Source organism: Amblyomma americanum, chromosome 1 (genome assembly GCF_052857255.1).
Source record: "Amblyomma americanum isolate KBUSLIRL-KWMA chromosome 1, ASM5285725v1, whole genome shotgun sequence".
Classification (NCBI taxonomy): Eukaryota; Metazoa; Arthropoda; class Arachnida; order Ixodida; family Ixodidae; genus Amblyomma; species Amblyomma americanum.
Window position 1 is genome coordinate 433,249,067 of NC_135497.1, and position 66,068 is coordinate 433,315,134.

Here is a 66,068-nt window from a genome sequence, read left to right on the forward strand (position 1 = left end):
TGCGAAATGCTCATAATTTTGCTGGTGGATGTCATTTGTTTAGATGCATCTCTTACTGAGGTTATTTTGTTTGCATGCGACTATTGAGCTACCCTAGTGATTCACCTGTGAGGGCACTGTACGAGTGATCTCCTGAATAACTTTTCCTGAAAAGGATCAGCGGCCTCAGAAACGTACTTTATTCACAAAAATTTACCCACAATTAAAAACATTTTCACCCCAATTTTAGGCAAGGCTTGCATTGTAAGTGCAAATACTTGCAAAATAAAAGTTATAGCAAATCTTGGCTTCCTGGCAGGCACATTCTTCGAGCAACCAGGCGAAATTTTGTGGAATGGAATTTCACCCTAACAGGTCCTTTCGAGGTCTAAGCGCACCGACCAATTTTCTGGTACTCGGAATCTTTTTTTTAATAAAATGTAGCGCAAAAGAGACGAGCACGAGAGGGAGACAGGACAAAGACGAACGCTACTAATAATTAGCTTTTTTTTCGTAACAGATATCAATGTACAGGTGTACACATCGCATACGCACACGACACTAGGCCGTCTCTGGGCTTCTTGACAGAAAAAAAAAGAGAAATCTGATTATATATCTACAATGGCATAAATAACGGGTATCAAATGTATCATCAGCGAAGAGGGGGGGGGGGGGGGGGCAAACAGTCATTGAAGATGAACCTAGAGAAAAACCTAAAGAAAAAACAGGCACACACGAAAGAAACGTTGTGATTCTTACAGAAAACTTTCCAGGAAAGCACGCTCGGAGGAGAACAAACCAACTAGCCCAGCAACAAATTTTATTGAATCAGAATCATTTACTTCCGTTTGTTCAAAAATGGCAGGCGGTTTTGTTGTGCAAAAAGTAATGATAGCTAGGCACTACAGCAGTGAGCTCGGCTGCCAAATTTTCACAGTGGCCAGAGAGCCAGATCTCTGATTTTGCCTTAAACACATGTACAATATCAAAAGTACTGTCTGCATGTACCTTTATAGGAGGCTAAAGCATGTCATGTAAGTATTTTCCAGGTCAGCTACAATTTGTAGAGGGGACCCTGCAGAGGGACGACGGTAACCCTAGTCGTTCATGCGAGTGAACTCGGCCGGCTTCAGTTGGCTGCCGCTTCTGTGGTCATTAGAAGCAAATTCAGACAGCCTTCACAGCCTACCTTCAAGACGCCATTTTTTTTACCTACATAGTCGTGCAGCTAACAATACGAAACAGCGCTAAGAATACGAGCGCACATGGACGAGACGTCCACATGAGCGCTACTATCGATCGCGATGGAAAGAAACGCGAACCCGGTGCCTACGCGCTCCGCTTTTGGAATTTCTTTTGACCGCGCTTTTCCTCGCTGGTAAGAAAAATACGTTAGAGTCATCCTAGAAAGCATTACGGACGACTCTGGCTTCCTTTAGCTACCACCGAGGTAAAAGCGCGATGAAAAGAAATGCGAACAGCGGAGGCTCCGCTCTGTTCGCGTTTCTTTCGATCGCCCCTAACCTATTGTCGCTGCGCCCTCGAATTGTCAGCGCTGTGTTTTAAGAATGATCCACCACCAACACGCCCAAGCTTCTCCGTTAGAATATTAGCCGCCGGTCACTTGATGCTGCAGTGCAAGTGGAATGGTACGGCGGTATTTTCAGAATTAATTAAGCGCTGCGCCTGCTGCGCTGCTGCATCTGCGTGTTACCTGCATCTAGAATTTATCATCAAGCTCCTGCGTGCCACTGGAACAGCTTTGCTGGCTAGCATCTGCGTACAAAATGGCAATGAGGATGCCAGGCTCGAGGTTTCCCGGAGAAATTGAGTGGGAAAGGTTGTTAAAGGTAAGGCAGATTACAGTATAACTAGGAACGTCTGCTCAAGCGCTGGGTATGGGTATTGCAGCCAGAAATAAGACCGGCGCGCAATTCTGATAAGATGCCTAGCCGGATCCTGGCTCACTGTACTTGTCATCAGGTAACTGAAACCTGCAAGTTCTATTAGGTACTTCAACAGTGACAACACGCTAAACAGTGTCACACGCAGTCCTGTAGCTGCCGGCTTGCTTATGAAAGCCTTGAATTCCATTATTTTGGTTTCCCCATGCACTCAGGTGTGACATAAATAAATGAAGCTTGTCAACAGATGCAGAATTGGGACCTAAAACACCAGCAGTGAGGCGCGAAAAAGCAAGTGTTGAGCCGTTCCTACTGCCCGGTCAGCACGGCGGCAGAGGCGCGCAGCTAGTAGACAGTTTTAGCTGTGCGTACGCAAGTGCTTGCGTACGCAAAGAGCTACGGCGCTGCGTGCGTTACGCTGTCCGCTCCGAAGTATAGTTTTAGCTGACCGTGCCGTAGCGTCCCTCAGGCGCACGTGGCGCCATCTAGTGACAAGAAGTCAAACCACATCAACGCTCGGTTGAAGAAAATTTCATCCGTGATTACTGATAACTACTGTGAGTGCATTGGGAGCCTTTTTTGTTCCAAGAAGAAAAACTATGCAAACCGAAGAAAATGCAAGATCTGGCTAAAAGTTAGAAAACTGCTTCGCCAGGTGTCGTTGCTACGAGGAACACACACTGCATATTGTTAGGCCTAGGAGCTTGAAAATCGCCAAATTATCTGAAAAACAGGGGCTAGTTATCGCTTATACCGCTACGTGTGGGCAAGATTAGGCGAAATAAAAGCGAACCGCTACCAGTTTAGCGAGCTATTGCGTCGAAGAATCCAGCGGCGACGTGTATTTATTCCGAAGCGGGCGAGCAGGGCGCCGCCATCTTGTCAAAGTTAGCGTACGCAAGCCACGCAAGCGCCGCAACGCAAACTCCGCTGGCTAGCGTACGCAAGGCTACCGTACGCAAGACGCAAGGCTTGCGCTTGCGTTCTGCGCATGCGCACTACCGTCCCCGCAAACTCCTCGCGTACGCTAACTCTTTGCGTACGCACAGCTAAAACTGTCTAGTAACGCCCCTTGCGGCGAGGAGAGGCGTTTTGCTTCAGCCGTTCCGCTGCCGCGCGCCTCCGTTCGCGCCACTAGACCAGTATTATAGCTCACTATAAACAAAAGTAAAACGCATACAAAAATCTGTCAATGTTGCCAACTATTGTGCTACCTAGTGACTGCTTTTATCCAAGTGAGCTTTAGTTTTAGTTTTTGATTGAACCTTTGCATTCTTCAAAATAAAATTCCCTCTCATAATATAATGAAAAATTATCAATTAAAATTGGAGTTTATTACAGTGAAGAGTGAAATATCTTGGTAGTAATAAAACAAAAATTTAACGTAACTAGCTCTAGCCTAGAAAAGCATATCTGTGTTCAGCCGAGTGATCCACCAACTTTTGTGACCCTTGTTCCTTGTGCTCGTTCTAACCAGTGCCTCCTCCTCTATACTTTCTGTGCCTGGGCGAACGCTCTCCTCAGGCCGTCGGGCCGCCGCTCGCGGCTGCCGCATGGCGGCGCTGTGTGAGTAGAGTGGTAGAATACGTATAGCGCGTCGGGTGCCTCCACTCTCTTCGAGAATACGAGAAGCTGGGCTGGCGCTGATCAGCCGCGCGCAGTAGGATTCGTGCTTTCGAGTTTGCATGCGTGTTTAATTGCATTCATGCTTTCCTGAGGCTTTTACAAGTTCGTAATCCGCATGCAATCGGTCCCTATGAATTTAGACGCGCTAAAAGAGAAAAAGATGTGGGCATACCTGTGAATTTCGCACAGACGAGGCGCATATCAGGCGATTCTGCTCACTACCTATTCTACAGTGGCGTGTGTGAAATATCTGCTGTCAGCAGAGAAGCTCTTTTTCGTCCCCACCCGAAAATTCAACACCGATCCAAGTGAATCCCTGTTTGGCAGTTTGCGAATCTCATCCGGGTGTAACGACATGTTGGATGTTCGGGATGCACTGTCAGGTCTCGGAAAGCTACTGAAGACCATGATCGCTGCGCCTAATTCAGCATCCAATATTGCCCACAAAGAATGTGCTTCGATGTCAAGGCTCATACCCGCTGATCTCCTCTCTTCTGCGCAACCAACTTCTACTTCAGCTCCAAAGCCTCCCCAGACGTCGACTGTGCAAGCAGCGCCGAGGCGGTTGAGAGAAAGATTGGTGTTTTCAGAGGCTTACTATCACAATTTTGCCACAGCACCTGCATCGCTTCAGAACTCTGCTACCGCTTACGTGAACGGTTACATTGCACGAGTTGTCGGCTAGCATATAGAATGCGAGAACCTTACTTTGTGTACGAAGACGGTTAGCAACCAGCGACTCCTTCAGTTCACCCGCAGCCAAGACCTAGATGGGCTTGTCTACCCGTCAGATCAACTTCTCTTCGTTCTCGACACAATAAGAGCTTTTGCTGACCGCACCCTGCAGGAAGATCAGACCTTGCGAAATCCTCTCGCTACATTAGTAGAGCACGCTGTCCCAGCTCTTTGTGCCTCAGAGTTGCTGAGTGCAAGAGCGATGGCAGCAATGAGCACAGGCTTAATTAAGCTCATGAACCGGTTCGTTTCATGAGGCCGCTCCTCTGCAACTATGCATTCAATGTTACTGACAAGCATGACGTAGTTAAACATTTTGCAAAAAAGCCCCTTTCGCGAAAGTACGCGAACCCTCCATGTGGGAGTTGGACACCACAATAAATGTCTTTTTTTTTCAACTTGGAGTAAGTCTTGAGTCACAACGCACCGTTATTGAATACATGAACCCCTATATCTTTTTTTTATTCGAAAAGTGTGCCATGAGGCATAAGTTGAAAAAGGGGAAGGAATGCGGGAGATATATAAAGTTAAAAGAAGGATTGAAGACCCGTTGCGCTGAGGTAGTCCGCGCAGTGCTATCTTCAGCCAGATGGTGCAGCGCCATGTTACATAAATGATTGCACTGACAGCAGGACGCATTTTTCGCGCGTACCGCTCAAAGTTGAGCGTCAACACTGCGACTAGAGAAACAGGGCTGCAGGAAATTAAGTGCGCGGCCGATCAAATGATGATACCACATGGTACAGCTCCACATTTTCTGGCGCCAACTGTGGCTTCGGTGGCGACAATGGTAACTCTCAAAAACTTCACGAAGGAAACGCGGGATCAGGTATCGCTTTGGAAGCAGTCTAACGGCTTTACGTGCTACTTAGCGCGTGCCCTTCCGGCTTGCGTCGTCTGTTACATGAGTAAACAGAACGCAACAGAGCTTTTTCAGCGCCCAAGTTTTCACTATTAGCTACTGCGAAACACTGCTTTCAAATAAGGACCCTCAGACAAACGAACTTAAAGGTGACAGAACAATTTTTCACGAATTGGATTCAAGCAGACGCGCGCTGTCATATCAGCGCAGCAGACGACGCGCGAGCGCATTGCACAGCAATAGCCGCAAACGGCACGACTGAAATGGGCCGGTTACCCTTAGCGACAGGGTCTTTCGAGCTCCCTTTTAAAAAAGTTTTGATTGTACTTGAAACAACATGAACGCAGTCGAAAAGTCAACGACAGAACAGCTGCGAACGGTCTGCGTTTCTATGAGCGACGGTGATGCGACGGGCGTCCTACTCCTGTGGCGGCGCGTGGCGGCGAAAGGCCGTACTAGCCCCGACGGCCGGCTCCCATTGTTAGCCTCTCCTTTTCCCAGGCACAGAAAGTATAGAGGAGGCACTGTTCTAACCTAGCAAATGTGTGTTCTTGAGTGCGAATCCGGCTTTTTTTTTTCTGCGTGGTGATGCGATTCTGTGCTTTCAAAAGCCCTCGGACCTGCTCGTCAGCGTTTTTCAGTCTAGTGTGTTGCGTGCTCTAATGTCTTCTGTGTTGTCACGACGAAGTGAGGTTGGCTTTTTCCTCTCGAGACATAACTTCCCCAGCGAAAGCACGAGACACCAGGAGAAGAAGAACAAAGGACAACGCTGGACTAACAACTGAAGTTTAATCGAGAAACGGCCAACTTAGGACACCAGAAGACGCATGCGTATCAGACACGCTACAAAAACTAAAAAACAAAAACATAAGTGGCGATTCACCAAGGAGTGGATACACGCTCCATATCTGGCAAACAACAAAAACCACATACTTTGCCTGTCAAACTTGCACACGCACACTTTTGCTTAGGAAATTAAATTCCTTGTTAGTGAGATATAAAGACGGTGCACTGACGCATGTGTCACTGCCTTGCAACCTAATATGGTAGGCCTCGAGGATTTCCCTCTCCTCCCTGTTTTTTTTTCCTTTTCCGATGACTGACATGTTAAAAGCCGAAACACAATCTTTACAACTCCTGCAGTGACGTGGGAGATTATTTTGATCAGACAAATTTCTCAGGGAATTGCTATGTTGACGTGCGCGGTTATTAACACATCTGCCAGTTTCTCTCGGTCCGTTGGGATCCCAAATTGACCATTTGCGGAGAAGTTTCTGCGCATGCGTGGTGAAGGCGCAGGCAGCGCCCTCTCTGGGCGGTTTGGTTTTTGGTTGGAAAACATGAGCCAGCCGTGCATTCCTGCGCTGTAGTGCGACGACTGATGTGAGCTGTAACTTCCACGGAACTGACATGTAACTGCAACGCGATTTATCTAAGCTAACCACGTGTTTTGCAACAGCGAGACTTGTACGTAATAAAGGCCGCGACGACATACAAGGCGCAAAAGACGAACCCGTTGATGGGGCCAGTAATGCGCACATCCAGCACGTTTCGAAACGGGTGTTGCAGCTTTATTTCGCGCTTACTGCCGAGTACACACTGCTCGGTCGTTCTAGAAGAGTTTTGCCACCGACGCAGGAAAACCGAATGATATATACTAGTATGAACATTCACCATTAATGCTACAATGTGCTTCCTGAACAGCTGGAGCATGGCCGAGCGCAGCCTCGCGTATATCCGCGCATTCTAACGCTCCCGCGGCCCGTGAGCACGCAAAGCAACGCTCTGCCGTATCAACACGAGCCGGGATTGAGATAGTACAACGGGTCCTTTAATAATCAGCTAAGTGTGCCCTGAGGCAAAAGGTGTTGTGTTAAGTTAGCAGAAACTCCGGCCCTATCAAGGAAGCGCAAACGTAAACGTCGGTGTGCATTAGGAAAGTGCATCCCATTATACTGTCACACTCGCCCGCGCATAGGCGCACATTCACGCACATTTTCACTTGGTCATTCGGCGCTCCGTTGAGGACCCGCCACGGTGGCTCAGTGGTTAGGGCGCTCGACTACTGATCCGGAGTTCCCGGGTTCGAACCCGACCGCGGCGGCTGCGTTTTTATGGAGGAAAAACGCTAAGGCGCCCGTGTGCTGTGCGATGTCAGTGCATGTTAAAGATCCCCAGGTGGTCGAAATTATTCCGGAACCCTCCACTACGGCACCTATTCTTCCTTTCTTCCTTCACTCCCTCCTTTATCCCTTCCCTTACGGCGCGGTTCAGGTGTCCAATGATATATGAGACAGATACTGCGCCATTTCCTTTCCCCCAAAAACCAATTATTATTATTATTACTCCTTTGAGGTAGCAGAGTGCAGGTATTGCCACACATGGTCGTTTTTCAGGCTACAACGCGAAAATAATCCGCTCCACCCTGTTTCTAAAAACGGAAATGGGATGTTCTCCTCTTCAATCATACTCTTTCGTTAGCTGACACACGTTTCCGGCCAATAAACAACACTAAAACAACAAAACAAGCGCACGTGAGCTGCTGAACGCTGCCTTGCGCATGCTTGCTCGAGAGCCCCTTTCCAACCAAAGGTACCGGCGGAGCTTCTCTGTTTGCACGACAGGCGGCGCTCGCTTTTCCGCAAATGGTCAATTCAGTGAGATGGGCCGCATCATGGACGACGAAACGGTCCAAGAGGAATTCGTGAAGAGCCTGCGTCTCGAACATCGGTCATCGGTAGTGCGACCCCAACCGTCGACAAGCTCGGGAGGCCGCCCGGCGACGACCGAGTACTGGGGCGTTTGTGGAGACCTCGGTTTCAATGACGCCAAGCCTAACTGCGACGGGGAAGTTGTAACATTCTACCGCGCCTCAGCGAAGGGTAGGCGGGCACAGTTCCGGTGCAACAGATGCCGTGAGGTTCACCCCGAAGACTCGATCCTCGAAGATGAGCCCGGAAAGAATATTTTTTGATGTTGATGCCACTTTCGCAGTGTAGATTGATTGAAATTGACGTTCAGTGCTTGGTTTATACGTTGTGGAGTGGACTGCGTTTTGTGCTGCGAGTCTGCGCATTTTTGCGGCGTTTACTTCCTTTATTTATTTATACATACTGAAGTCAGCATGTATAATGCAGGAATGTGTGAAGTAAAGAAAAAAGTTATCGCTTTCGTTCTTTTACGCTTACATGAAGCAGTGGCTCTCTCTCAAGCCCCCTAATGACAAACCTAAACTGACAACGCAAAACCTTGCAAGAGCAAATATTGGTACTACGTGTTGTGACGCAGTGCAGTGGTTCATATGGACAGAATACTAGACATCTGAAAAAAAAAAGAAAATAACAGCTCTTGAAAATGTGTTCAGGAAGAGCAATAATGGTCACTAATAGTTATGTTTCACTGTACCAAACTCACTGCTTGAGATGTAGTGGGGTTGGAAAAGAAGACAGCCATACACTGTCATGAGATAAAATGTACTACTATTTGTTCGTCTGATCGAGTCCTGCAGGGTAATTCGACACTGATAGGTGGTTCCAAAAGAGGTAAGGAGGTCACGTATGCACGGAACTGCAGCTCCAGTTAGGTTGTCACATGTGACATCTGGCCAGAACCCTAGACACTGCGCAAAGAGGAGAAAAAGTATGCAGTGTTTGGAAAGAAAGCTGTTTGAACATGTCGGTGCGGGCATAAAAGGTTGAAATATTGACACTGGTTCAGGGCCGCCACACACCTAATCTGTTGCTCGCCACCTGTTGCTCAGCTGTGATGCTAGGGGCCTGTGGTGAAGCACATTACGGCATCACTACAGTGGAGGCTATGGTGTTATGTCACAGCCGCTCTCCTGTGCAATGGGCACTATGCCAGCTACAATGGATTACTGTTGTCTGCTCTGGGAGCCAACTCCAAAACAACTTTTCGCTGTTAGATATTGCTGCTGGCACAAACCATGTGCATAAATACAACAAAAGTACTACCAATTTTAATATTCCGAAAACTATTTCTATTGTGACAACGTGTCACCACAAAAACCCTATTTCCAATATGGAAGATGTAAGATTTGTCTGAAACAAAAATATCACACAAGTATAGTTCTAAAGAAAATTCTGTGAGCTCGTGTGCAGGAAATTTCAAATTTGGAGGGGACACGTACAGCTTCGATCCCGACCATGGCAGCAGCATTTTGATCGATGCAATATACAAAGGCCCTATTGTATGATGTCAGTGCACACTCAAAAACGCCAGGTGGTCTAAATTCAGCCAAAAGCCTCCACTGTGGTGTTCATAGCCTGAGTCACTTTGGGACATTAAGCAGCACTAACCACAATTGGAGGAAGCGCAGGAGGGTATGACCACTGTGTTCAAAGTACCAGTGCATCATACATGACTGCAGATCCAAGGAAAAATGCACAAGAGCACAGAAACGTGGAAATGGTGCTTCACAGTGCTTCCGTTATTGCCTTCCACTGCAGCAGTGATGAACGCAGTGGTGCTCTAAAAAGCATGGCGACGCCCCTTTTTTATCGAAGTGTTAAACTGCCTGTAGACAGCATATGAAAGTGTTAAATTGCCATCTTTGGTACCCTTGTCTTCTGTATTTACCATCACACGTTTTATGGCTATACTGCTCACTGCAAAACACCACTAGCATGAACAAGCACGAGACATTTCTAGTGAAAGCAAGTCATGTGCTGCACTTTTCTTATCTAGCACATTTTTTTTTTATCAAGCATATCTTTTGCATACGAAATTGCACATCTGGTGCACTTGCTTTTATCACATGTTGAAATAGTTCAAGAAAATAATGGTGAATTAATTACTTAATTTTTTCTTGTACTTAGGAAGTTAGCAATACATTTAGTTCAGATATACATTAATGAAATTCTTTGAAATGTTATAATATTGCTGTATAAATGCTATGCCTGGCAGTTGTCCGTGTTATATGTGTCAACATTTCATAATATATACAACTCATTCACATGTGGAAGCACAGCATGGCCTCAGGCTATGAGTTGTTAAAGGTGCTTTATATATAGTAATAGTACGGGTGCGTTTCGTAAAAAGCTGTGTAATAACATATTTTAGGCTGTGAATGCAGTCTATGGCATGTATCTTCTCTTAGTTGAAAAACATCTTTGCTTTACAAACAATGGGAAAAGTATTGAGAGAAATGCTTGATAATATTGGCAATCTTATTCTTTGGTTTAGTTTGAATATTGAAATAACATTTTACCCATCATTAGCACAATGTTCAGTTTGAATGTTAAACTTATCTTTACCATTCAACATATAATGTTATTTTATTATTTTTGAAAATTAGTGTAATATTGCATTATAACATGTAATGTTATTGCAACTTGCACAACATTTTTTAACATTTTTCTAAACTACGGTGCTACCTGGGTCCACCTCCACCTCAAGGCGCCACATTCCTTCTGTACTCCGGCTGCTGCGGCAGCGAGGCTTCAAAGGGTCGCCAACGCTGATGCCGGACAATTTTTTCCCGACTACTAACGCTATCGCGGTAAAGAAATCAAGATTTATGTCCCCGAATTTTGTTATTCCTTTTGCAAGTGGGACTATAGGGTTAGGTTAGCGTTTGCAGCAGACAGAATCGGCTTGAACACGTGATTGCACGTGGTGTTTTCAGCCTGTCCATATCCTTCTCATTTTTCTGGTAGCAATAACGTACTGGTGCTAAGGTGGTTAAGAAAAAAACAAGTGAGATGCATGCAGTGAATGTGAGGTGATGGTGAACTTGAAGGAAACGAAGTTTGATTCCATTGAGCAGGTGGAAGGCGCTGACTTCATGTGCAGATGTTGCACACTATAAGTGCAAGACTGGATAGGGTTGACGCAGAAAATGGCACGCTAGCGTCGCGCGTGGGTGCCCTGGAAAGGCAGCTGGGGGTGAAGTGCGCGGTAAACTGAAAAGCAGCTTAAGGGTGGCAGAAATGAAAGAAAGAATGACCTCTACCGCCATTGTAAGTGGCAATAGTGGACATATGCCAGAGCAGAACACGTGCATGGCGTGGGTACTGGCGTGGGCAACATAAAGAAAATAAGTCAGGGAGCCGAGACCACGAACAACTATGCAGAAGTGAATCAGAAGGGACAGTACTAGAGAGAGGGCAGATAGATGGGTTTCTTGCATACACAAAGCGATCAACGGATGGGGAAGCCTCATGGAGCTGAGCGTTGGCGAGGAGATGACAAGTGGAGAAATGAGGTAAATATCGAAGCCACGTGTGAGAAAGGACAAAGCCAAAGTCGTAGTGATAACAGAGGAAAGTCGGAAAGAGGGGTGCTTATTGGTGGTGACAACATGAGACAGTGCACCAGAACTGTAAAGGAGCGGGTAAAGGGAGATGGACGAGTGGAAGTCGGGATTTTCCCGAGGAATGTTGCAGGGCGTCAGCCGGTAACGGTACCGGGAGGACTAAATGACGTTCTCAACGATCGCGCAGCAGAAATAGCTCTACGATTAGCGCAGGGAGTTTAGGATATGCCGGCAATAGCACCGCAAGTGCAGATCGTGGTGTGCACAGTACCGGAGGTGCAATAACGGAACAGAGAAGTCGAGAGGGGCGCGGTAATTGTTAATCAGTGGATCAGGAAGTCAGGCCAAGAGAAGGGCTGAGGATACAACGTTCCCATGGACGACGTCTCACGCATCGTGTACTGAGGGCCCCCGAGCTGAGCGACAATTAGTGTCGCGATTACTTCTGAAGTTTTTAGAGGACACTGGCCTTATGGCTCAGTGGTAAGGATGCAATCTCTTAAATCAGTGACTCAAGCGGAGCAATTGCCGACAGACCTCTGTAAGGGTAATCCCTACTGTACCTTTACAACACCACCAAAAAGGGATTCGATGTCACAAAAGTAAATAGGGAAATGCGAGGAGCAGACTTTGGAACAGGTTTTGAACGAGATGGCATCTACTTTATTTGAAGCGATAGGCTGGCGCCTGGTCGGCCGTGCAGGAGCTTTATTTACGGGTCTGTGGGAACTGCTGACCCCAGTAAATAAAATGGCCCCTGGGAAGCTAAGGAAGAAAAATATATATATAAAAAATAAATTTATCACCAGGATCAGTTCCATAAAACATGCAAGCGGGCAGAAAGTGCGAAATATTCAGTAATGGAACAGCAGTTAAGGGGAGGAGAAATAGGTTTATACGCTATGTGCGAGACACAACTCAGGGATCTAGAAGACCCACCGCTCCTGGATGGCGATGGCAGGGAGGGGTGCAACAGAACAACTGTAAAAAGGAAGGGGGGGAGGGGAGAGGCATGCTGATACACCAAGAAAAAATGGTCAAGAATAAAATAAACTTGCAAATAGTATGTCTGTGTATCAGGAACAATAGCAAGCAGATAGGACATGGCTAGGGTAACCTATCTAGGCTTTGGAGGGAAAGGAATAACGCAAGAAACGGCGAAAACAGCTCTTTCGAAAGAGATGCCGATGGCAGCCACGACCCTCTTAATTACCAGCGACTCAGTATAGAGCCGCGGGTATCGACAGTGAGCCGTCCTCGAAAGAGTAACAGTACATAAGAGTATGTGGGCTCGGGAAAGGGGGGGGGGTTAGCAAGGAAAAGATCTTGCATTTACTTTCGACGCACATTTCGCCCTTACGGAACGGCGTTTTCATCAACAATTTGCTCCAAGGAGTGGGCCCGATCCACTAGCAGTTCTCTTTTTTTCGAGTTTGCGCTGCGAAAAAAAAAATTCACTTTTCGTTGAACCTAGGTACGCCCCTCAGAGTATAGTGTCGTGGTAGAAAGAAATGCGAACAGCGCGGCGCCTACGCCCTCCGCTGTCGCAATTTATTTCTGTCACGCTTTTACTTAGCTCGCAACACAAATGCTCTAGAGCATTGTTGTATCGTGAATACATTATTGTATCCACGATACAATAATGTACCACTCTAGCATCTTTTTGTTACCACCCAGGTACAAGCCCATTGAAGATAAATTCAAACTGCGCAGTGCGTTGCCGCCGCGCTGTTCGCATTGCTTCCTATCGCTCCTATACATTTTCCTAATGCTCTGAAGCTCGTCAGCGTTCAAGCACGAGGGAAATAGCACGCGACTGCGCAAACACATTTGTAGGCAGGCCAACGCGAGCAAAGCACGTGCAGAAGTGGCATTTTTCAAGACAAAGCGCGCTACTCGCGCAGCTACTGAATGGGAAGGGTGAACGGATGGATGGATGGATGTAAGGCAGGAGTGTCCCCTTTGAAATAGAATGATGGCAGTCGCCACCATGCTCAGCTTTTTTTTCTTTTTTTTGTTTAAATGTGTTGTAAGTTATTAAAAATCGCCATTTTCCTTAAATACGTCTTCCTACACTTTTAAACTTATGTCACCTCTCTGCTTTTGAGCCACCAATCTTCCAATCGCTTTTTGCTAATTTCCAAAGCCGATTTATTTACATGACTTGTTATCTCTAAACCCTAGGGCCTCAGAAAGAGTGACTGTACCTGCATCGACATCGGGATGGATACCATCACATTTTAGTATGAGGTGTTCAATTGTTTGTACAGATTTGCCACACACAGCACTTGTGTCATCTTCTTCGTTAAATTTCTTTTTGTAGCTGCGCATTCTAAGACATCATGACATAGTTTCAATGAGCAGGGCACTGCCTCTTGAGTTATCATAAAACGCTTCCTTCCTGATCTGCCTTTTCCAGTATCGATATAGTTCTAAACCATAGTTTTTTTCCACTGAAACAATCCAATTTTTACCTTCCGCGTTTTTAACCAATCGTTTAATGCTCTTTCTTTCTCCGTCCTCGTGTCTGGCATACTCACTGGTTAGCTTCCTAGTTCTTTTCCACCAGTGTGAGTTAACGCTATTTCTGTATAGGTATTTAAATATCTTAGCTGTCTACCTGTTATCGTCCAATTTCCTCGGGCGTTCTTCGTACAGAATATTGCTCTGAACTTCCCGTGCTTCGTTCGAACGGTGCCCAGCCCATCTCCCCCTGCACTGCCTCGTTTGTGGTTTTCCCATGGGCAACTAGTGCTAATCTTTCAACAGCTCTATGATCTACTTCTAATCCCGGCTGAACTTCTGCCCTTAAACACAGAACCGCATTCACGAAAGTAAGCTCCGGCACCATTATTCCTTTCCAAATACCTCTCAGTACTTCATATTTGTTGTACCCCCATAATTCCCGATGTTCCATTATCCCGGCATCTATTCACCCTTTTGCTATAAGAGACAGTTCGTGCTTTTCCGTGTACATCTGTTCTTCGTTTACCCACACCCCGAGATATCTGCATTCGGCCACCCGGGGTATGTCATGGCCTTGTATTGTAAGCACCTGATCAGTTGTATCGTTGAAAATCATAACACCTGACTTATTTGCGCTAAAAATGAAACCTAGAGTGTCTCTTCCATCTCCACAGCAATTAATCAGAGCTTGCAAATCTTCCCGGCTATCTGCTAACAGTACAATATCGTCCGCATACATTAAACCCGGTAGTCGTCGCTTAACAACCTTTCCGCCTAATCTGTACGACAGATTATAACCTATATTGCTTGCTTGTAGCCTTCTTTCCATACTTCTCATATAAAGCATGAACAGCAGCGGTGATGGAGGACAACCTGGCCTTAATCCTTTGTGTACCTTGACAGTTGTACTCTTAATTCCTTCCCATGATATTTCAAGTTTATTTTCTCCATATATTTCCTGTAGAAAATCAATTACCTCATGACGGATACCTCCTTCTTTTAATATGTTCCACAAGAGTTCCATGTTCACGTTGTCGTATGCATCGCTTATGTCCAGGAAGGCTAAAAAGAGGTCTGTTTTCCGCCTCAGCTATTTCTATGCACTTGGTATGCATATGAACAGGCTATCATCTAAGCGCCTACCACTTCTGAACCAGTTCTGAAGTTTTCGAGTATTATATTACTTTCTACCCATGACTGCATTTTTTAATTTCACTGCCTGCATCGCCAGCCTGTATAACTGATGTTATCGTAATCGGTCAGAAGGATTTTATGTTCATCGTATTGCCTTTCCCTTTATAAATAAAGTTCATTTTACTCAGTTTCCAGCTGTGCGGAATTTGCTTTTTGGAATATTTGCTTCCGCCTTTTTCCAGTTAAGATTGGTCAGTTGTAAGCTGTTTTCTGCTGTCCTGTGTTGCTCCCTCATTCGGGGCGACTACCCTATCGTCTTTCCTAAATGACTCAGCTATAACTGATGCAATGCAGTTCACAGCGTCAGCAACATTCTCCCTCGGCATCGTGAATCTGTTTCTGCGATTCGCTTTGCGCAGCCAGCTTATTTGGTTCCAGAATTTTCTTGGCCCCCCTTTAGTTGCATCGCGAACTTCAGCCAGCCAGCGGTCAGAGGACTGCTTTAAATTTATTTTAGCGTAGATGAGGACCTGCACTTGCTGTCTTTTTTGACAAGATTGACATTCTTGGCCTATTTTCTCTTCAAATAACTGCACCCTCTTTGCTTCTCTGTGTTCCGCGATGCCAACCGTCGTTGTTCAATGGCGTCCCTAATATCCTTATTCCACCAACTTCGTGGCTTCCTCCTTCCTCTCCAAAAGTTTACTCCTTTTACTTTTTATTTTTGCACTAATGAGTGGTTCTGATTATAATCCCACTTTTCCATGGGATGCTTCTCTATTGCTTCCTCTATGCCGGCCGCTATTTGCGCGATTTGTTCGTCATTTAATTTTGCGTACTCTTTTTGACTTCCCTGCATTTCTCTTTTGAGCAGGGCTTCCAACTGTAGACTAATACGCTTATGATCACTTCCGAGGCTGCACTTCCCCTCCTCGTCTATTTCCATTATTGCGAGCTTGCTATACATCCTCTGCAACATTAAGAAGTAGTCAATGGTCGTTTGCCTCTTGCGGGATTCCCGCGTGATTTGTTCCTCACACTTAGTTTCTCTATTAACAATAACAAGGTTGTGTCGCTCACAGAAGTCTAGCATCAACTTCCCATTAAAATCTGTGTATCCATCCAGATCCTCGATGTGGCCATTCATGTCATCCAGCAGAATAATATCGGCACCTTCTCCAAACTGCTTTATAACGTCATTGAGACACTTAACTCGACCCTTGTTTTCTTGCCTGTATTTGTCCCCTGTCCCTAAATAAACCACGCCTAGCCATGTCCTTTTACCGAAAATTGTACCTGGTACCAAGACATGTCCTTTTTAAGTTGACTTTATTCTTTGCCAATTTGTTCCTTGGTGTATCAGCACACCTACTCCTCATTCCTTCCTCTACGTTGTTCTGTTGCTCCTTTCCCAGACGTAGCCATCAATAAACGGTGGACCTTCTAGATCCCTGAGATGTGTCTTGCATAGTGCGTATACACCTACTTCTTTGTACTTTAACTGGTGTTCTATGTCTAACAATTTCGCTCTCCTTCTACCGCCTTGCATGTTTATGTACCTGATCCTGGTGTCAAATTTCTTTTTTGCAGTTCTCTTCCTCGACCTCTTAGTGGCCATTTTATTGGGGTCAGCCGCCACTGTTACACTTTCTACTTACCCCTCTGTCCTGAGCCTCAGTGGACCCCCTGAATAAAAGCCACTGCCCGGCCTGCCAGATGCCAGCCGATCTCTGCTTCTAGCCTTCCATTAAAATGGATGCCATCTCGTGTAAAGCCTCTGCTAAAGCCTGCTCTATACACTTCCCTGCTTTTGTCTGCCACTTCAAAGCCTTCCTCCTGGTTTAACTTCCTTATCTCTCGATTAACAGCCACAATGTCTTTGGCAACTTCTCCGTTCCATCCTTGCAGATAGGGCACTGTGCACACCACGATCTGGACTTGCTGTGCTATCGGCCTTAAATCGTCAACTCCCTCCGCTAATCTTTCCACTGCTTTTGTGGCATCACCATTCAGGACATCATTTAGCCCCGCCGCTACCACTACCAAATTGCGGTCTGCAACATTCTGAGAAAGTTCGCTTTTTGTCTCTCTCAGTACTGCGTCCATTGTCCTGCCTGGGAATGCCAGGACTGCGACCCGTTTATCACCCTTAACACGCTCCATTATAGTTCTTTTGCACCTCCTCATGTTTGAGTCATCACCGATTAGCACTAGGGCATTCTCTTCCTCCCTCTTCAGGATTATGGTGCCTCTCAGCAGTGACTATGACCTCATTCCTTAGGGTTAGCTTGTTCCCCTCCAGACTTCCTGGTTGTCACGTGTGCGTAGCTGTTCCTGTCTGAACCTGCCTGACCTACTTCCTTATCGCTGTCCATGCCAGTGCAGGCCACATGCATCCACGTGGCTGGGGCTGGAATGTTCGCCAATGTGGCTTCGCTTGGCGGTGTCAGCCATTTTTGCCTCCAACAATTGACAGGTCTGTCCGGCTGCAGCGCCGCCCCTGCGAAGCGAACCTCGCGACAGAGGTCAAGAGTGCATTTCTGCATTAAAAACGGTAAACGTTGAACCGGATTGCTTTGGGAGAACACCTCGCATCAGTCCCATGACAGACAGCGCCAGGCAGAAGCGAACGCTGCAACATCCCCGTCGTCGCGTTCAAGGAACAAGCGGCAAGACCCCAAAGTGAGTCAGCGAAAAGCAGGTGTACCACCGGCAGAGGAGCTCGAGGAACAAACTCTTAGTTGCAATATGACAAAGAGGGTAGTAGTTATGGATAAGGTTTAGAGAAAGGCGCGTGTGCCCTATCGATGGCGCTAGGTAGCTTGAAGTCCTTGCTTCTTAATTGACGACCTCCCTGCGCAGTGGCTCACCACGGATGCGGTTCACGGTAGTGGAACGCGGATCGCGTGATGCTAAAACTGTATTTTTAAAATTTTATCTTACGGCTAGAATTCCATAATCTCGCAACAATTAGCCACTGAATGCGACAGGGGCACGAAGTGTGCGCCACACCCAGACCAGTCATATTGTAGTGGGGAAGAATACATACAATTGTATATAAAGGATAGCTGCGAGCAGCGCCAAGCGAGAGATCGTCGTCTTCGTCCGCCGTCGACTCATGGCACAGTGCATCTCTTGATCGTCGTCGTCAGCTCGCTACAATATTATAGAAAATTTTGATTTCAGCGTCATGGTTTCGCGGGCGTCGTGCAGTTCTTCTTACTCATCATGAAGCCGCCTGAGAGGCGAAGAAGCTACGGTACAAAATCTAAATTAAGTGCAATTGAATATGGCTGGAGAACGGGAACCGCGCAGCAGGGAGATGTCTCGACGGGAGCGTAAAAAATATGAGGGACTATATGCCTCTTTGTGATAGGGCAACGAAGTGAACCTCAAAATCGACGCCAACTGAGAACGTGGCGGTTGCGTGCCGTTTTCCCCACTTCGGCTGCGTAAGGACGTGCAAACCGACACCGGCGCCGTTTGTGCCATGCGGATTTCCGGCGTGCCCTCCACACCTCGTACGGGATGACAAGAGCAAACCTCTGCGTGCTGCAGGCATATTTCGATTTTGTTTTCATTACGCGGTGTGGCAACGTGCCTGGCCAGCATGATGCCCGTCCGCATATATGTACCAAGGACTGACTGAAGGATTCCCGGAAAAATTGCGTTTTCCACTAGTGCTGCCTATGGACCTCCTTCACCCCGCGACGTCACGAGGATGCGGTGGCGCTGATGTCAGGAGCGACTTTCGCATGGTAGGCAAAACAGGTTCCGGCTGCCCGTGCCTACCGCAGCTGCCTTAGCTATCGGCGGCTGCATCATGCCTGACTACTGCAGAAGCAGCATGTACTGACCAGCTGCGTCACTGTTGGATCCGCGTAGTAGTATAAAAGGAAATTTAAATTAGCCCCGATAGGTTTCTAGCAGATAAATACCGCATAAGGAAACTGGCTAGCAGGGAATGGGCCGTGGTAGTAGAACGCGAATTCTGGGAGTCGATCGGCACTGCCACTCAATGTACTTAATAGCATGGAAGTTACTGCGTTCATTCACCTGAACATCAGCATGGTGCGCTCATAACTGTGCAAGGAAAAAAAGCACATATGTAGCTCTGCGCGTATTTATCACATTGAGCCGGTGTGCACGGGGCGCCAGCAGGTTCACTCGGCCCCAAGAAATGCGTTCTTTTGTTAATAGCACAGCATGTTTAAACGACGCGTTTTATGGCATTTAATATGTACCTGAAAATGTTTTTTTAAATATGACTGACGTAATTATCTGATTCGAGTTGAAAGAAATTTGGTAAGTTCTTGCGCGGTCACGTTGGCATGCTTAGAATAACGTAAACGCCACATGCTTTTTCATATATTGCATCACGCATGTGTCATGTTTCATGATGTGGTCCATGATCGCGAAGTTTGTTTGGAGAAGCAGGCGTGCTACTAACAGACATGCGGCGAGATTGAGAAGACACGCGGCGATGAAACGCGTTTTCGTTATTTATGCATGCGAGATGTAACTAAATTTGGTGCAAATATTAAACTGCTGCGCTATTTTCACTAATGCGCTTTATTTTTACGTATACCTGGTGCAGTTCTTGAGTCATTACAATTAACACCCTCGTCAAGTCACCCCAAGGTCTTAAATAATTGATTAGAAAGTGCGCTATTTTTTATGCCAGCATGTTCACAAAGCCCTGTTCTGTATGATGACGCTGTTAGCTCTTCTTTTAGATGATCATGTACTTACGCATGCATAGTTACATGAAAACGTTTCTTACAAAAATAAAGAACATATATATAGTACTGCACGTGTAGGAAAAAATTAAGCGATTTATTACTTCTCAATCTCTCACTCGGAAATCGTTTGCGACAAATAGAATCATTCTATTTTCCTGCGTTACGAAATTACGAAGGTGTGAGTGATGCCCAATCGCAGAAAAAGTGAAAGGTCAGAAAACGAACCTTAACGTTTATTCCCTCGTTTTTGGCCTCTTCGCTTGCGCTTTGGTCAAAGAAATGTGGCAATGAACTCAAAGAAAGCGTCAAAGAAATCAGAGAAATTACCTTATTTTTCGAGAACACATCAAGAAAGCGTAATTTATAAATTTCTACTGAATATTTTGCTATAATTTTTTCGCCACTAAACAGATCACCCCAGGGTAAGAAAGAAAATCATTCCAGAAATCAAAAATTTTCACCAAATCGACCAGTTTAACAAGGGGAGACAGAAGTCGGCCTGGCTGGTGCGTGATCCTGCGGCTAAAAACAGCGCTTAAGCGAGACGAAGAATGGGAGACGACGCTGTCCCCACTTTTCGCTCAGCGCGACAGGTACGTGTGTCAGCAGACTGTGAGCGCACGTCTGCTCCGCCGAAAGAACGCCAGCACATCATCTCACTGCTGTCCCGAAGTAATATCATTCTGGCTATAGCAGAGTGTCAAAAACTTTACATTTTATTCAATGCCTAGCGTAGAAATCAACGGCAGAAATGCTTTCTGTTTACTAATAACCATATATACAATACACAGTGGCCAACTATTTCTCTGAATACGTCGCACGTGGTCAACGCGAGCTCGTGTAATTCAAGAAATTACCAAGTTGAAAACATCAACCATTACTGTGATTCGAAGAAACTGGAAACGCGCCTACAAGCCTCGAAAACCCGCGCTCAACACCTATCCGCGACGCCACTCCCCGACCTTTTGCCTACCACGAGCTCGCTAGCGACTGCAGCGCCACCTCGTTTGTTTACAAACATGCAGGAGGTCTATATCGCGTAGGTTGGATAACACGCGGCGCCCTGGAATTTTGTCGGTAAGGAAATAAGATTTTGGCGCACATTACTCGTAATTTGTCGTAATGTAGCAGCACGTAGCAGGCAAATGGCTCAGCAATCACATCACTGTATACAGCTAAGGCCCAGGCCGTGGACCCGCCTCATTCTTCCGTTTCTTCAATATTCTTCGGGAGATGTGCTTATTGGCGCTTGCTTTGAGTTTGCCAATTATCACATTTCTCCCACTGTTCAGTAGGAGCATTCCTAGCAACCTGATGGTAGGCATCTTAATTTGAGGACGATTGTCACCTTATGATGGTTTGAGTCTCGGGGGTTTTTCACGAAAGATCAGCAGTTCAGATTTACTCAGGGAGCAGATTAAGTCAATGCTCCTGGCACCGAGATTTGAAATCTGTAGCGGTTTGCGGTGTCTCATGAATTTAGCCATAATTTCCTGCAGCAGTCCAGAGGGTAATATCAGACGAGCCTCCTGCAACGGATCTCCTGACGCAGACTCAAGTGAATATGTGCGACGGCATCATCAATCCTCATCACTGGCAATATTAATTATGATGCAAGCAAACACAAGTCGTTAATACATCAGATGGCAGACGATAACTTTATATCCTGAACACGAATCTGGAACAACCGACTTCGTTGAGAGGGAGAAAAACTTTATTTGGTCCATTAAGTGTTTAGCGTTCGGTCTTCGTCTGCATCGCTGCAGACTCTGACCTTCAAAGCAGGGTTGGGCCCCTAGTCCAGGGCTCCACTGAGTCGTGCTGCTTCGCTTGCGTGCTGCACAATTTCCCTTTGGGCGGCGAGCTCGCACCTGGTGATCCGGCTCTCCCACTGCTCCGCACTCAGGGTTTTGTGTTGGTGGAACGTATAGTTTCGCTTACACTCCCAGGTTATATGGTAAAGCGTGGGTGTTGCCCCACACCACGGGCATGTGTTCCTATACTGTGTAGGATACATCTTGCTAAGTATATGTAGGTTAAAGAATGTTCCCGTTTGCAGCCTCCGCGAACTAGCTGCTTCTTGTGTTAGGCCCTTATGTAGCGGGGAGTATTTCTCCTGCCTCTTTGATAGTTTAGGTATTCTGAAAATCCGATCTCCACGGTGAAGTGCTGTCCCAGGGCGTATGGCCGCTTGGCTCGGTACGTGAAATCTCGAGCCAAGCTGTCTGCCCTTTCGTTTCCTTCTATCCCCGTATGTGCAGGAATCCAGATTAATTTGTGGGTTGCTGTTTTTCTGAGCTGTACTGCTTCGCGGAGGATAGCTAAGGCAACCCTGCAGATTCTACCTTTCATATAGTTTCTGCATGTCTCTTTTGAGTCCGTTAGGATGACCAATGATTCGTCTTTTCGATAGCCCTCAGTAGCTGCCAGCGCAACAGCGACCTCCTCCGCTATCCTGAGATACGTGTAGTTGCGCAGGTGATTAGATTGCCTGCGTTATCAACTACCACCGAAGCTGTCTTGTAATAGCTTTCACGTCCATTCCATGGATACATGATTGCATCCGTGAAGACTGTTTTCTAATTTGGCGAAGTACCTCTCCACATAATCTGCCCGCGCCTGTCTCCTGGCCGCGTGGAGATTTGGGTCCATGTTTTTCGGAATGGGATTGCCCTGCAGGGTTTTACGCATCTCGTCGGGTATATCGGCGGATTGATCGAGATTCCCCTTTGGGTCGCGACCCAACCTTGTCAGGAGCGCTCTTCCTGTAGCCGTGTTTCTGAGTCGTTGCAGCTATGCTTCTGCCAGCTCCACAAAGGTGTTGCCGATTCCTAGCTGTAGCAGCTTCTCATTCGATGAGTTTCTTGGTAGGTGGAGTGCCGTCTTGTATGCCTTCCTTAGGATTGTCTCTGCCTGTTCCGTTTCGCTTTTGACCATGGGGTCGCATGGCAGCGATGACCCTACTGACTATGAGGCTTCATACTAGTTTTAGCGTGTCTTCTTTCATTTCATGTCTTCGGTTGGAGAATCTGGTCATCATTCTGCCTACCTGTTCGGCTGACTTGCCGAGCAGGCAGAGTGTGTGGCTGCATTTTCTGCTTGCTGCAGCCACAACCCTAGGACTCTCATGTTTTTCTCCGGGATGTTTTGCCCCTCTAGTTTCACTTTGAGCGGCGCGTCGGTGGGATGTCTTCCTACCCTCAATAGTTCGGACTTTTCTGTAGAGCAGGCTAGTCCTCTTTTCTTCACGTATCTTTCAACGCATGTTGCTGCTCGTTGTAGCAGATCTTGCTATTCCCCCAGGGATCCATGGTTCACCCAGACCGTGATGTCTGCGTACATCGCATGCTGGATGCCCTGGATTCTGCTGAGTCTTCTCGCTAGGCTGATCATTGCCACAGTAAAGAGTATGGGCGAGATGACCGAGCCTTCGTCAAGAAGCAGCTGCACTGATCCGCTGTCATCGATCGTGAAGACCATGACCAAGGTGTCAAATCATAAGGCCATGATGATCACTATTGACAATAAAGAGTAGTACAGACAATGAATAAAACACATTGAAACATGATTGTCTCCATAGCTAGCGCTCATTGCCCACATTACCACATGTGCAATCACCATTCATTTTTCTTCTCGGAGCCAGTCTTGCTGTTACGACACCAATATGCATTCCCCTATAGTTTACATCAGTGTTTTTACAGCACGGCCAGGCATGCCAAAACTGCGCGTTCCTCACGGGCTGTTGTGCGATGGTCTCCTCACGGCTTCATCGCTTTTTTCGACACTGTTTCGGGGGGGGGGGAGAGAGCCGAGGTCCTCATGGAGGAATTTCTTACTGCACTTTTAAATACAGGCATTTCTTCCTGGCCCCTTTAAGTCCGAACCAAGTTTTATTACCCATTATGTTATATTTAGTTGTAATGGGTCATTTCATGGATTATTCTATTATTTTACATAGCCACATTACAGGCTGCTTACTGCCAAGCATCTAATGAACCAGTATACATTTCTGTGCACATTTTGTTTTGGTATCAGTCTAGTTTCGTTTAACCCCCTAAAGGACACACTTTCAAAAATGGTACCAAAATGATTTGGTACCCGAGCTAAAATTTGTCGGCAAACCAAGAAAATGCTTTGGACCAGCACTACTCCCCTTAAACCAGACACCGAGCACCGGAAAACACATAACAAGCTGGACTCTTCAGGAGCCAGAAATGACAGTCTGCTTATGATGCATTTATTTTTTGCCATTTTTTTCTGCATTCTGGGCATACTCAATTCAGTATTCGAAAGCTTTCTGTCATATTCGTGTTTGATTAGAAAATTACAATATCTGCAAACCACTAGTTATGGGGCTATACTATATGCATGCTAATCTAGTGCCATTTACGCATTTTCACCTGAGCGAATAGTGCATGCCATGTGCTAAAATCAGTGTCCAACATTAATCACAAGATCGTAAATGCAACATGTCTAATGTCAATGCCACATCAGCTTCAGCCATCAGCACAACTTAGTATTACTCTATTCGCTCACAAGGACACTAAACTCAGAGAATTTGCTTAGTGGAGTCCTTGCGCCGTGGCAGCAGACCCGCAGATGTAAAGCTGCCAGCGGCACTGCGAGAAAGAATACAAACGTCGAGCAGCACTGCCACTCGCCATCCACTTTGGCACCCCCTGCCAATCCCAAACGGCCCCCGCAGCAGACATCAGCGCTCATCCTATTGCTTTCCAGCAGAGGCTACCACATGGGACAACAATACGAGATGTCAACGGCATGCAATGCACAAGCACTTGCGAACCATTACACGTGAATTCTGTGACAAAGTTTTATTTCGTGGTCCACATGAATTCAAGCAAAATGAATTAAAAAGAAAACTTGCCCTGAACGTAAGAGAATTCAGTCAGAAAAGAAAAAAAAAAACAGCTATAAAATCCCAGCAGCATGTATGCGCAACCTAGGGGATGACACCAAGCACTCTTACTCTCCAATGACAACTGTACAGTCGATGCAAACTTCCAGAGCAAGCAAAAAAAAAAATGCAAAGGGACATGCAACATTACAACCAACCACTCATGCACAATGGATACTTTCACGGTAATAAATAAAAATGCAGATTAAAACATGCACAAAATGTTGTAGTAATACAATGCAGGAACTCAAGACACAGGTCCATAAAGTAGTGAGGGTAAAGAAAAGTACTGGGGTTTGCACAAAGCACGTGCTTCAATGCTGAGGTTGAAGAAAGTTCCCTAAATTAATGAAAAACTAAGCTACCTAGATTGAACAGTTCATTCTGTGAATCCTTCCTCAAAACACACCCAATTCATTGTAAAGCACAGCAAAACAAAACAAAACTGACCCACAGGTTTGAGCTGGGCCAACACCGATTAGGTGCAGACGAGACAGGTGCGGCAGGGCAGTTAAGTGCTGAGCAGCATTGCCTCAACAGTGACGCGTTATCAGAATGCAACTGCTGCATTTGAGGACGCCTTAGAACCAGTGCAAAAACAGTGGTCACAAGACTCCAGGTTGCTGCACGTGGTCACACTTTATGTACAATCAGGCAGCTACAAATCTAAGCAGCACTTGTGCAAACCTCCAATACCTGTTGCTTTGCCAAAACGTGGACTCTGCGAAAAGCTCAAGTGCAGGAACAAATAAAAAAAGCAACACGCAGCAAAGGACTAGATTATTCCACAACAGCAAACTGCTAGAAAAAAAAAGAAAATGCTCTGCCCTTTCGCAAAGCACGTATGAGATGTCAGTTAACCCTGTTAAATGCAGCAAGTCGCAGTTCTAGCACTAGTGGCCCCTGAAGGACACACAGAATTAGCTGCAACACATTTAAAGCGTGAAAGCATAGTACGGGCATTTAAACGCTGGCAACAAACACAGGGGCACAGGAGAAATACGCTCTGGTGAGGGATACAGAAACAAGAAACCAGGCTTATTGCTCGAAGGTCACCACTACAGGCAGGGCCAATTCGGCAGCTCACTGGAAGCAGTATGTGGCCACATACATGGCTGCATTCTGGAGGCATTCCGAGAATCAGCTCTCCCAGGCCACCATAGCCTTAGATCCAAACGTAGGCAGAGCATTTGACCAGACTTATAACGAAACTTGGCCAGCAGCCACAAAGTGCCACAGTTCATGTTTAGGTGAACAGCTGTATGATAACCACCAAACTAAGCATATGGCTACAAAATACCAGAGCTTCGAGTGGCATGAATCATCACGCTAAACCTGTCACCCATTTTGCTGCCACAGCAAGCAAGCAGAAAAGAGAGGACAACTTGACCTTTGACGCATGTTCTGTGGGATCAAGAAAGCCTGCGCTCTGCTGCAATCCCTTTTTCCTTGGTGTACATACCTGCAGCAGTCAGTGCATGCCTTCAATGGCCTTCACGATGTACTGGTGCGAGCAACTTGCAAGAGCACTTTGCCAACACAGCCTGTCGTAAGAAGATTGAAAACTGAAAACCGCACCATCATTACAGCTGTATTGGGAAAAATAAAAAAAAAACATGAGGAGCTGCAAGCTAAGCTGCCGCATAGGCTCAACCTGCAGCTGCTTCTACCTCAGCTTAAGCCTCCCGGCATGTGCTGTTAAATGGCTCTGGTTACGAGAGCATCACTTGACGTGCTAACAGCATTCTACAATTAAAAACTGGCAGTCGCATGCAAGCCAGCCAGTGCAAAATGCTTGTAGCCATCACTAACTTTTCCCATCAATTCATCGAAGAGCTAACACTAATTATACAACAATTTAAAATCCCCCGGCAACATTCTACATATACACGGCCTTTCAAGCAGAATGCTTTTAGAATAACATGAAATTATAAAAGACTGCAGGAACACTAGATAAAATTCTTGTATCTGCAAGGGCAAGAAGATGACTATTTTGAGATAAAGTGGCTCTACCATATGCATGCAAACAATATTCACAAATGCTAAACATACAACATATAAAAGCGAAATTAAAAGCAAGTACAAAGTGGAATAAAAGAATTGATGGGTCAAGTGAGATAAAAGACATTGGCACACATGCAAATGGAAGCAAAATTGACAGAAGATAAAAAAAGGCTGATCCACATGCTACTCACAAAAACAAAGCTTCCCAGATTACACTACTGTTCAGGAGCATGACCTTTTGTTTCACGCAAATAATCCCATTTCGCTCTCAAAGTACGATCTACAAGGGCAGCTTGGCCAATTATGTGCAACAGCTATAGCAGCATCAGCGCTATGCACTACTGCAATAAACAGAGCTGTAACGCAGATATTTAGACCATGACAGCTGAAAAGAGAGCTAAAATCGGCAACACACATAGACATCACAGGGTGTTCACAGGTTTGCAACAGCAGCTACAAAGAAGTGTCACCAGGAAGTGCACAGTGAACCCTGTATTGTTTACTTGAGCCTCCCCAAGCAAGAGAGATGCTGCAATCTTCGTGTCAAAATAAAAACGGAAGGCTAGACAGCACTAGCACCGAACACCCTTACTGGTGCGTAGGCAAGATGCAAGAATTTGGCGACTGTAGGCAGCTTGCAAGCTGTGGCTGAGTTCCCCTCAACTGGCTGACACCAGCATATTTGAAATCAATACAACACTGAAAGCCAACATGACTTTGCTGGAGGCAACTTATATATTTTAAGCTATTCAATTAGCTCACAGTTTCAATACAGCAGCACATGAATCTGCAGGGGCATATAGTGCCGAAGGGGAACTGCAACTAAGCGAAATTTGCTCTTCCTAACTGCACGTTGCTTTGCTCCCATAAAAGCAGCACTTGTCTGGAAAGGAATCCAAAACGATGCCAACATGTGGTCGTCTGCCAGATACTGGGCCCATGTTTCCATGTTCACACCAACAAAGGATGACTGTGCAAGCTCTTGGCAAAATCCTGCCAGTGTAATGTCTCGATCAACACTAAAACGGCACGTGCCGAAAGAATGAAGCCGGTCAGTGAAAGCCTCGCTCACGCCTCAACAATCTGCCCAAGGTATACATGTACTATCTACAGCCAAATGTGCCATCAAGGTCAACAGTGCTCATTCCAAGCAGCAATCCAACTGCCAAGTACTGCTCTGCCATTAGCAGCGCACCCCTCGGCAATATAACAAGCTACCATATCACTCAAACCATTCATTCAGCACACATTTCGAGGGCTCAAACAGCTATACAACAGCACATGCCACAAGGCAGTGATGGCACATTACAAGCTGACATAACACTCTTTACACCGGGCAAGAAATGTGCGCTCCAACCACAAGGACATCTGATGGCTGCATGGGGGTTGTGCTTCGGACACAATGTTCAAGCACAGAAGTGTGTGGGCAGGGATGTGGCAAAAATAGAGGACGGCAAAAAGTGGTGCAGCTGAACTTTGATGGAATGACCCTCTGCTGCAATTTAACCACTTCTGGATCTGGGTCCCACGTGAAAATAAAACGAAGTGGCACCTGAATTGTGGCTAGACTCCCTTAAACAGGGCATCAACAGGCCCAGGTGGCTGTGCATTATCAAGTGCACTGCGTAAGAACTACTAGTTACCACAGCACAGAAGCAGTTCATCCCTGCCTCATCCAGGTTACCCCGACATTTGCGCAGTGCGGCTGGCCCGATAACAGCTTTCAGAGTCGAGCGGGTCAGGAACTGCACAAGCCAAACTTACTGGCTGCAGACATTAGTGGCAGTGTGTACAGACAACAAAGCAGTGCAAGCATTTAAAAAATAAAGCTGCAAAAACCATCTGCTTGCCACACCAAACAGTTCCGCTGACATTCTCGGGTGCCATAACCACACAAAAGCTCCTGACCACTGTATGGCACATGACCGTGACCTGATGCTCCAGAGTAGAGCAATAACTGAAGAGGAAAAGGGCACTCTCTGACCAGGGACAGTCAATGGTGTGATGCACAGTCATGTACTTCACATAATCGCCAATGCTGGGCCAAGGAAGCAGTACCACTAGATGGTGCAGTAGTACAGAAGCGGTACACGGCCAGACTAAAAAGGGTAAGGAGTCGCACAGGAATGTCAATAACACCGGAGGAACAGCCTCTCAATGCCGCCAATATTTTGCACAACCTCAAGGATGATGCAACACAGCACAGGCCAGGGATGAAAATGCAAGCTTGCTATGACATAGCAAGCACTTACCACAGGAGAATACCTTGTAGCGAAGACACCACTGGCGACAAGCAAAGGGGAGAGGAAAGGCACTGGTATAAAATACCTAAAAACCACCGTGAAAAATGGGTCCCCAAAACACACACGTGCTGCTACAATATTAGGCAGCACCACAGAGTAAGAAAACACACACCACAGTTGAAATGCGCACCGCTTTATGTGCCCCACCATGAGTGTAGAGTCCCAGAGATCCTGAACCTACTAACGTTGCAGTGGTGGTTGACAGGCAGTGACGACGGGGCCAGTGTGGCCTCCCATCTGGCACAAGAGTCCCAGCCACCAGCAGCAGGTACAAGGGGCAAAACAAGGCAGAGTTCACCAGTGGTGCAAAACTCCACTCAAATAAGGGCGGGCCCAAGTCATCGCTCTGGAGCTTTCTCGCGGTGCGGCCGGAGCCGGGGGCGACAGTGCCGCTTGTGGAGTGGCCAATCGCGCTGCTGGCAGAAGAGGCCACAGTAGCGGGCAGCTTGGCAGCGACCGCAAATGCTGAACTCACGTGGCTCCCTCTCCAGGCTGCTGCAAGGTGGATAGTGGCACTCGTAGTAACAGCCGCCTTCCTCTGAAAAGCGGGAACACAATTTGATGGCACCACTTCTTAGCAGAGGAGGCACCCATACTTTCTCCACATAGAACATTTTTGTTCTGTACACATTTTCACACACACAGCTGCAGTGTTCACACAAACACCTACACACAAACACCTACACTTAAGTTTATAAAAGCACAATGGGAGCGATGCAATTCAGCTTTCTCATTGCATCCAGCCAGGAATTCCTATGTGCAGATTAATACTCAGTGTGCACCCATAAATGTCAAGCAACACAACTCAGATAAAAAAAATTTAAATTTTTTTTGACGAAGTTGCATGTCATGAAATTATGATGGGTGCAGGAAGAACATTGTCAGGAAACTAAAAATTTGCTCAGAACAAGCCAATTACTTTCACGGGACACTTATGTTCCGTCATAAGGCTACGACTGCAATAACATTAATGGGTCACTTCAGCAACCTGGATTTCTCTATGCATATCACTTTGCCGACATAGGTACTTTTTTCTTTCCTTTCCATTTTTTTTGGGTGGGGGAGGGGCTGTAATTCATTTTTTCTTTTTCTGTTAATTTACTACAAGACACAAAACGCCTCCCTTTAACCAAATCGAACAAACGCTCCTCAATGGTCTAGGGTAGTGCGCCTGGCTCACGACCCAAGGCATAGTGGTTACAGGCCCAGCTGGACCATTTTTCTTTTCAGTGCAACTGCTTTTCTTCCTTTAGATGCATCAACGTAACGGTGGTGGAATGACGTCGCAACCCTGAAGACCAATGAGGAATTGTGGAGTGACGTCATCACTATTGTATTGTGTGATCGTAGTGGGGTGTTTGAATTACCGACACAAAGTCATGTGGTTGTGACATAACGATCCTTCCAACCAATCCGGATTTTCTCGATAACGTCAACGGTGGGTTTTCCGCTGAACGGGACATTTAACGCTGTCGCACTAATAAACAACACCTACAACTAAAGCTGTCGTGCCTCGATTACGACACTATAAAGGCAAATGCAGCAAAGAAATGCAGCCACGTGAAAGCAATCCTCATTATGCACGAACATTAGAGCAAACATAAAAATGCAGCCACACTGTAGCATCCCCGATATCTCGTTTGTCTCGCCTTTATTTATAGTGCCATGCTTTGGTTTCGATTTTAAGCAGAGCCCACTAATATAGGCCAACTTACAATCGTGTAAATACGGTAATGCCGCAGCCAAAAAACAAGGGCAGCAGTGTTTCAATGTCGATGCATTGCCCCACACTGCCAGTCACACACACCCATGTCCACTCAAGAGATGGAAGCATTTTCACTACTGTGGCAGCCCTAACGGACATGTACAAGTGTGGTCAAAATTATACGCAGGACGCTTCGGCGTCTCAACTTTTATAACGAGTTTTGCAAAGGAAATATGACGGATTCTTGTGGTTATGCGACAGTGCACCAGGAGCATGTGACAGCTCATACCAGGTGTCCTAGGCAAGTGAAACCAACACGGAGCTCTTGAGAATCTTATGTCTGGCTGAAATATTTGCAACAAGGCACCATTTACGCTGCTTTTTCATCATCCCTAAACTGAGGCACTCCAGACATGATCTCGGAAAAAAAGCCACTCATATCCTGCACCCAGTGTAAATGCGACACCCTGTCAGACAGCATTATGAAGAGCAGTGGATTTTTTTTTTTCTGATAGTGCATCTTCAGGTACACAAGAAGCACCACTGTAAGTTGCAGATTTTTAATTTTGCACTTCTTTTAGGGTCGGTAGAAAAACTATGTAAACTGCATTTTGGTGGAAAGATTTCAGCTGGCTCTTCATCAAGGAGATCCGCGACATTCATAGACACTTTTCCCACAGCCAATTTTTAAAAATTTAGCCACTTAATCTGAAATAATTAACCTACTTTGCAGAACAAAAAAGATACTGCAGACTATACCACACAAATTCTTAGCAGCCCAGTGTTTGCTTCACTCATCTAGTACACTGATGTCTTTCTTAAAAATCTGGTTACGTTTACACGAGACCTCCGGTATATTAAATGCCTCCCCCCTCTATTTTCAGTATGTAAGGTGCAATGAGAGATTGAATGCCAAAGCCTGCTCCGTATTACAGTTAAAACTCGATTTAACGAAGTTGAGGGGAGCCGTGAATTATTTCGTTAAATCGAGAACTTCGTTAAATTGAATGAGGCATTTCTTGGGCACATAATTCAGTACATTCGATTACAGTAAAACCTCGTTAAAACATACCCGCTTAAACAGTACTTTCATTTTAAAAGTAGTAAAGTCAAGTCCCCGACTGAGCACCCATTGAACATAATGCATTTTGCATCCGCATAAACCGTACCAGCTTATCGCGGTCGTATCGGTTAGCACGTACCATTTGCACTTTTCGTCGCACTCGCGCGTGACGAATTCACGCCGGTAGCACCGACCCAAAGGACGGTTCGGCTAGCGGTGCAACAATCTTCCCTAAATACCGCCGACGGGACGGCAAGCCACACAGCTAATGACAAATTGGCGCCAAAGTTGGTAATCATACAACTAGCGCAATCTTTGGGGGTCCGTATGGTCATCGTCATGACCCCCCGCGCTACTTTCGAGTGGGTAGCGCCAGCACCACGACCGGCGCCGCTAGCGTGTATGAAAAGAAACAACAAAAATTCTTACTCGACAAGAAAGGCCCGAGGGGACTACAAATTTATTTTCCGCCAAAGAAGTCGGTGATCTTTGCCTGCGTGCGCTTTGTGAGCAACGGCCGCACCGATTTCTCGTAGGTCTGAAGTGCGTCCAGCGCGTCTTCCGTCCCCCCGTGTGCGCCGGCAAAATGTCGCAGCAGATCGAGAGCATCCATCACCTGACCTGGTGTCGGCACGGGAGCTTCGGCACCTGCAGGGTCGTCGGCAGCGTCTTCAGCCGTCACTCCCTCCACGCTTCCTACAAGCCGCAACATATCGGCATCAGTCAAAACTTCCGTTGTGACTGCGTTTGCGTCGGCGTTCACATAGTCTGAGAAACTTATGCCTGTGGGCACTTCATCCACTGAGCGAAGGTGTTCCCAGGCATCTTCATCCTCGTGCACGGCGCTCGCGCAGTCCGGACCAGCTTCGGCAGTTTCAGGGCCTAGTGTATCGAAACCGGCAGTCCTGAAGCAGTTGACAATTATCGACGGCCTCAATGCTCTCCAAGCCGCCGCCACCATCTCAACCGCCATAAAAATATCTATTTTCGTCTCGCGCTTCAGCTCCAGGTTGAGGAGAACTCTGTCGACGACTCGACGCTTGTATGCGCACTTCACGCTATTAATTATCCCTTGATCCAAGGGCTGAACCACGGATGTTGCGTTTGGGGGGAAGTAGCGGAGCTCCACGCTGGTCAGCTCGACCTCTGCAACGTAGTGGGCCGTGCAGTTATCCAGCAACAGGCACACTTTCCTTTTCTGGCGACACATGTCGCTGTCAAATTCCTTCAGCCATGTAGCGAAAATGGCACGCGACATCCACGCCTTTGAATTGGCAACGTACTTCACAGGAAGCTTTTCGGTGCCTTTAAAACAGCGCGGCCTCGCACTCTTTACGATGACAAGCGGGTCTCGTTTGTCGGCGTTTGTTGACGCACAGCAAAAGAGTCAGCCTTTGTTTGCTGTGTTTGCCGCCGTGGCACGCCTGCGCCTTCAGGGCGAGTGTTTTTTTAGGCAGCATTTGGTAGAATAGACCGCTCTCGTCGACGTTGTAGACGTCGCTGGGGGCATATTTTCCCAGAATGTCGGGCACGTTTTCAGACTGCCAGTCGCCGACTACAGCCATGCTTACGCTGCTCGCTTCACCGCTAAGCACTTTCCCGATGATGCCGTGTCGTTCTTTGAAGCGCGACAGCCAGCCGGGACTTGCCTTGAACTCGTTGTCGCCCAGCAAGCACGCGAAAGAGCGAGCTTTTTGTTGGAGCAGGTCTCCACTCACGGGAATACTATTCTTCGCCCGCAAATCCATAAACCAGGCGAAGAGGGCCTCTTCGATTTTGCTTTGAGGAGTGGTCTTCAGCGTTCTTTTGCGCGAGAGATTCCCCGACGAAGTGGCGCGGAGGATGTCATCTTTCCCTTTCAATATTGTGGAGAGAGTACTCGCTGGAATGCCATGTGATGCAGCCATGTCACATTTCTTCTGTCCACTTGTCACAGCACGAATTATGTCCGCTTTCTCGTCCAGGGTAAGCCTTTTTCGTTTCTTGCAGGGCTCCATCTGCTAGTCAGGATGGTTAGCGGCGCGCTTGCTCGCACACACCACGTCCGCGTTCACGATAGCAAGGCTAGACTGATGGAGGCCTAACAAGCTGAGCTTGACAGAGACGTGCGTTCAAAGGCACGGGGAAATCCGCACAAGAGCGAACACAGAGCACAACACACAAACACACACAAAAAAAACACGCGAACTGCAACAGCGCCATCTATGAAATGTGGCACGAAACTTTTTTACTGCTGGCGCCATCTCGTGAGCTCGACTCAAAATTAAAACTCGTTGAAAAAAGCGACGGGATGAAGATGCTCCGCGCTGTTACCGCTGACTCGCAATCAATAAATTTTGGGGTGCTGTCTACAAAATAGACCAAAAATTAACACTTTTTCACCTTTATTTCTCGAAAAAAGGTTTGTTAAATCGGGACAGATCACGGAATCGGTTTCGTTATTTCGGGTTAGTCAAAGCATTGAACCCTATGGGCGTCTGAGGGGGAATTAGGATACCTTCGTTAAATCGAGATTTTCGTTAAATCGAGTTTTGACTATTACGACTGCAACTGTACACGCACGCGAGTTCAGCTTCACAAACATCATGGATGAGTAGGAAAACACACCAGTCCAGTTTCACAGCTCTCGCAAAAGAGAACTCAAAGGGAATCCTTGACCCGGACTTGGGGCATCAAGTCAGTAAAGTTTTCTTCGTATTCTTTTTCAAAGGGATTTAAACTTAACTGCAAGTTGGGCGTGTTGGAATAGATTCATGCTTGAAAACGGAGCAACCAGACGACAGCACCGTGGAAGAGCACACAGGAAGAGTGCTGACTATTAATAGAATGCCAGATTGCCCTCTCTGCTTTTTCTGCTCCATGCTGTCACCTTGTTGGCACTGCTTTTCAAGTATAGATTATGACTTGTTCAGATGTGAATTAATGTGTGAATATATTTTCCATGGCTCAATGTGCAGGCGCAATTTGTGTTTTTATCATACTAACTTAGTTAAGATGATACATTTCTGCCTGTTCTGCGAGTTCTCTAATCATGAGGTGTTATCCAACCAACACGGATTTTCACTTACAGCCTCACAGGGCATGGATGCCAGTTGTAATTACCCATCAATCCAAATTGAACTAATTTAGAGCACTGAAATTCTGCTGCCCACGAACTGCACTAGCTGTGGGCAGATGTTGCCGGCAAGCTACACAAGGCTTTACTCAAGCAGAGGACTAGTCATGTCTGCGCAGCCCTAACTAGCCACAGACGTGGAATTCATATAGATAAACAATAAGGGCTACAGTTCCACAACTCACCTTCCTCTTCAATCACCTCCCCATTGGCATTGTAATACTTGGTGGCAGTAGCATCCGCAAGCTAAAAGAAAAAAAGAAGAAAAAAAAGTGAAACTTCGTTGTGTGAAGAACTGCTCCACAAAAATGAACCTGCACAAAGTCAAGGAGCATGGTAGCATAGAACTACCAGACAGCTGCTGGCAACAGTACAACCATTGCAAAAAGACATGAATCTGGCTCCAGCAAGCTGTACATCACGAACCCAAATCGCATCTCTTTGAGGATGCGATGATCAAGTGCCAGTGATGCTGAGAACACTACACACCATGTTGCACCCTCAATGCCAACATGTCCCACTAAGCATACGTCCCTATCATTTATTTTCAATCATAACTATCAAAGAAAACGAGCAGATTGCGAGACAATAAGTGGCTACTAAGCCTCTCCAAGACAGTGAAGAGGAGGGGTGAAAACTGGGCCAGGTGTCACTCGAGAGCAGAAAGAGAAACTCTGACAGCTCATTGACAAGTAGCATGACTGCTTCCGAAACAACATTCCGAATATTTTCAATCATAACGATCAAAGAAAACGAGCAGATTGCGAGACAATAAGTGGCTATTGGGCCTCTCCGAGACAGTGAAAAGGAGGGGTGAAAACTGGGCCAGGTGTCACTCTAGAGCACAGAAAGAAATTAACAGTTCACTGACAAGTAGCACGACTGCTTCCGAAACAACATTCCCAAAATGGGCTGCACAAATGCTGCTGAAATAAAGATCAAACGATGTTCAGAAGCCTCTGAAATTTCATCCCTACCAAGCCGTGAGCACACACACAAAAGAATTTTCAAGCAACTAAAGCAAGCCAGTATCACTTTCAGCTCATAGTAAGGTTTGGTTTAGGGTTTGGTTTAGGGGGTTTAACGTCCCAAAGCGACTCAAGCTATGAGAGACGCCGTAGTGAAGGGCTCCGGAAATTTCGACCACCTGGGGTTCTTTAACGTGCACTGACATCGCACAGTACACTGGCCTCTAGAATTTCGCCTCCATCGAAATTCGACCGCCGCGGCCGGGATTGAACCCGCGTCTTTCGGGCCGGCAGCCGAGCGCCGTAACCACTCAGCCACCGCGGCGGCTTTGCTCATAGTAAGGTTATACAAGTCCTACCTACTGGCATGAAAAGCAACCGGGGAGCAATTACTGCATGAAGTAACATGCTCTCAACATAAAAGTGCTGCTATCCGCTACCACTGGTCGATGATCGGCTGGAGTGTTCAAGGAAAGCATTTCAAGTATTTAAACCTCGCATCAGGCCACAACAGTAGCTGACTGATTCTGCAGACACCAATAATTTGATCTTGTCCAATATGTTGAATTTTTGAGGAGAAAAGCTAGGCACGTAACAGGAGTGTGTACACACAACCATTATTTCGGATCTGTAGAGCCCAAAATTAAATTTTTTGGATGAAATAAGTTGGGACTGAGCATCGCTCCCACAGTCAACTCTTTTCCGCCAAATAAGGTGCCATTACGGTCTGGCTTGAACAGGCGCCGAGGTTTCTGTGCCCCACTTTGCCACTTGACGCAATGGCACACGCTATTCTTTTCGAAGCCCCGTACACCCTGGGCCCTGTGCAGCAACAGCGGACAACAAACGGTGTCTACAATGATAAGCGCACGATCGCGCTGATAACATACCAGCAGGAGCACCCGCCGCGGCTCAGACAATGTCGCCACCCATAGAATGGAGAGCAGGAAAGCTAGAGAGGGTGTCGTTGCCACTTTTCGCATGCAGTGTTTACTCGCGTAATTTGCACGCCCCTAATTTATACCAGAGGTTATAAAAATTTTACTCGCATATTTTACGCTCCCTGCTGTGCCAGACCACCAGTAATGCACACGGATGCACGCAAGGCAGACTTGGGAAGATCAGCGTGGCCGCGTTGCACTGTGCAGCTACTATAAAGCTGCAAGTGGCAAGACCACTAACTGCACTAACAGTCACTTTCCCGGACGAACAGTTGCGAGAGCAAATTTCCACACGCGCCGAAATCCTAAACTACCGAACAGTTTATTGTTCAGTTTTCCGCTAGCAAGCAGGGCAACACACAGAAGGTGCCATTTTACCGCTTTTATCTCCATTTGCCTATGACTGCTGTCTTTGCAATTGTACTGCTGCACGTGTACCGCTTTGAGCTGCGCACATGCCTTCATGACATCTCTTGGCATGATGAGCACGACTTCAACACAAATATTAGTTGATATTTCATATGGGCACAACATGGCAGAGGGCAAAATTGGCAATTTTTTCAAGCCAGTTTTATCTCAGTAAAGTGATTTTCTTTAAGTTCATAGATTTTTTGGGCTGTTCAATTAGTGTCTGGACCAATTCCCAGATTCCACAGAGTTTGAAGGACTGGCCAGCAACTGTGCCAGATTCCAAAAACCTGACAGGCTGCGATACAAGACTGGATATGACATCCATGTGGACAATCAGAATTCATTTTACCGCCACTTGGTCTGGCCACTACATTGGCAGCATTACAGATAATAATATACACACACAAGGTGTGTAAATTCCTGGGTCTTGCAAACTACTTCAACAGATTAGCATGAGTTTTCCACCATTGCAAACCACACCTCACATCCAAGGACCCAAAAAGGTAGCATGACGCTGCATTCAATGCACTGAAAAGAGGCTAACAGGCCGCTTTAGGAGCATTCAGTGCTACTACTGGCCCAAGCCACTTTGGAGCAAATATGCACAATACAGTCGAGCCCACATATAACGGCCCACTTAAGACGAACTTTCGCTTATGACGAACGAGACCTGCGCGACCGTCAAAATATACATTCTTTCAATGGCCACAAAATCACATGTATAACGAACATATAAGCCCTGCTGATCGGTTACAGCGAACGGAGGCGTAAACCCAGCGCCGCGACGAGGGATAACCTGCCTCCAACCCCTTTGTGCGCCCGACGTGCAGTATGTTTTCCCGAGCCTCATCGCAGGCGAACCGGGCAAACTGCCCGCTCCTTTTCGTGCCACTCTCAAGCGAGCTACCTGTTCCCCACCGACGCGCCTTACAAGATCGCCCTCCTCCCCTCCTAGCAACTCCGCTTCCCCCTCCTCACTCTCTTGCAAATCCGTGCGTGGCCTCCGCGATCAACCGCACTGCCGCCGCTACCGATTACGGAGGCCACGCTCCGTGAAGTAAGCCTTCCATGGGAGCCAAGAGGTGGCTGCACTGACTCTCATGGACACCCCTCATTCGTCTCTGTTGGCGCTGCGAGTCTGTATCTTTAGCTTCATTGGCTCAATTGCCGCCTCTGTGCGTTGCACGTCTACCCCATCGCGCACTTTTGTCACTGTAGATGCGGTGCGGACGTTTCTTTGGCTTTGTTGAAATCTCGGGCCCTGGTTGTAATTCGGGATGGCAGACGGGAACACCGTACCCATTTCCATTGTATTCAGCGGTAGAGCTGATGAAAGCGGCCTGGGCGGAGGTGACGGCCACTGGCAAGCGGAACTGCTTCCGCAAGGCCGGCTTCGTCAAATGTCTGATGCCGAGCCTGATGCTTTGGAAGATGACCAGCCCGGCGGCGATTTGTGGCAGCGCGTCGTCGACTTCGACGCGGGGGGTCATGACATTGGTGGGAATGTTTTTATTTGACGCCGACACCGCGGAACCGTGCACGGACGAGGGCATCGTTTCTGGAGTGCGGGACGAGAGTGACGCAGAGGAATCGGATGAGGATGAAACTTCAGAGCCAGCACCCATAAGTGCGCCTGTAGCAATGGGCTACATAGACAGCCTCGGACAACTTGTCTATACCAAGGGCCTCGGCGATAGCAAGCTACTGCTTTAAATAAACTGGAAACCTTCCTCATCGGATATGCGCTGCAAAAACAGACGTCCATCACGGACTTTTTGCAAAGAAAAAATTTTGTGTTTAGACACGCAAATGTCTTTAAAGCCGTGGTCCACTTACTACGAACTTCGGGATATAACGAATGGATGCCGCGTAACGCTCATGTTCGTTATAAGCGAGCTCAACTGTACAGGTGCCGACGGGTAATTCGGAGTCCAATAATTCGGACTTGCTGGATATTTCGGACCTTGATGAGGCAGCGTCAGTCACCCCATAGAAGCAAATACATATTCGCGACGGATATTTCGGGCATCAAAAGTCCGAAAGTTCAATTTTTCGGACTAATTTCAGTCACCTGCGGGCCAAAGTCGGCCATCTTATCGGCTTTTCGCCGGCGCAAAAGGTGCCATATCAGGATTGAGGTGGACTTATGCTGCAGTTGGATTGGCTTGACATACTTTCGGTACCTCATTGTTGCCAGTAGAGGTCCCTGCGATCTCTGACACTTCGAGGTGGCAGCTGGATTGTCATCGCCGTCAACTTGTTTTTGTTGCAGACGTTATTGCGGGCAGTTATTGCTTGTCCCATACGTTGAAAATTTTGATGGGGGAAGGAAATTGTGCAGGAGCTATCTCACATCTTGGCCGGAAGAAAGAAAGGAGGGATTGAGAGAAGGAAGGAAGAAAGAGGTGCCGTAATGGAGGGCTCCGGAATAATTTCGACCACCTGGGGATCTTTAACATCCCACAGCACACGGGCGCCTTAGCGTTTCGTCTCCATCGAAACGCGGCCACCGAATGTGAAACTGCTTCTGCAAGGCCGGCTTCCTCGACAGTGTCTGATGCTGAGCCTGGTGCTTCGGAAGATGACCAGCCCGGCGGCGATTTTTGGCAGCGCGTCGTCGACTCCGACGTGGGGGGTCATGACATTGGTTGGAGTGATTTTATTTCTGTTGATGACGACGCCCACATCGCAGAATCGTGCACGGATGAGGGCATCATTTCTAGAGTACGGGACGAGAATGGCGCGGAGGAATTAGATGAGGATGAAACTTCGGAGCCAGAACCAGTAAGCGTGCCTGTACCAATGGGCTACATAGAGAGCCTCAGACAACTTGTCTATGCCAAGAGCCTCGGCGAAGAGCACGCTTCTGCTTTAAATAAACTGGAAACCTCCCTCATCGGATCTGCGTCGCAAAAACAGACGTCCATCATGGACTTTTTCGCAAAGAAAAAATTGCGTTTTGGCAAGCAACTGTCTTTAAATCTGTGGTCCACTTCTGCGACCTTCGGGATATAAAGAACGGACGACACGTGACGCTCATGTTCGTTATAAGCGGGCTCGACTGTATGTCCCAAACAGTTTTTCTTCCGGTTATTATGTTCTTCGATAGGAGAATTTCCTGGCAGGTACTGATAATTTAGTCAAATTCAGATCGTATGATAAATTTATAGAGCAACAGAAAAACCACAGCTGCAGTGGACTGCTTGAGCAGATTCTCTGCACTGCATATGTGACAGGGCAAAACATTCAAAAAGACAAGCACGAAGGATAGCTTTACCCTGACCGTCACCAGGCGATCTTGATATAGTCTCGAAGTTTCTTTCATGTCAAGGACAGTGCAAATGTGGATGGATGGAAGTCTACAAGGACTTCAAAAGCAGTTCAGACCTCGAGCCAACAAGCGCTGATCAGCTTTTTACATTACTAGTACAGTGTTGAGCCAATTTTGCATCCACACTAACATTTACCATGTCACCCATGAAGAGAAAGTAAAGAAATAAATGCCTCTGCACTTCATTCTTGTTACACTTTTCAAAATCCTTGTGGTTTTAGATACCTTTTCCTGGATACACCTTTTTCCTCCACTTAAAAAAATTATCACTAAAGTTCTGCTGTATGCACGTGTAGTTCCTTTTATTTAAAGTTGCGGTATGCCTGGGATGTTAAAGCACGCCGCCTCACGAATATTGTCCAGGAACAATTTTTTTAATGCGCTTTGTAGAAAAGCTGAGCTATCTGACGTCAAAATTTGAATTTCAGCGTCTGCGTGCCTTTCCCTTTCGTCTCGTCACTTTTTGCATGCTGCAAAGTCTTGCTCCTCCGCTGACACCACCTCCAGGGGCAGAGCTTCCCGACTCGCCGTAGTACACGGATTATTGGCCACGGCCATGGTAGCTGCCCGACGTCTGAAAGAATGTAACTAATAGCTGTCTCCCAACTTGTATACGCAGGTGCGAGCATGAAACAGTCGCTGGGAAGAGCTTGCCAACTTTAGCGCATGATTGTGAGTTCTCTGCCGCATGTAGAAGTGTTATTTGACTCAGGTGCTCATGACAACCAAATGCAATGATTGAGCGAGTTGATGTGCTCTTTTCAGAAGGTGTTTCAGAGCTCCTTTAAGGGGGGACACGGGTCTTTGCGGCCGAAAAACTGCGAAAAAAATCAGTTTTCCAATTTTGGATTATTCGTGACAGTGAGGTCATTCTCTATATGTGGGCGAAGTTTCAAAGTGGAGAAACCCACAGTTTTTCAGAAAAAGCCAAATAACAAATAACGGGAGTATTCTGACCGAAAGTCTCTCGAAAGAACCTCAAAAATGCCCATTTTGCGCCGCGCATTATTTTCAAATGACGCGCCAGAAAGCCGCCATCTTGGTCTCATTTGAAAAAGCGTCTCTTCAACTTTCTCTCCATCGGAGCTGCACGCGCAGCGTCGCTTTGTTAGCCATGAAAAGAAGAAAAAGGAAAGACAATCTCGCTGTGCCATTGGTCATTGCCCGTCACATGTCAAAACCGGCGCAGCTCATTGGCCTGCGCCATTTTGTTAAGGTCCGCGCTGCCGACGGACGCGACGCCATTTTGAAAAAGTCTCAGCCTGATTTCGGAAGTGAGCTATGTCTCCACCGTACCGAAAGTTCCGCACTGCGCACAAGTTCGGTAAAAGGCGTAAAAAGCCTTCTAACAAGCATAAGGATGCAGTGGAAGGTCATCCGTGCACTTTCGAAGCAGGTGATCGAAGCGAGACAGTTGAAAGTGTCGCGACGGGCATCTCCGCGGCCGATTCCGATGACACGGGTGGCAGCCAGCAACGAACGCGCGTCGACACGACGTTTATGAGCCCCCAAGACTTGGAGCGACTATAAGAACGAGCTGACGCCCGAATTTCAGAGCTCTCTTCTATATCTGTGACCGAGCGCAAGCTCTTCGCACTGAGAGAGGCGACACAGGCCCGGCGGCGACGGCAGCGGCAACGTACACGATCGTCGATCTGTCAGCAATCAACCGGCTGGTCGAAAAAACCGTGTGACGCCAGAACCGTGCGTCCATCCAGAAAAGCACTCGCGAATACGGTGTTGCTGTACAATTGTGCTTGGAGTGTTCCGTTTGCGGCGATGTCGTGCGCGAGTGGAGTTCCCAGCGTCTACCTGGAAGTGCGAAGTGCAATCCCTTCCAGGTAAATATTCTTGCTGCCCGGGCTGCGCTAACTACAGGGAACGGCCAAACAGCACTGAATGACTTCTTTTCAACTATGGGAATTTCTCACAGGGGTCCTCACAACAAGACCTACCAAGCACACCTCAAGTCTAAGTTTAAGCCTGCCGCGACGCTAGCTGCTGAAAGTGTGCTGACTGATTGTGCTTCCTCAGTGAAAGAACTATACAGAGAACTGAATTTTGGTAATCCCGGAAATATCACAGTCCGTTTCGATGGAACGTGGATGACGAGAGGGCACCAGTCCCACATTGGTGTGGGCTCTGTCATAGAGCTTTTTTCAGGCTATGTGTTAGGCTATGTAGTGCTGTGCAACTACTGCCTTGGCTGCAAAAATGCACCCAAAGAGGAGGACCCCCAGTACAACGCATGGAAGGCACAGCATGTATGCCAAAAGAATACAGATTCAAAATCCGGGCAGATGGAGGTGGATGCAGCTCTGATGCTCTTCCAATGATCATTGGAGTGGCACGGCCTGCGCTACACCACAATGCTCTGCGATGGAGATAGCAAGCATTTTCGTGCGGTAGAGGAAGCAAAGGTATATGGTTTTAAACCAGTTGAAAAAGAAGATTGTACAAATCATGTACAAAAGCGGATGGGCAGTGTTTTGCGCAATCTTCTCCAAAAGCACAAAGCAGAGGATTGTGAAAGGTTGAGTGGTAAAGGTCGACTGACTGCAGACCTTATCACCAAACTCGGCAATTACTATGGTTGGGCACTAAAATCTAATGCAGGCGAAGTCGAGCAAATGCATCGGGCAGTAATGGCCACATATCATGCGACGTCGACCGACAAGCGCCCAAACCATAGCCTATGCCCACAAGGCACCAACTCGTGGTGCAAACAGAATGCTGCGATTGCAAGGGGACAGCAGCGACCGAAACACCGTTACAACCTGCCCGACTAAGTGAGCCAAGCATTGCTACCTGTGTACAAGCGCCTTGCACACAAAGACTTACTCAGCAGATGCCAGCGAGGACAAACGCAGAATGCAAACGAGGCACTGCATTCAGTGATTTGGTCCTTGATGCCTAAGACAAAGCGTGGGGACAGCAGCGATGATGGTGCTAAAGCCCTTCTACTTGCTTACGCAGTTGCTCGTGATCGACTGCAACTTCCCTGCTTTTTGCCTGGATTTGCCTGGAGGAGAACCATCGCTGCCAAATGCTGCCCGTTTCTTCTCGGCCGGTCATTGTCCTGCCACTTTGAACTTCGTGCCGTTGGACCATGAAAGCGTGCTGCCACCGCGCTGCGACAAGCAAGACGCACCGCCACCGTCATCAACCAGCGTGCCGTGTGTAAATAGTCAACCGATGCATCCGCTCGTCAGTGGGCGTGGGACAGCAGCGATGACGGTGCTAAAGCCCTTCTACTTGCTTACGCAGGTTAGTTGCCCACTTTCACTATATTCTAAGCGTACCAGTAATCGCTGTTTACTGCTTGTCCCATGCCCACACACTTTGGGATGCTCCGTTGCCGATTGTATTCATGTTGTGAAGTTGCTTTTGTTGTCAGGTGATGTAGAATCGAACCCTGGTCCTAACAAGCAAGGCCTGGGTAATGAGGATATATTAGTCGCAATTAATGACCTCAAAAAATCTATGGAATCGCGCCTTGGGGAAGTAATGGCATCTTTGAGCGAGGTAAAGGCCAGTCAAAAACAGCTAGAGGCCGGTCAAAAACAGCTAGAGGCTAGTCAAAAGCAGCTTGAAGACACGGTGTCAGACGCATTACATCGACTGGCAGCTCTCGAAGCAAAGGCAAGCGATTCTACAGCTCTTCTGGATGGGGCTGACGTGAAACACTTCGTAACTAAAGCTGTTCTTGATGAAAGCTATCTTCTGCGGACACGCCTTGATGAATTTGAAGATCAGTCTCGAAGAGATAATCTTATATTTTATGGTGTCGATGATGCAGCAGATGAAACATGGGCGAAATCTGAGCGAAGATACAAAGACGCCTTCTGAGCTCATTTTCCCTGGAACTAACCGATGAAGGCATTGCAAGGGCACATCGCCTTGGAGCTTTCGTTCAAAAGAAATGCCGACCGATCGTCGTGAAGTTCGCGTCGTTCAAAGTTAAAGATAGCATTTGGGCTCAGAGAACAAAACTGAAGAATTCAGGCGTGTCTATGCAGGAGGACTTTTGCAGAGCAACTAGGCTTTCGCGGAAAAAGCTCATGGACTATGGTAAAGCAAGTGGCCATAAATACAACCTGCGTTACAACAGGCTGTACGTAAACAAAAAGTGCTACGTATATTCTGCCGACACGGATGCCGTATGTGAAGTTGAAGCGCCTCGCGGGAGTGCCTCTGAAAATGACGCAACAGCCCCGCCTGCATCTCCTCCGCTTGCATCAGGTACGCCTGCATCAACTTCTACCTCAGGTTCGCCATAGGAAAACGCAGCCGTTCAGGCATTGCCGAATCCAGATTACTCGATTCTTTTCACTAACATTCGCAGCATTTTAAATAAACGAGACTCATTGTTAGCTCTAGCCGACACGTGTTTTGCCGATGTGATTGTCCTGACCGAAACGTGGCTGTCTGAAAAAGTTGATTCTCGGGAACTGTTCACTTGTGAAAAAAATTATAACATTTATAGATTTGATCGCTGCGAGCGTGTTGGTGGTGGTGTTTTGATTGCCGTATCAGATGAAATTGCTTCCTATAGCGTTCCCGTGAATTCTTCACTGGAATTTCTCTGCACTTGCTTACGTTTGAACCACAAAGACGTTTTATTCTGTGTATGCTATCGACCACCTAGCTCACAGCCTTGCTTCTGCGATGACCTACATGACACCATTAACTCGGTCCTTTCTAAGTTTCCGAGGTCTCCTCTTTATATTTTTGGTGATTTCAACCTTCCCGCAATTTCATCTCTTACGTCCTTTCTCAGAATGTTCTGCATTCATTGAATTGTGTTCCACGTTCAACCTTGATCAAATCGTTAAAGAACCAACCCGTGTTACTCAGACATCTGCCAACATACTTGATCTTGTGCTAACCACTTCTCCTGAAACTATATCTTCAATCAGCTTTCTTCCGGGCTTAAGTGACCATAGTGCAATCCACCTAACTATGCCTTCACGCTCGGCTCGTTCTCCAAAAAGATACAAGCTACTTAGGAACTACAACAAGGCGGACTTCCAAGCTATTAATGCAGAGCTCGAGCGCTTTTCCGACACCTTCTTCCCGCAGTTCTGGAGTCGTTCCACTCAAGAAAACTGGCACATATTTAAAACGAAGGTGAACGATCTCATAAATGAATATATTCCCATTCGTCGCGTTTCCTGCTCCAAACAAGCACCTTGGTTCAGCGTATCGCTAAAGCGCCTCCTAAATAGAAAAAAACCCATTTTCCGGCAGCTGAAAAAATCAATAACTACTGATAAGTGGCACCTATATCGTGCTGTCGCGTCACAGTACAAGCAGGCGCTGCAGAGCGCTAAGCATGTCTTTTATCATGACACACTGCCTCATTTGCTCGTTTCCAACCCTCAAAAATTTTGGAACGTCGTTAATATGCGCAAAACAAAAGAGGTCCGACTTCGCTCCATAAATAATATCCCGGTTCCCCCTCACAAGTGCTGCATGGCTTTGAACAATACATTTTTTTCATCCTTTAGTAATTCCGTTGTGTCCACCTTACCCGATATTGCGGTTTCAGAATCTGTTCAGATGGAGCCTATAACTATCAATAATGAAGGTGTTGCCAGGCTTATTCAGAAAGGAAAGCTTGATTCAGCTGCAGGGGTCGACGGTATTAGTTATAAGTTCTTGAAAAGTACATGTTTATATTCATCCATGATGTTGTCCGAAATTTTTACGCAGTCCATCCGCAGCGCATCACTGCCTGACGACTGGAGGATTGCCAAGGTGGTTCCAGTCCACAAGTCTGGTGACGTTCATAATCCTAATAACTACAGGCCTGTTTCCTTAACATCTATTCCATGCAAACTCCTTGAACATATCATCTATTCACACCTTGTTGACTATCTGGAAGCTAATTCGTTTTTTACAGATTCACAGCATGGTTTTCGTAAGCATCATTCATGTGAAACTCAATTAATTGCATTCACTAATGACTTGATTTTCGCTCTGGACCACTCTTCCCTCATTGATTGTATATATATCGACTTTGCAAAGGCTTTTGACACTGTGTCACATCAACTGTTACTTTATAAGTTAGGTAAATTAAATATTGATAATGGTATTTTAAAGTGGATTGAGTGTTTTTTAAGTAATCGAAGTCAGTATGTAAATGCTAACGATCATGACTCCCCCATTTCCCCCGTAACCTCTGGCGTTCCGCAAGGATCAGTTCTAGGACCTCTTCTTTTCCTTATCTATATTAATGATCTTCCTTCCTCAGTTACTTCTAAAATAAGACTTTTCGCTGATGACCGTGTTTTATACAGAGAAGTTACTAACCAAGATGATGCATGTGCTCTTCAAAATGATCTGAATATAATTGGAACTTGGTGTAATACCTGGCTTATGAAACTAAACGTTAACAAATGTAAATTAATGAGAATTACGCGCATGACTAATCACAACATTCCGTGCTCATACTCTCTCGACGACACCCCACTGACCCAAGTTACCAAGTATAAGTACCTTGGAGTTCAAATAACAGATGATCTGTCCTGGAAGGCTCACATTGAATATATTACTAACGAGGCCAACCGCATGCTTGGCTTCATCCGTCGTAACTTTTCCCTTGCCCCTATCCCTGTGAAACTACTGCTCTACAAAACACTCGTCCGTTCAAAAATTGAATACGCTGCTCCAGTGTGGGACCCATACACTAACTCTCTCATTGGGCTGCTTGAATCCATCCAAAATCGCTCTGCAAGGTTCATAATCTCAAATTACTCCCGCCATGAAAGTGTTTCAGAAATGAAAAGAACGCTTAATCTTCCGGATCTTGCCATACGGCGCCGCATTTCGCGCCTCTGCACATTTCATAAAATATATTACGGCAACAAAACCTTAAAGCAGTCCTTGTTTAATCCTCCGGTGCACATATCGTCCCGCAGAGATCATCAACTAAAGGTGCACATTCCACAGTCAAGGACTGTCCAATATCTAAATTCCTTCGTCCCCAGAACAGCCTCGGACTGGAATCACCTGCCCTCCACCGTCGTCGTCATCAATGATTCTCAGAAATTCAAGGATACTGTTAATGCTTATGAATTGTAAACTGCTTATTTGTTTGTTTCTTTGTTTTTTTTTTGCCTACTCCTCTCTGTAACGCCTGACCGGCCTTGAGAGTAATAAAATGAAATGAAATGAAATGAAATGCTTCGCTGATATCTGTTGAAGTGGCTGTCGCTGAGGCAGTCATGCGGTTTAATTCTGGCACTCAGGAGGCTGCGTCACGCATCCTGCAAGAGCTCCAAGTGGAACAAAACCACATAGCCAGCCAGAGGGCACAGGAGAAATACTCTCGCCGAGCTATAGTCTTCAAGCGGAAGTGTGCAGCCTCAGCCTGCTTCATCTCTGCCGCAAAGAGACGTCGCCAAAGAAAAACTGATGAACGTTACTGGCCTGGGGCATTCTGAAGCTAGACGCTACTTTTTTTGCACAACTGTGCATAAAGAAAGCATTGAAAGCATTGTAATTTGGTTTTTGCAATTTTCTCAGTTCGATTATTTTCGTCACATGGCAGTCTACTGACAAGCCTATCTCTGCTTCTGCTCATCAGATTTTGGTAAATTTTGTGTCGTTAAGTAGCTAAATAGGTGGTGATTGCAATAAGGGTTTCAGATGGTAGATAGGTGTAAAGACAAATTTGTTATTTGCTAAAATTAATGTTAACTAAAATTTCAGTTCTTCAACCACAACTTCGGATGACCACAACTTTTGAACTAGAAGAGCTAGAAACATGCTATTACCCTTGTTGCAATCCTTGATCCTTCTAGAATCTAGCAACATACAGATTATGAGAATCTGTTCAGCAGCTCTAAAACCCTGTCAGACGCTCTTCTCATAAAAAACTACATACAATAGAAAGAAAAAAAAATTGTAGAAACTAATTTTATATTTGAGATCAACATGCTGAAATATATGTACCTACAAATTTTCATGGCAATAACTTCAATATTAAAAATTTTTCACAAAGACCCATGTCGCCCCTTAAAAGGTATGAAAAATAAGTGGATGTGACTTGTGCAAGTGGTTTTACGTCAAGGCTGACATGCTTGCATTAGAGCGCAATTAAAGCCACTGACCACTTTTTCGGACTCAGTGGGACTTGAAAAATGGTCCGAATAATCAAACAGCCCAAAAAATTCATTACCCTACAAAAAAAAAATAAACCCTCTTGCTGCAAAAAACAGACTTCAAAAATCACATCTTTACATTTCCATGTTCTGTTTGCAAGCAATAATTTTATACGGTTTGAACCTTGATATAACGAAGTTCGCGATGAAACGAACTTTTCTGTTTCATTTTCAGTATCCATTGAAATGCATGTATTTTTTCTCAACAAAGTAGTTTCATGCCGCAGTTTCGATGTAACCAAGTATTAGCAAGCACAAAAAGCAAATTTGGGCAAATTCCATCACTTCGTAAAGGTAAAAATTGTTACTTGTAAAACGTGAAGGTTGCTACTGCTACCAACGAACAAGCGTTGGTAGCAGTAGCAACCTATGAGCGCCACAGAATGCAGACGTTCTTGAGCAGGCAAAAATAACTGACTTCATATGACCGCACCATGAAGTTGGTTGCCTGGCAAAAAGCTTGTATGACTAAGGTTTCTCGTTTGTGAACAATGTTTGATATAACTAGCGGCCATCTCGCCTCGCCGTGGTGGCTCAGTGATTAGAGCGCTCCACTGCTGATCCCGAGCATACGGCGGCCGTGCTTTGATGGAAGCAAAACACAAGGCGCTGATGTGCTGTGTGACGTCAGTGCACATGTAAGAGCCCCAGGTGGTCGAAATTTCCGGAGCCCTCCAATACGACGTCCCTCATAGCTGATGTCGCTGCTCTGTCCGGTGTTCTGTGATTTACTGTATGCCATGAAGCTTCTACTGCTCGCCGGTGATATTGAGACCAACCCCGGACCTGATATGGCGCAGCTAATGAAACAGCTACAAAGTATAACAGATGACCTAAAAGAAATAAAGGAAGAAAGGCTTGTCTCCATCGATACAAAATTAGACAACTTGGCCATACTGGACAATAAAATATCAACGTGTCTGCACGAGATTGACAGCCTAAAGAAAACAGTGATGACCCTTGAAATGAGAATAGACGATCTGGAGAATCGCTCACGAAGGTCTAACCTAATAATATATGGAATTTCTGAGGATGAAAGTGAGGACAGTGACACACTGGAAAAAACAGTCAACGAGAAAATTGTTCAGGACATCTTAAAAATAGAGCCCGTTACCATCGAAAGAATTCATAGACTGGGCCGGCCTACGAATACGAAAAAGGCCAGACCTGTTATTCTTAAACTGCTTGACTCACGGGACAAATCTAGAATACCAAAGAACTGCTCAAAGCTGAAGGGATCGGAGTACTCAGTCAGTGAGGATTACTCGGCCCGTGTACGTAGCATACGAAAGAAGTTATGGGAGACTGCGAAGGAGCACAAAGACAACGGAGACAAAGTTGCTCTTGTCTTTGATAAGCTGCGTATTAACGGTGAGTTTTTCTATTGGGATGATGAGCAGAACCGTGTAATGCCAATGGAAACCAATGTCAGTCCTAGTAGTCCCCCAAAAAACAGTCAAAGCGATGCAAAAACATTACGGCCACGCCGCAACCAACAGAAACAGAAATAACTTTTGCTAACATAAATGCTCGCAGCATTCTAAACAAACTTGATTCTTTGGAAAGCTTACTTATTGGCATAAAACCCGACTTTATGGCCGTGACTGAAACGTGGCTCACGTCCGATATCATGAACACCGAGGTTACGCCCCCAAATTACGCGATAATTCGCAAGGATAGAAAAACTCGCGGTGGCGGTGTAGCCATTTTTGTGAACAAAAAAATACAAGTCACTGTACTTCCCGATATCGAAGGCGTAGAGGCAGTCTTTTCCAAACTGACATTTGGTTCCTACTCGATAGTGGTGGGTTGCGTTTATCGCAGCCCATCAAGTGATCATGACTTCATGCTTGCGTTACATCGCTATATGCAATGTCATCTTCTAGACTTTAACCTCCCGGATATTGACTGGCTCACAATGCAACATCACTCCGCTTTTAGATATTATGCTACAGTTTAATCTCACTCAGATTGTAAATCAAGGTAACAGGCTTGATCTAGTATTTCTAAGTCACCACTTTCCACTCCATAAAACTAAAACTGAAATACTAGATGGAATCTCGGATCACAAACTAATCTTATGTAGTGTCCCTATCAGTATCACGCTATCCTATCAGTCCCTATCCTATCCTATCAGTCCCTATCAGTGACTGATTTCACTGATTCATGATTTCACTAAAGCTGACGATAATAGTATTCTAGATCATCTTTTCTTCGAATTCGACACATACAAAGAACTTGCAAGCGATGCTTCTTCTGACATTGAATCCTTATGGCACAGCTTTAAAACGACTGTCTCATATTGTATTCATAAGTTCGTCCCACGTAGAAGGAAGCAAATAAAAAGACGTAACCCCTGGATCACCCGCGAAGTCATACACGCTAAGCGCAAAGTTAATCGCCGTAAAAAAGCCCCCAAGGTGAACCCTTGCACGAAAACAAGGACCAATCTTAACCTTGCAATACAAAGCATGAAACATCGAATAAAGGCTTCTAAATTATATTACTTTAATAACACCCTCAATAACTTTATAAGAACGTCCCCATCAAATTTTTGGAGCTACCTTAATCCTAAAAGACAAACTGAAAACCCAGCCTCAAAAGAAGATAGCCTTGAGATAGCAAACGAACTGAATGATTACTTCGCGTCAGTTTTTTCTAACGATAATGGTATAGTCCCTCATCAGACCTCACGAACAACGAAACACATTGAATCATTAACTGTAACTGAGACTGGGGTACTTAACCTGTTAAATCTAGACACAAAAAAGGGACCAGGACCAGACAACATCCCAAATTCCTTTCTAAAAAGATATGCCGAATGGATGGCTAAGTATTTGTGCTTACTTTTCAATAAATCCCTCTCAACATGTACCCTTCCAAAGGAATGGAAATTAGCCAAAATTATTCCGATACACAAATCAGGAAACAGGACAGATGTTCCTAATTACAGACCCATCTCTATCACCTGTTCAGTGTCTAAAGTACTCGAACACATCATACTAAAACACATAACCGTTTTCCTTGAAAATGAAACCATACTCTCCCCATTTCAGCATGGCTTCTGCCAAGGCCTTTCGACAGTAACACAGTTATTAGAATTAGTCCACAACTTATCCCACAGCATAGACAGACAAAAGCAAACCGATCTAATACTACTAGATTTTTCAAAGGCATTTGATCGGGTTACACACATTAAATTAATTAATAAACTAGAATCAACTCTAGGTCATTGCTCCATAGTTAATTGGATTAGCAACTACTTATCAGGCAGAACACAATTTGTAGAAATTAATCATCCAAGCCTCCCACATAGTAAATGTTGTGTCCGGTGTACCTCAGGGTTGTCATGGCACCTGTTCTTTTCTTGATTTTTATAAATGATCTGACGACTAATCTCAACGTTAATATACGACTGTTCGCCGATGACTGTGTAATTTATCGTGAAATTAATACTATAGAGGATCATGAAGCTCTTAACAACGCATTACATTCTATAGCAAAATGGTGTACTGACTGGCAGATGACACTCAACGCTACTAAATCTGCTGTTATGACAGTTTCTAGAAAGAAACATAAATCCGACTTTCGGTATACTATAAATGGCACACCACTTACTGTAGTGACTAATCATAAGTATCTTGGCGTACTAATAACCCATGACCTCAGGTGGAACGCTCACGTGGACAAAATCACCTCAACAGCTTTGAAACGACTCTTTTTTTCTTAGACGACGCCTCACATTAGCCCCTTTTCAAACTAAGCTTTTAGCCTACAATGTTTTGATTAGATCTGTTCTCGAACATACTAACGGCATTTGGTTTCCTTATACTAATCAAGATATAACCAAACTTGAAGCCGTTCAAAGAAAAGCAGTCAGATTTATATTTAACAAATACAAAATAACCGATTCGCCTACTGAATTAATGAAAACTGAAGGAATAAAATCATTGCAGACCCGTGCAAAAGTCAAACGACTAAAACTCATGTTTCAACTAATAAATCGACATCTAAAACTCGACACAACTAAATATATTTCCTTTTCCGAAGCAAGATCAACGCGTCATAAACATTCACATACATTAAGCGAGTATCATTTCCATACTAACTGCTTTAAAAATTCCTTTTTCCCACTAGCAATTCGAGAATGGAACAGCCTTGATCCCTCCATTACTAACTGTTCATCATTGACAAAATTTAATATTGCAGTTGAGAGTATGTCATGTTATTAGTTATTCATTCCTGGTTGCTTGCGTTCTGTTATTATACCCATGGTTATTTATTTTTTTTTAATGTGTAAGCTTTTTTTTTGTCAAACTATGCAGCGTTACATAAACTAAACACCTATACTATGTTAATGCCTTTGCAGTGTATGCTTATAATATTTACTGTTTACTTATTGTCTGCGTATTATAACAACTAACAATGTTTCAACATTTTGTTATTCTTTGTATAATACTACCGACATTAGCCTTATTTTATGTGTTATTTGATTGTTTTCGTCACAGCTCGGTTGTATTTTCGTTTTACCGTTTGTTGTTTTTCTTAACATGCTTACCAGTTGAATGTTCCGATTATGCTTGACCGCGTTCTGTTAACCTTACTAAGCCCTCCTGCCACAATCCCAATTGGGATTAGCAGTATTTGTAATAAATAAATAAATAAAATAAATAAATAAATCATACTGCACCATCACGCCCGGTCCCGTGAAGTGTGCACACAGTTTATGGTTGGTATATAGCATCCGACAAGTACACGCACGCATAGCTGATGACACGGTGCACAAAGCAAGCCAAACCAGCTGCACTATTTTGCAGGAACCTCCTGCTTGCACGTCCTGTTCCCATCAGCCCATGAGAGCACGTGATTGCTCGCAAGGTTGCTTGATGCCATTAATGGACTTCCGCAGTGTCACCTGGTTTCATATTCGGTGAAGGTGTCTGCTGTGTGGTAGTCGCTGCAGCAAAGCACGAAACTCTTGATACTTTTTCAGTGCCAGCATTTACCTATAGCTATCAGTCAAGATTTCGAGATATCCTCAATTCGTTGAGAAAATGCTTAGAGGTAAAGGGTAATATAAATGCACAGCACCGTGGGGAGTGGCTCGGCTCTGCAGAAAACTTCCGATATTCCCCGGAAGTCGCTGGGAAGAGCTTGCCAACTTTAGCTCATGATTGTGAGTTCTCTGCTGCATGCAGAAGTGTATTATTAAACCGATATTTCAACGCAGCAAAGCTTTACTGAACTACTCTCGCCGCTCATTTTGCTTGGCATTTCTTCTACAATCGCTTGTAATATCTTCACGAATGCACGTCAGCAATCAAAGCGCGATGTCATTTTTGCCACTGAAAGAATGAAGTTCTCAATTTAACGCAATGAAGTTCTCAATATAAGTTTTTTTTGCCAAAAAGTACTGCAGTCAAACCTCGATATAACAAACATGGATATTACGAATTATTGGCTGTATCGAACTCTTCATAAATATGTAATAAGGGAGTAATTACTCATTGCCATCCACCAAAACGCAGCCATATGGCTACAAAGGAAAGTTATACAGCTTCCTCAGAAACTTCATTGTTAAAGAAAAATTCGACCTAGCCCGGGGTTCGAACCCGGGACCACCGCTTCACTGGAGCAGTCCCTCTACTGAGCTAACCGGGACGACAAGCGCCACGAAAACCTGGGAAAATGTCTCTGCGTTTCTCTACTAATGATCGCCAGAAATTTCTGTCCCTTCAATACTAAATTGCGCCGCTGCTGCACGCGTTTCTGGAAATTTAATATTACGGATTATAACCAGCAAACTATTTTACGATTTTTTGCTCATTCACTATAACGAGGTTTCACTGTACTTCGTTATATTGAGGTTCAACTGTACTGCATCTGAGCCAGAGTCATGCTTTCATAAGTGCACTACCTGTCACAAAATTCGGCGCATGTTCGAAAGAAACCGGCGCTGCGCCTAAGTAATCGCGCCCGCGCGCGGTAAAGTAAAAGAAAAAAACAGCGGGGAAGAACCTCCCTGGAGCGCGCGGTGCTTTTCACTCAGCTCGCCGCCGGGGCGCCAAAGTAAGCATAGACACACGTGGCGTCAATTCTTCTCAAATGTTGGAGAAGTTTTTGCTTGTTGTCGACGGAAAGGGGGTAACCTTTCGCGCCAAAGGATACCCCCCCCCCCCCCCCCCCCCCCTCGCTCCGGCACCGATGACTCAGCGTGCCGCGAATGACCTAGATTGTTCTAGAAGGTGGTTTCCGCGCTTGACCAATGGGGTCGCGCGCCCGGCGCAAGGAGGAGAAGGAGTTTGTGCGGTTAAAGCTGTGTGTATGTGCGCACCTGCCTTGGCGCGAAGAACAGATGCGGTCCGCGCCTATAAATGAGGGGCTGCAACCGCCGTCTGTTAGCCCGAGCCGCCGTTCAAGCTTCCGAGAAGCGTGCCCGCTCGACTCCCGGGAGAACACCACTCGCCCGGCCCGGACCAGCAAGACAACGTGCGCCAGTCTGCGGATCGGCCCCGTCGTGCTCCTCAAGTCGTCGGACTGTCGCAGTGCCCGAAGATCAAATTGTGTTTTCACTATTTGTCTCTCTATGTGTTAGTGTACTTTAGGTGCAAAGATTTTGTTGAATTATCTCTCTCAATTGTTACCTTGCACGCGTTGCATGGTATTTGTGAATCACTTTGTATGTGCTCGTACGAGTGATAGTGGAATCCTTTGTATAGTCTCTTCGCTGTATAAACCTTGTTTTGTTTTGTGAACCTTTTGCTCCGACCCATTCTCTGGCTTGCGACCGGCGAAAGCTGGGCACCAAACGACCAACCCCTTGTCACTTGGTAGCTGGTCTCCGGCTGTGCTTGCCACGCTGAGTCGAGGGCATCTCCTCTGTGACCGAGGCCGCTACACCCACACGCACTAAGGGTGTCTGGGAGCGCACGCAAAAGTGCGCGAAGTGGTGACACCACCTCACGTCACCGATATCAGACGGTGCGACGTGGGCAGAGGTCATGCTGCGAATGTGCTGCAAGAACAGTTTTTTTTCCCAGAGCAACAATGGTCATGATGACCAAAAGAGGGAACCCATGAGAAGAAGGAGAAGAAGCGAAGGCTTCTAGCTGCACCCCCACTCACACGACCCCCCATTTGCCCTGCACCACGGATGGAATCACCTAAGCTCTAGAGGAAGCAGCTGTTTTCTAGTTTTCAACACGATCGAATTCCCTGGTTCGTGCGCTCCTCTTTGTAGGCCACCTTGTTGGCAAAGAACAGCGCCACTAACTCGAGTGGCAACAATGAATTTACAGCTAAGCCTATCCAAGCCAGTCCGTCCAACTGGCCCATGTTGATTCAGAAATCTGGATACTTCGAACTGCTGGCTTGGTCCCAGCCAACGCCCATTTAGATCTATGGCATAATGCGTGCGTCAATCCAGAAGCTACGGGTCTTGCACCAGTTAACTCAAACTGGCTCTCGAAGGAAGGCCGTATCCAGGTATGACCGGTGCAGCAAGATATCGTCGAAATGCTTCTATGCTACAGAGTTGCTCACAGCCCGCACATTTTCGACAATGGCGTGCAATGCGAGACATGACGATGAACGAATGGCCCAGTCTCCAAGATCAGTCTGCCTGCTTAGTTTTGGTTTCACTTTTCTGAGCCCCGCACCAGTCTGCAGCAAACGCGGCTCAACCAGGTGGCATCGTTAAGGCTTTCTTTAAGTTTAGGCTTCAATAAGGGGGCGTGAATTCCTAAGGTAAGGATCTATTCACATGTGCCAGTGCCGATTTCTTTGTGCCACATTCAACAGCCCAAACGACATTCAGCTTTTCCCCATGGCACTGCGCATTTATATTACCCTTTAGCTCAAAATATTTTCTCAACGAATTGCAGACGTCTAAAAATTTTGACTGACAGATGGAGGTAAATGCCGTCACTGAAAAAGTACAGTGAGCTTCGCGCATTGCAGTAGCAACTGCCATGAAACGCGCACCTTTACCGAATATGAAACAAAGTGGCGATGTGGAGGTCCATTAATTGGTGTCAAGCAACCCTGCGACCCATCATATTCTCTCGTGGGCTGATGGGAGTGGGACGTTCAAGCAGGAGATCCCCACAATTAGAGCAGCTGGTTTGGCTTGCTTTGTGCACAGTGTCATCCACCATGTGTGCATGCGCGCCGGACGTGACTTAGCAACCGCCGACATCACGTCCGCACTTCATGGGACCAGGCATGACGGTGTGGTTTGGTTTAGGGGGTTTAACATCTCAAAGTGACATTGGCAATGAGGGACGCTGTAGTGGAAAGCTCCAGAAATTTTGACCACCTGAGGTTATTAAACATGCACCGAGTATTATTGAGCTCATACTGAGTGCAATAATACAGCAAACGAGTGCTCGGGTGGGCGCAAACGCAGTGTAGTTCATACCGTGCGTGAAGGTAGATGGGTGCTTCGTGTTTAGTATCCCTTGCAATGCAGCCACCGCGTCCCCAGTATCAGCAGCAGCAGAGCACCTAACCACTGAACCATTGCGGCAGTGCGAGTTGGACACAAGTCATATCAAGCATTGTTCACAAACGAGAAACCTTTATTGTACAAGCTTTGCCCAAGGCAACCCACTTCATGGTGCAGTCATGAAGTTATTTTTGCCTGACATCTGCTCAAAAGTATCAGCGTTATGTGGCGCTCATAGGTTGCTACTGCTACCAAAGCTTGTTCGTTGGTAGAAGTAGCAACCTTGACATTTTTACAAGTAAAAATTTTAAACTCCACAAGGTGGTGCAATTTGCCTAATTTTGCTTTCTGTGCTCATGAAAACTTTGTTGTATTGAAACCGTGGTGTAAAACTATTTAGTTAAATTGGAGGAAAAATACACGCATTTCAATGGAAGCAAGAAACTGAAAAGTTCACTTCGTCATATCGAGGTTCGCTGTATTGAGGTTCAAATGCATTTCCAACAGTTTGAGCAATTCGCAAAATTAACAAAGAGAGGAGTGTGTACAAGTGTGGAAGTTCACCTTTTGAAAATTTGTGCACTGAATAAATTCTTGCTGAACAAAAAATATTCCACATCTGTAATTCGGTCTTCAGGAATGACAAAAACATTAGGTAAAGCCAATATTTCAACAGGCCACCCACCACATAATCTGATCAGAAATCACCTGAATTGTATCCACTGAATGTGTGCACTTTCTGCTGTAGCCAGTGGTGGCAAAATGCTGTGCATTTGTAGTGCAATGGAACCCAACATCAAAATCCACCCCAAAATAAAGCCAGACAGCCACCAACCTCCTCCACGAGGTGCTCCGGAGGAAGCTGCTGGATGGCAGCCCAGTACAGTGACTGCTCCCGCTGCTTGCTAGGCTGAGACTCTGCAGATCCGGCCACGGCAGCAGGTGGGTAGGTTGCTGCCCGCTGCACCCCTGCCTGTTCCAACCCCAGGTTCTCCAGTCTATTGTCCATGGTGACCCCATTGCAATGCACCACCCGGAATCCGGGTGCCACCCCGCCAAAGTGCCGCTCCCTGCACGGTGCACAAAAACCTCTCGGAGGACAGACACTTTTTATAATTTTTTTTACAATAATGCTGTCTATTGTATAAGTGACACAGCAGGGTTGAATTACAGGGCGTTTCTACGTAACAATGTCAAGCAGCGTAGCTAGGCAGTTCTTTCCGAGATTGCCTTGACTGACACTTCACACATTAATATATCACGCAGCCCCATGATGGAAGCACAAAGAGCAGTGTTATTATGAGAGGAAAACAAATGCAACTACCCTCCTGCAAACAAGCTGCAAGCTGCCAGCAAGATGCCTTTGTTGAGGTAGAAAAAAACAAGGCTGATGGGTAGGCATATGCGAATAGTGGTTTTTTGGTTCGAAGTGAATTCGAATCAAATAGCAATTTTCTTCGAATAATTTCCAATACTTCTAGCACACAAATAAAGTGCAATGGCAAAATAGGCATTTTAAAAATCGCACACACAAAAAAAAGGAATGCACTGAACTTCATTGCACTTATTGAACCATGTCTAAGTTCTGAAAAAGGGGCCATCGAAAATTGGGGAGTTGGCCTACATGCGAAGCCCGCACATTTGGGGGGTGCGCGACCTTATCATATAATGAGACCCTCGAGTGCTGGTCTTAAATGCAATTGCGTCGTTGCGCAGCTATTGCTTTTAAAGCGGCCCCGAAAGGGGGAACTAATAAAATTGTGGTATGCCTGGCCTGTTAAAGCATGCCATTTAACTGTAGTCGAAATTTGAATTTCACCGTCTTCGTGTCTTTCCCTCTCCACGTCAATTTTTGCACCCTGTAAGGTCGGAGCTCCACCGCCGGCCCCACCTCCGGGAGCGGAACTTCTCGACACGACGTGGCTACGCGGCTTATTGGCCGCGACCACGGTAGCTGCCGGACATCTGAAAGAATCTAACCAATAGCCACCTCTCAGTTTGTGTACGCAGATGCGAGCGATGGAAGAGGATGCGAGCACGAAAAAGTCGCCAGGCAGGGCTCGCCAACTTTCGCGTGTGATTGTGGGTTCTCTGCCGCATGTAGAGGTGTATTACAGTAAAAGCTCGTTAATTCGAACTGATGCCCGGGTCCCGGCACAGCTCAGTATTTCAATGGGGGAACATTCCCGATAATTCGAACAAGTCGGCATCCACTACGGTTAATTCGAACTAGGAGCCACTAGCTGACACTGCTCCTCGTAGATAGAAGTTGAGCCATAGCGAGTAAAACACGCTCCAAATTTACCTGAGATGTAAAACAATGGAAAAGAAAAAAAAGCCGAGTTCACGAGGCTCATGGAGCCCGCGTCACCCGCGTTCCGGTGCATGCCGCACTTGCCCGCGCCGCTGATGCTTTAGCACGAGCCGTTACAGGTTTTCGTTGTGCCCGGTCACTGGGTCGCATCATGTGATGTAAACAACGTAGTATGGCGGTTCGGGCGATGACGGCTTTTTGTTGGTGCCGCGAGCGTGAGTTGCATGGACAGCAGCATGGACACGTTGAAGCCCTTGAGTGATGCTGATATACGGTAAAAACCGGAATATAGGTCTAACTTTTTTTAAAAAAACCATGCCGAGACGTCGACCCTCGTCTTATATACAGATCATTGGCGGAAAAACTACGGCAGTCTTGCAACAATGGGCGGCTGAAGTCAACAGCCTCCATCACCATCAGCCGCAGCGCGGCATGGTGACGTTAGCGACGTTTTCACACCGCCATTTTGTGTTTCTGTTGTTGCAAAGCTATTTTGGTTAAAGGCTGCTTTTCCACATTTTGTTTCAAAATGAGCAGAAGCCAACGGCAATTCACCGTCGCCTTCAAGAAAAATGCGACTGGGTACGCAGAAGCTCACAGCAACCTGGCGGCGCAGCACGAATTTGGAGTATCAAAAAAGAGCAATCAGTACTGGCGGAGGCAGAAGCTGCGTATTACAACTTGCAGCAACCAGAAGAAAACATCACTTCGTGGGCGGATCACAGCGTATGCAGAACTGGAAGAAAAGGTTGTGCTGCGTGCAAGACCGCTGCCTGCGACTGCCAAATGCATCCGCGTGAATGCGGTAGAGATCGCGCGTGCCTCTAGACTCACGAGGGCGCAATTCAATGGCTCGCTATCCTGGGTGCGGCGATTCATGAGGAGGAAGGGCTTTGCTCTACGGCGCCGTACTTCTGTGCGCCAGAAATAAACACGCGGATCGATGGGCACACAATACTGTTACAAAACTGGCTGGGTGTACATATGAGTAGCATTTAAATGAGGATAAATACAGTCACCACTGTGCAACCTGTTGAGTCGAATTTGTTTCAAGGTAAGGGGTGTCTTTCGATACATTTTCCACTGAAAAAGAATTGGTTAGTTAGGGGGTCGACCAATATTTCGGTCTGACCTCTAGTCCGGTTTTTACGGTAGTTGAGGCTGCATGCTCCCAGCAGATGTCGCAGGGCTCACGTGCGGTGGGAACAGCCGACAGTGATGAGTATGACGGCAGCGACGACAACACTATGCCACCGCCAAGTGCACATGAAGTTGCGTTGGCACTCGATGTTGCAGCACGCCATTTCTCTGTCAATGAGAACTCTGACATTGCGCAGGAGCAAGCTGCAGATAATGCTGATGGAGTCTCAGCATAAGATACGCAAGCAAATGCACTTCGCCGATGACTTTTAATTTTGACAACAATTCCCCGTAAATGAACATGTTCTGGAGCATAAATAGTATCATATTTCAGCACTAAAGCTCGCTGCTCATGCGAGTGCATTCTAGTACATGTTTCTGTCGCATAACTGGCCGGTCAATTTATTTCATTTGCCACTAGGACAGGATGAATTTAATTCTCAGAATATGCCCGCCACAAACGTGTAGTAGCGCAGAGCTTGCGATTGTCTAGATGTGACTGCTTCGGGGTCTGCCTCAACGGTGGGGCACTATAACTGCTCATTCTAGCGGCCATTCGATAATTCGAACTTCGCTTAATTCGAACAATTTTCTGGTCCCCTTAGAGTTCGAATTAATGAGCTTTTACTGTATTTGGCATGGGTGTTTATGACAGCACAATGCAGTGGTGAATAAGCGGACTGGTGTGCTCTCCTTGGAAGGTCCTTCAAAGCCCCTTTAAGTGACGACTCCATAAACACCTGCTAGCGAGTTTGCACAGTTCTCCATCAGGGGTAGCCAAGTTTCACTGCAGCACTCCCCCCACCTTTTCACCCAGCATCGGGCCCAGCATCAGGCGTTGGAAGGGACACCCGTCATAATGTGCCTCGTACTAGCTGCTTTTCGTGCTTCATTAGCGAATATCACATGGAGAAGAGCAGCTGCGGCACCTGCAGTCTGCTCAAACTCGTTCCGCGGAGATTAAGAGAACCGCATGCCCTCCAATTAGAGCGCGATCCGTGGCCACCATGGCAATCAGGTTCTGCAGGGAACCACTGCGCATGCGCAGACAGCCCTGGGGACGTCGCAAGGCGCCAGCCAGCAGTTCGCACCCCTGCCCCAGTCAGCGCGTGTGCACTAGCAGCGGAAGCGGATTGCGCTATGCTAAATCTCTCCACTGATGCCTGCTGCCACCCAGTGTGGTTACAACAAGTGTGCACCGTGGGGAGCTCGGATCTGGGCGCCACGCTTCCGCCTGCTCGCGCCCGTTGCCTCGCGCGAGCATGCGCAGACCAGTTCTGGCAGATGCATGGTAGCGCAGGCACGCGACGTGGAGTTGGGGCTTTGGTTACACACATGCCGCATTGTGATCCCGGAGTACAAAGCAAGAGTTACAGAAACATTCTTCGCTCAGGACGAATACTTCGAGATTTCGAATACCAAACATTCGGCTGGAATCAAATATCGCACTTTATTACAGGCCTACTGATGGATCATTGCAGGTTGTGGTTACGGTCTATGGCAGCTACTAGCAGGAACACACTTGTTACCATATTTCTTTTTGTTCATGTGTGAATGCTTTCTTTTTCACCAGTGAGCATCAGTCAGCACTAGCGAGAACCAAGGCAAACACCACTCCATAAGCCCGTGCCTGGGATAAGTACACTTTGTGTCCACTCTTCATAAACAATAAGTGCAGGCTGGCTTAACCTGATGCTTCAGCCTGTGCCGGTGTTTTGTGAGCAACGCACGCTGCATTTAGATATCCTGGAGTGGCCTCCCAGCAGTGCTTTCACCTCTCCAAATGCCACAATGGGTAAGAAAATGATTATATCTTTTTCAATCCTGAAACCATGAAGGAATCAGCTCAACAGAAGCACACAAACCCATCCCTGTCAAAGAAATTCCATGCTGGCAGAGCACTGCCAAAGCCAAGTATCACCACTTTTTAAGAGAGTGAAGGAGTTACGTTCAACTGTATTCCCCAAGAGAGAGCACTGTTTCATAGGCTTCAGCCAATCGAACACATTCTGCCGACCAAGTTTCCTCTAGTTTGGATAAAATAGCTAGAAAAATCTCCTGCCAAGAATCAACCATAACAACACTCTGGCTCAGAGGGTGGCTCATGTTCACAAGCTTCTTTTCTGACAAGAAATTTCAACAGGTTCGTCAAGCTCCATACCTACCTCATCTCGCAGCTAGAAATTTTTCGCTTTCTCCAACAAACAAACATCTTCTCCAAGGTCAGACATGTTCAAGCCATTCTACTCATTCATCACTAACTTTTCATTGGCCAATAAAGACTCCAAACAGACATTTATACCACTTTAAAAAAAAATCATGGAGTCACAAATATAATCTGAACCAAGAAAAAGGAGAAGTGCAAAAGCATGCAACCATAAAAGAAGAAAGGACAAGACACAAGCGCTGACTAACAACTGAATGTTATTGAAGGAAGGCACGCCTTAAATGAGGCCAGCAACAGAGGTGAAAAGGAGGAGAGCGAACAATCGAGAAAGGTAACAGCAAGCCCAAGCAAGCATCAAGACATGAAAAACTCAAACGTTAGCTGTTTCTAAAAAGTCTAGCTCTGCTGCAAAAAGTGATAATGAGGGAGTGTTGATGCAAATGTCGCCATATCTCTTAATATAGTGAGCTTCCAGGCTAGCACGCGCAGTCTTTTTGGCAGTCTTACTAGAATCCTATAGTCTCAGCCAAACGAGCCACGCATGCTCTGCACTTACCTACATGCGACACCAAATTTGCGTACTTATCTTTTAACTGAATTAAATTTCGGGCATGTTCCCCCAATCGTTCGCTGATGCAACGGCCGGTTTTGCCTACATAAACCTCTCCACGTGTCATGAGAATGGCATAAATCATGCCCATTGAGCACTTGATAAACGGAGTGTCATGTCGTATCTGGCATCCTCTTTTTTTGGAGCCGCAAATACGCTGAACACACCATGCCTCTTGGCCACTTTCTTGATGTTGTGCGAAGTGTTGTGCAGGTATGGCACAACCACAGGCTTATCGGCCTACCGACAGTCATCATCCATTCTTCTTGTTCCAGTCTTCAATTTCTGAATCAGGGTTTCAGCAACAGTAACCAAGACCGAAGGGGCGAAACCCGCCGCCAAAAGTCGGAAAATCTGATTCTGAAAACTCGTTTGCATCTGATGCGGGCACGATTCTTTGCGACAGGATTCCATGCAGTGCGACGCATTGGCTCTTTTTACAGCCTTGGAGTGTGCCGAATCATAAGGCAGCAAATCCTTTTTTTGCACGAGGGTAATAGCCCCAGTACACGTGTCTTTCAGAAAACGTTAGTTTCAAATCTAAAAACTAAAACATCTGCGTCAGGTAGTTCATGGGTAAATTTTAGCCAGAGTCCATGTTTGTTAAAAGCGTCTAAAACTTCGCCTACTGTAGAGGGGTAACCGAAGGTCGTCTGCCTTTTTAAAAGCACTAAAGAATCGTCAACATATCCACAAACCTTTAAAACCACCCCCCTCCCATCAAGTTACCTATCTAACTGCTGATCTACTTTTGCTAAAAAGTATCGCACAAGATTGGAGCCACATATGACCCAATATAAATTCCATTGCGCTGCAAGAAAGGCAGGTTGTCAAAGACAATAAAAGTAGACCTCAGGTAAAACTGCCATAAAGAGACGAAATTATCTACAGACACGCCTGATGAGTTCTGGAAAGACACGTCGCCATTTGCTTCAGTGCATTCTTTCACAGCCAACACAAGCTGATCTTGAGGGACCGAATAAAACGGGTCTTGCACATCTACAGAGAACCCAAAGCCAGTATCATCTATGCTGGGGAGAAAATGCGTGACATTAGCAGATTTTTTCGTGAGGAAAGGGTCATTCAAGGCGAGCACTTTAAGTTGATTTTGCAAAAACTGGCTAACAACATTTCTCTGCCACGAGCCTTCCTTTTTCGAACAATTGTTAGCGGGGAAGGATCATGGCAGAGAAATGTTAGCCAGTTTTTGCAAAATCAACTAAAAGTGCTCGCCTTGAATGACCCTTTCCTCACGAAAAAAATGTGCTGATATCACGCATTTTCTTGCCAGCATAGAAGACATTGGCATTGGGTTCTCTGTAGATGTGCAAGACCTGTTTTACAATCAAGCCCACTTATAACGAACATATGTGTCACGCGGCATCCGTTCGTTATATCCCGAAGTTCATAGTAAGTGGACCACAGCTTTAAAGACAGTTGCTTGTCAAAACACAAAATTTTTTCTTTGCGAAAAATTCGGTGATGGACGTCTGTTTTTGCAGCGCAGATCCGATGAGGGAGGTTTCCAATTTAGGTAAAGCAGAAGCGTGCTCTTCACCGAGGCCCTTGGCATAGACAAGTTGTCTGAGGCTTTCTAAGCAGCCCACTGCTACAGGCGCGCTTATGGGTGCTGGCTCCGAAGTTTCATCCTCATCCGATTCCTCCGCGTCACTCTCGTTCTGCACTTCAGAAACAGTTCCACGGTGTCTGCATCGTCATCGACAAATAAAATCATTCCAACCAATGTCATGTCCCCATGTCAGAATCGACGTCGCGCTGCCACAAATCGCCGCCGGGCTGGTCATCTTCCAAAGCATCAGGCTCGGGACCAGACACTGTGTCGACGAAGCCGGCCTTGCGGAAGCAGTTTCGCACGCAAGCGGCCGTCACCTTCGCCCAGGCTGCTTTCATCATCCCGACCGCTGATTACAATAGAAATCGGCATGGTGTTCCCGTCCGCCATCCCGAATTACAACCAGGGCTCAAGATTTGAACGAAGCCAATGAAACGTCCACACCACAACAAGAGTGACAAAAGCGCGCGACGGGGCAGACGTGCAACGTGCCCAAGCGGCAATCAAGCTAAAGATACAGACGCACAGCGCCAGCGGAGAGACCAATGGGGGGCGTCCGTGAGCGTCAGTGCATCCACCTTTTGGCTCCCACGGAAGGCTTACTTCATGGAGCGTGGCCTCAGAGATTGCCATTTGCGGCTGCACGGTTCATCACGGAGGCCAAGCATGGATTTGCAAAAGAGTGAGGAGAAGGGAGCGGAGTTGCGAGGAGGGGCAGGAGGGCGCTCGTGGAAGGCGCGTCGGCGGGGAAAGGGTAGCTCGCTTGAGAGGGGCACAAAACGGGCTGGGCAGTTCACCTGCGATAAGGCTCGGGAAAACATACCGTGCGCCGGGCGCACAAAGGGTCCAGAGGCAGCTTATCTCGCATCGCAGCGCCGGGTTTACGCCGTCCGTTCGCTGTAACCCATCAGCAGCGCTTAATGACGTTCATTATACGTGCGATTTTGTGCCATTGAAACATATATTTTCACGGCTGCACAGGCCTCGTTCATTATAAGCGGGCTCAACTGTATTCGGTCCCTCAAGATCAGCTTGAGTTGGCTGTGAAAGAATGCACTGAAGCAAACAGCGACGTGTCTTTCTAGAACTCATCAGGCGTGTGAGAATAATTTCGTCTCTTTATTGCAGTTTTACTTGCAATCTACTTTTATCGTCTTTGACAACCTGCC

At 46.4% G+C, this 66,068-nt stretch overlaps 1 protein-coding gene across 1 annotated transcript; it reads right to left on the reverse strand.

Annotated features, from left to right (window-relative positions):
- Positions 1-24,542: 24,542 nt before the first annotated feature.
- LOC144115890 (zinc finger MYND domain-containing protein 19-like) lies at positions 24,543-58,165 on the reverse strand (the record flags this gene model as incomplete). Its single annotated transcript, XM_077650509.1, is given in 3 exon segments — positions 24,543-29,485; positions 35,016-35,076; positions 57,931-58,165. Coding segments are annotated over 3 exon segments (496 nt in total), but the record flags the coding sequence as incomplete, so codon positions are not given.
- Between the last annotated feature and the right edge of the window lie 7,903 nt (positions 58,166-66,068).